The 71,572-nt window shown below is 44.2% G+C and overlaps 1 protein-coding gene across 4 annotated transcripts; it reads left to right on the forward strand.

The window, feature by feature from the left end:
* The first annotated feature begins 5,584 nt into the window (after positions 1–5,584).
* On the forward strand, positions 5,585–30,212 carry SLC5A1 (solute carrier family 5 member 1). Of its 4 annotated transcripts, none has more exons than XM_077834811.1 (11): positions 5,585–5,689; positions 11,119–11,224; positions 11,444–11,524; positions 12,401–12,621; positions 13,786–13,921; positions 16,714–16,821; positions 17,682–17,832; positions 18,714–18,882; positions 26,471–26,686; positions 27,650–27,756; positions 29,990–30,212. In XM_077834811.1, exons 1-11 carry the CDS (start codon positions 5,594–5,596, stop codon positions 30,210–30,212), a joined length of 1,614 nt encoding a protein of 537 aa, XP_077690937.1. In that variant the 5' UTR covers positions 5,585–5,593. The 4 variants fall into 4 exon arrangements, with proteins under 4 accessions (XP_077690937.1, XP_077690938.1, XP_077690941.1 ...); XM_077834812.1 differs by having other exon boundaries at positions 27,650–27,752; positions 29,995–30,212; XM_077834815.1 differs by having other exon boundaries at positions 27,650–27,752; positions 30,001–30,212.
* Positions 30,213–71,572: the final 41,360 nt, after the last annotated feature.

Consider the following 71,572-nt stretch of genomic DNA (forward strand, 5'->3'; position numbering starts at 1 on the left):
TATTTTTTCATGCTTTGTTTGTATAAAAAGATCTTCTACACTTTTCACAGTATGCATCCGATGAAGTGGGGGGGGAGAGAGAACCTGGATTTGTGCTGGAAATGGCCCAACTTGATTATCATACACATTAGATAAGCTATTACCAGCAGGAGAGTGGGGTGGGGGGAGGTATTTTTTCATGCTTTGTGGGTATAAAAAGATCTTCTACACTTTCCACAGTATGCATCCAATGAAGTGAGCTGTAGCTCACGAAAGCTTATGGTCAAATAAATTGGTTAGTCTCTAAGGTGCCACAACTACTCCTTTTCTTATTAGATTTGAGAGGTGATTATAATATTTAATTATCAAATGGCAGTGGCAACTGGTCAGTACTCAGACCCCCTCCCTTATTCTTTCTTTCTTTTTCTTTCTTTCTTTCTTTGTCTCTCCTAGATGTTGAAGAATAAATAGGCATGGGGAAAAACACTTCACTGACTGACTTTTTTCATTTCTAATCACTGCAGCTCATGAGTACCCTCTGCTTGTAATATCCAAGCCAGTCTTTTTTCGCCCCTTATTCAAGTGTCTGACCCCTAATACTTCAGTTCCTGACCTTGTAAATCATCGTTTGCTGTAAAAGCGGCAAAGAGTCCTGTGGCACCTTACTGACTAACAGACATATTGGAGCATAAGCTTTCATGGGTGAGTCTATAAGGTGCCACAGGACTCTTTGCCACTTTTACAGATCCAGACTAACACGGCTACCCCTCTGATGGTTTGCTGTGTTATACTGCCTCCAAAACTCTCAGTACAGGGAAATGATGTTCACAGCTTCTCTCTCCATTTTCTCCTATTGTCTCTTTGAGTTGTTTGATGAAGAATGAGACTTTTTAGGTACGATCTCCCTCCTGTGAATTGCTGTTGTCTATTTTTAATACAGCGCTAATTTCTTTCTCTTTCTTTGGAATCTCTCCAGTCAGCAGTTGCTGCATTCTACCCATTACTCTCTCTGTGGGATCGATACAGAATGTTTACAGGTCTTAGATATCAACATGCCTCATTTGCAAATCCTTGATCAGTACTTTAGATGCCCATGGGTGCAGTGCTGTACCTATGACAGCAGTGTCAGAATCTAATTCAGTTAACCTATTGCCCCCTTGATGAAAGCAAACCAAGTATGAAAAGGGTGTTTCCCACTGGAGATAGAAGCCGGCTTTAATGACTTTTGGATCTTAAGTCCAAAGAGTTATATCTGACTTTCCTGGAGGAATCAGCTACTTGTCCTTGGAGCAGGTTAGACATATCACATCAGCCTTTTTCCCTAGCTGCCAGGGCCTCTGGCCTAGACCATTGGCTGCTCATTCTGGAATACATCACCCATGTGTTAATTGGACAAGTTCTCCAAAGAGTCGTAATTCTGTATGGGTTGAGATCACGTGCGCACCTGCAGCGGAAGAGGGAGTATTACCATTTACCAGTTTCCCCTCTGGCTGAGTTAATATGCAACATCCTGTTATGTCCTCCTTGCTTGTAGGGATGATGGCTGCAATGTTGGGTTTTAAGAGGAGAAAATATTGGGGGACCTTCAAGGTTGCTGGGCACTCAGATCCCTAAGTGATGACACACAGGAAATCTGAAAACACTAAATAAGCATCGGTTTTTAAGAGATTTGTCCTGAGCCCAGGATCTATGATCCACGTCTGTTCTTCTGTTTCCAGATTGGTGCCTCTCTGTTTGCCAGTAACATTGGTAGTGGGCACTTTGTGGGCTTGGCAGGCACAGGAGCAGCTGCAGGAATCGCCACTGGAGGATTCGAATGGAACGTAAGTGGTACACATTTTAAATAAAATTTTAACCCCGGGGTATCCAAAGAGATCAGGTAAGTCCACATTGTCTAAAAATCCAGCTCAGTCTAATGCTGTCAGAACCCTCAGGGCTGGCGACTGGCAGAATCACCCACCACAAGAACACTTTATGTCAATTCCCATTCCCCCAGCCTCTCTCATCACTCCCACCTGCAGTCCAGCCAGTGGGGAAAGAAAATCCCATTGCTATATTAAGAAATCATGATCTCCTCTGCATCATTTTTCTGGGAGCGTGGTGTGTAGGAGTTGGGGGGAGTCGTCATCGTTTTTGCTTTCATCCCAGCAGTGAGGAATTCAATGTTGTCTTCACTCCTTTCCTGATCTGAAGAGCCCTTTTCTCCTTCTGTCTTCTCATTCCCCTCCCGCTAAAATACAGCTGCGAAGGAGTTCAGAGGCTACCTTGTAATCCACCATCAGTGCTGTTCTGTTCTCAGCCTGCTGGGGGCAGAGCCTGTCTATAACTAAACACCTCACTTGATTAAAATGACTACAACTACTGCCTGGAATTGGCAGAAGGGCCGTAAGGGTTTGGAAAAGGGTAAGATAATGTGCCTCCTTTCCTCAGTCAGTCTACCTGTAACCCTCCATGGATTCAATATGTGCACCAGGAGGAGATGCAGGAGTTGCGGAATACCCCCTTTATGCTGTATTTCCCCTCTCAGATCAGCAGGTCATAGCTTGCAGTTTGCGTCACATGTTATTGCTGCCCTGAACAGCACTAGCTTCTCCTCCATCAGTACTCCCTGGAGAGGAACTGGGGGCACAGCTCCTTGCAGAGCATTTTGCTGTTTACCTGGTGCTCTGGATGACCTGTCGTGAGGAGGGAACATGGATGAGCACAGTCCTTGAGATCTAGCCCTGTGTTTTCCCTTGGATCCTTACACTGGAAGAATTATTGGCCATGCCTCCGACTGTTGCACTCCACTGCAAGCCCCTCCTTAGGTTTTCTTAAAAATAGAATTGTGTTAGGTATAAAATAGGGCCCCATATTGTTTTGAACTTCTTTATGCATGGAAGTAGAAGGAAGGAAGTAGAAGTTCACTTGAGAGAGATGCACCCATTGGAATCAGTTTAGCTGTCACCTTTTAATATTTTATGTTGCCACTGCTTTAACAAATCCAGGCTCCATACCAAGGCTACTGGATCTTCATGACATCTGAAGGGATAGAATCCAGATCCTCTTTCATAAGCACAGGACTTGAGCTCAAGGGGAAACTCTCCCCTAACTGATAGTAGCAGGCAGCCTAAGACACATTGTTGAATTGTCTTGATTCTGTCCGGTAGAGGACAGTGATGCATGTGTATACGAGTACATGCATGCACACACAAGCCAACCAGTTAGTTCATTGCAATACTTACAACACAATGGAACTGATAAACATGCTAATATACACAGGAAAAATGCTGCTCTTGGATCCACACTGATTCTCTTACCAAAAGAGATACTAGACTTGATTCTGCTCTCATTTATACTGGCTTTGTGTCAGTGTAATTCCATTGACTGCAGTGCAGTTACTCTTGATTTACACCAGTGTAAAAGAGAGCAGAATCGGGTTCAATATCTCTAGCATATCCTGTGCTTGATATATGAGTAGAACTTCAGAGATGCAATAAAGAACTAGTGTGTGGATGAGAGATCTAGCACGCAGCTCTGAGAGCAGCATTTTGACCTGTATTTATCTGTTTGAATGTGCACAGCTCTGCATAAAACAAGTTGCTAATATTGTCAGAAAAATTATGATGTATGATCGACAACAAAATATCTGATACACAGAATATACAGTATATAGTACAGCCGCGCTACCATACTTGACAGTATATAGTTCCATACAGGAGAATACAGTACATCTTTTATAATGCGCAAGGCCACTTCATAAGCAGGCCTCAGCTAGAGTGCTGTGTCCAGTTCTGGGCTCCACGTTCTAAGAAAGAGGTGGACAAACTGGAGAGTGTCCAGACGAAAGCAACTGATAAGTCTCCAGATATGTTAAGGGCCATAATAAAGAGGACCATGATCAATTTTTCTCCATGTCCGCTGAAGGTAAGACTAGAAGTAATGGGCTTAATTTGCAGCAAGGGAGATTTAGGTTAAATATTAGAAAAATCTTTCTAACTATAAGGATAGGCTTCCAAAGGAGGCTATGGAATCCCGGTCACTTTACGAAAAGGTTTGACAAACACCTGTCAGGGATGGTCTAGGTATATTTAGTCCTGCCTTAGTGGAGGGGGCTGGCTGGGCTGGGCTTGAGGTCCCTTCCATCCCGACATTTCTATGATCCTATAACTGAACCCCACTGTAGAAGGTCGTCAGTTACACCTGCATTTTATCTAAAGAAGTGGGTTAGTCTGGTTGGTGACAAGAATATGGAAATAAGCTCCACTCTCCAACACCTGGGGCTAGCAAAGCTAATCACAGATGAGATGTGATCATAACTTTCTTGGATTTGGGGATGGAATGTTTCCTGTTCTGGTGGTGGCTGCCTGGAGACTGGATCGAGGGACTAAGTAAAGGGGGCCGGGGCAGCGCTAGACTTTCTCAGTTTCCTGGTGGTAGCAATAGTCATCTGTCACCATACAAAGGCTTCTGTGGGCTGCTGCTATTCTAATCACCACATTGTCCAGACCTGCTCGGGGCAAGGCTAGGTGAAGCCCAGCTGCGCAGCCAGGGAGAGGGAACAGGGGGAGCGATCCAAAAAAAAGGCTCCACCCGCTGTGGCGCTTTTACTCAGCCGGCAGCGCCCCGGCGGCCGGGCCTCCCTCGCTCCGGGCATCTCCGGCGGCCCTGCCCCACTCCCCCCACAGCTACGCTACTGGTGAAACTGCGATTCAAATGCCTGCATCTAGCGTACACTCGTGCACTGGCGGCTGCTGCTGCTAGTGGAGCTGCCATGGGATACAGCGACAGGGGGACGTTTTAGGAGCAGCATTAGACACACTACAAATGTAATTCCCCATGGACGGACGTGGGGCCAATGCCAAAGCAATCTGCTTTTTGATATTCCAGTAACTCTGCTGCAGTGGGGGACTCTTCCTCGAGTGCGTCTGTCGGACACCTGGGGTGAAATTCTAGTTCCATTCAACGGAACGGCAAAACGCCCATTGACTTCAATAAGGCCAAGATTTCACCCCTGGAGTTTTAGGGTAAACTGTAAAATGCTAGACAGGTAGAAAGAATGAGGCTGAGGTGCCTTCACTAGCCACCATTTTACTCACTGCAGTGTTTATAGTTGGCATTCAGCCTGATATGTGGCCTTGGAAAGTGCTGGTGACAGGACCAGAGGCTAATTCAGCTGTTCTTTCCTTGGTTACAGGCCCTGATAATTGTGGTGGTTCTTGGCTGGTTGTTTGTTCCCATCTACGTCAAGGCTGGGGTATGTATAGGCACTGGCTTACATCTTTTATGGTTCCCTGTTTTAATCTTTCTGTTTCATTTTGCTGTGTGTGGGTCTAGCACCATCACAAAACCATTCTCAATGGGAAGAAAGAGACCTGGATGTGTCAGGCATTCTACATAAGTTATGTCTGTATATATTTAAACAACAAGGTCTCTTTGTCTTTGAGATCCCAACATGAGCAGCATTTGACTCTGCCTTTCTGTGCTTCCCGGAGGCCCCTGCTCCTTGGCCTTCTTCATTTCTAGTGCACTTATCAGTGTGGTACCTGGGCGGCAGAGCTTGCTGATGAACTATGTTAGTTGTCTGTTGCTCGTAGTATGAATTCTTCTCCCTCTCCTTCTGCAGGTGGTGACGATGCCAGAATATCTCAAGAAGCGGTTTGGTGGCCAACGGATTCAGATATATCTGTCCGTCCTTTCTCTGCTCCTCTATATTTTCACCAAGATCTCGGTGAGTTAAGCTTTTCCATTTCCTCTATTCTTAGTGAAGTTCCTATCTGTATGATTATTTTACACTTGTATGAAAACTCTCTACCTGTCTGGTTCACTTGTCTGTCATTTGGTGCCTGGACTTAATTTAGGTAGATAAAAAACTGTTTCCATGTTGTCACTCTTCCTTCTAGCAGTGCTGTCCATCCAAACCAGCTCTACAGCTCTGTTTGTCTGCGCATGTTGGATTATACCAGGGGACTCTTTCTCTAGATGGTGGTTATGATTTAGCTTTCTTTTTCCAGGATTTTGTTTCCACATGTGATTCCCTCTGGAACAGGTCAGGCTGGCTGGAGCCTTGTACTACATTAAGTATGCTCCACCTCAGGCATCACTGATAGAAATTGAAGAGAAGGTTTCAAGCCATTAGCATTAGTTCCCAGTTCTCTGCCTTTGTCCTCCAATGGTAACTATTGCTGCTTCTTACCCAGGAACATTCACTCACCCATTTAGGCATTTAATTTTAGAGGTTCCTATGTATCATCTGGGCCCAAGGTCTCCTATTCTGACTCCTGAGCTAGATTCTCCTGCCGCAGGGTATGAGTAACTCCGTTTGGCTCCCATAGGAGAAAAGAGGTCTTGGGTTTTTGGCCCCGCTTTCACACTCATCCTTCCATCAGCTGAACATGCAGCTTGTTAGTATTAATGAAGCAAAAGTGAGAAACGAGAGAGGAAGGCAGATGAGGAGAAGAGACAGAGAGATGGGGTTAGAAAATACAAGAGTGAGAAAAGCAAGGGCAGGAAGGGAAGGCAGGGAAGAGTCTTTCTGTGGATCATCTTGAGCTATGAAGTGTGGCTAATGAGGGCACTGCAGTAGTGAAGAGAGCTGTGATTTTCCTCCCCTTTTGAAACCATTAAATCTCCATCCAAGTCCACAGGTCAGGCAGACCTGGCTCTGTTGTTTTCCTGCAGTTGCCATGGAAGTTTACTCTTTGCCCTCTGCATAAGAACTGAGTGATAATAGTATAATTTAACCTAAAAGACCTGGCCTTTTGCTCCCATTCTCATGCTCTTATGATAACTGATTCTTATCAGGGTTACAAATTAAACAGGCTGGGACTATCAAGAACCCGCAAATTGGATTTTGCTTTCCGTTTATTTCAGTGAGGTGCTGTCAGCATAACTGTTTTTATATGCAGCTGTAATTGGAAATGCTGCATTCATTTCACAGGGGATGGTATCACTCCTTCAACTCTAGTGGATGTGGAGTGAATCCATACAGATAAATGGCTCATCATTCTAATCCAAAACCTATATCTATATTTCTGTGTTATGTATGATCACTTGCTACCTATATGCCAGATTCACAAAAATAATTCCCTTTTTATGGGTAAATTTCCTCCCTGTGTCCAACTTACGTATCGGTACTCTGCATTGGGGATTTCCATCAACTCCAGCAGAGGGACCCTCCTCCCAAGCAAATGGAGTGGCTCCACTCACTCGCAGTTATCATTACAGTCCTGAAAATGAAGTAGCCCCTAATGTTCTTGCGCCCTCAGTTTTCAGTGCGGAGCAGGGCAATAGCTGGTGGGTCTGCACAGCAACAGATCAATTAGTCCCAGTCTGGCTCTACCATACAATCATCCCACCTTGCCCACAAACAAAGCTGCACAAGTACTCACAGGGAGCCACTATGGAACTGGTTTCTGGCACTTTGGTGTATTAGCTCCTGCATAAATTCCCCAAATCACGCCCTTCCTCCTGATACAGCAGAAGCACTCTTCCTCTGTCTGTCTGACTCCTGGGAATTGTATGGCCTCTGTTACTGTAGGATCTGAGTGCCTCACAATCTTTCACTGTATTGAATGCACCTAATGCTTCTGCTGCATTGTAGTCCTCTGCAGCTGTAGAAAAGGGGGCAGGATTTGTCTTAAAGAACGAACTGAAGGTTTGATTTACATGTTGTGTTTCATTGAATATATGCACAGTATTGTGTTTATTAGGACTCAGTTCCTATTCTTATTTGTTATGAAGCACTGTTAGTGTACAGTAGTGTGCAAGACACCACCGCCCACTTGCTGATGAACTAAAGATCTGGCAGATACAATAGAGCACAAAAGAAAACAAACAGAAAGCTGTGATGCTTCATGGAATAGGTGGGTCTTTAGCATCTGCTTGGTGGAAGGGGAGGGTGAACGATTCAAATTAATAATGTGTGAAGCATATGGTGTAACATGCAGTCTAGATTGGGTGAAGGAGACAGGTGAGAGAGAGGTAGAATGAAGGAGCTGGAGGAAATGAGAGGAGGAAGAGAGCTTTGAAGGTGCAGGCGAGCATCCTGATCACTAAAGAGCCAAATCCTGTAGTACTGTAAATGGCATCTTATTCAGTTATGCCTACGCCCCTGAGCTGTGTAACTGGGCAAAGCATGAACATTGAGGTGCACCAGTGCAGTCATGTAAAAGTTGAAAGGAAGGTGTAAGTGGGGAGCAGGGGAAAGAAAAGCTTTGTGCCCTTCAGAGAAAAGGGGCATGTCTAGGCCAAAAGGATAAGATCATGTTCAGTGGTGTAAGAGGGGAAAGGCATTAAATTAACTTGCTGTAAGTTAGGGGATTGTTGATGGCTGGTATAGCTCAGGTGGAACAAAGTCATGGACCCAGCTAACCCAGAAGAATGGCCCACATGCCCCAGAATAAGAGGGGCAGCCCAGTCCAAATGCCACTCCAATTATAGCTTGTCCAGTGGTGACCACTGTGGAAATTCAGATGTATTTGGTGCACAGCAAGGGGCCAGAAGGTATGCCTGCTGCCATGGCAAGGAGCTATCTGGCCACTGGCAGCACACCGTGCTGCGTGGTCAAGTGCCCATCAGTCCAGCATGTCACCAGGAAAAGGATAGATACAGAAGGCCAGTGGACACCAGCTCTTGTACATAAGAGATTTTGTTTATGTAGATTCATCTGTTGTGCTATCTAGGCATCATTGCAGGTGGCATATGCGGGATGGGAAGCAAGCTGCACATGGCTCTGTGGGAATCTTTCACTCCAGGTGCCAGAGGCAGACCCAGTGCTGCCCAGCAGCGTGAATCAAAACATTCCAAGAGATTTGAGAGATCTGCACGCTGCTTCCCTGGCTGCTGCCTTAGCAGACACTCCCTGCCTTGCAGTTCCTAGGGCTTTTGTCATCCTGCTTTGAAAGGACAGCTTTTCTTATGCTTGCTAGCAAGTCACACCTAACAATTTGACTCACAGTGTTGATGCAATTTATATTTGCATCTCAGAGGGATCTTGCATTCATGGTGCCTGTCTTACATGCTGCTTCCTCACTTACGCCACGTTGGGCAAAATCTCAAACACCATATGTAACATGCCATATTGTATGTATGTTCCATGGTCGCTCTACTGTGTGAGCTCTTGCCATGGTAGCTTTCAGGGTTAGAGTTGCTAACCACTAGCACTTCTACCATTGCTGTCACCAGTAGTAGAAAAGGTGGGCAATTTTAAGAAGATCATGTAGTGTAGCAAGGCATTGGTGACCAGTAACTGACTAAGTTAAGTCTAAGTATCCGGTGAAACAAGTAACTGGATGCTCCCCCATAGTCTGAAGGAATTAAAAATCTGAGTCTATGAATGCATTGCAAGTGTTCCTTGGAATTCTTTAGCTGTAATGGTAGTTGTAAAAGGACAATCATGTCATATGTTGCTTTGCCTATTGGTTCCTGAATTACGTGTGTGTAGCCCTGGAGTGATTTTTTTGTTTGTTTTTTGCATGGAGAAGATAGGATAAGGTTTTAATGGTATCCATAAAAGAGAGTTAATGGAGTAACAAGAAAATATCAGTCATAAATTAATGTAACTGGGAGGTAGAAGAGGTGAACTCGGAAGGTGATTAAGCAAATCCAAGAAGTTTATGTATTGCTCAGGATGTTATATGATTAACTAGGTTTTCTTGTGGGATCATTTTATGACCATTAATATTTGTAGCCATGCAAACTAAGCTAATGCTAAAAATAAATGAACCTCAAGCTTTGGGCCATAAGCTGATCCTCTGTGAGGGTCAGGAAAGAATCCTCTCCCCTAGAGGGGCATGGTCTCACAGTTAGCCTGTGGAATTATGCTCTACAAAATCCTGCATCTTAACCCCAGCCTCCATGGCAGCAGATGGCAAAGGCAGGGGCAGAATTTGTTGGTGGGACTGTGCATGTGAGCATGCAGTGGCTGGTGGTGGAAGCAGGGCTGGACGATCTGCAGCTGCACAGGTCTCCTCCTTGCCCTGAAGGCAGAAGGGGTGAAGGGGCAGGGTGTTGAGGTGGTGACAGTCTCAAGGTGGAGTTTTCTCAGTGGCCGGGGGAGAGGTTTTCTTCCTCCAGCATCTGCCCAGCTACTCAGGCTGAGTGCTGTGGAATGGATTTGCCTCTTTATATTTTTGCTTTAGTTTTCTTGTCTATAAAATGCGGAGGATGATACTCAGTTTCCTGGCTGACTGGGGAGTCGTGAGGATATGTTACTTACTGATTGTAAAGGGCTTGAAAGGTAAAATGTGCTAAGTAGTGTTATGTACAGCATGGCACAATTAGCCAGATGCATGACTTCTATATTACCTCTCTCCTTGTGGCAGAATACCTGACTAGATGCGCTCCCTATGTTCCTTGAATAAATGTTTGCCCTAAAGCCTAGTAGAGCTGAGGACTAAATATCCCTCTTAAGCCTTGTCTGCCCTGGGATTTTAGGGTGAGGTTTTCAAAAGCACCTAAGTGATTTATTTCAGAGTAACAGCCGTGTTAGTCTGTATTCGCAAAAAGAAAAGGAGTACTTGTGGCACCTTAGAGACTAACCAATTTATTTGAGCATAAGCTTTCGTGAGCTACAGCTCACTTAGGAGCACAAATTCAGTGACATGACTTTTAATGGCATATGCTCCTAAGGCATGTAGGCACTTTGGAAAATCCCCCCTTAGCACTGGTGCAGCATGTTGCACTGTTGCACATGCCAACCCCAAATAGAGAGATGATTTACACCGGTGAGGCATGATTTGGATTGGAATTGGTTACTCTGATTTCAAATTACGTCTACTTTAGGAGTTTGCATTGATGCAGCTGTGTTGGTAACTAAAATTCCAGGACTTACTCATGAACTTTGCTGAACTGTTTCCCCATACATAAGTTCACAGGCCTGGAGAGGTGGGTAGCCAGATTTGGCTAGGAGGGAATCACTGACACATTTCTGGAAACTATTGTAAGAAGTGCAGAGACTAAGAAGTGATCTTCAAAAAGCAGCTGGCAGTTAAAATAAAGCAGGTCTGGGTGACCAAGGAGACAGGATCTCTCTTTATTTTGCATGTGCTTTTATTTTTGTGTGCAGAGCTTTGGGGTGGGGAGGATATCAATAGATACTAATAGAAATGTTATTTTTATCTTAAGCATTCTCTAAACTGTCATCTTTCCTTTTATTAGGCAGATATATTCTCTGGAGCTATATTTATCCAAATAGCCATGGGGTTGAATCTTTATTTGGCCATAATCATACTGCTGGGTATTACTGGTCTTTACACGATCACAGGTGAGTTTGTGGAACAGATTGATAAATTAAAAACAAGTTAAAAGGGGATCCAGAAAGATGAAAATGGAAGTGGGGAGTAAATGGGAAGAAATGAGAGCATGAAAGGGGAGAGGTGTGTGTGTGTGTGAGAGAGAGAGAGAGAGAGAGGGCCAAGAAGAGGCCAATTCCCATGAAGTTATTAGCAGAGAGGCTCATGTAATGGCGTTTCTTTGCCTTTAGGTGGCCTTGCTGCTGTGATTTACACAGACACCTTACAGACCATCATCATGCTGGTGGGATCCTTTATTCTCACAGGATTTGGTATGTAAATCTGATGAACGAGAGCTGGAATGATCAGCTACAGCCCCCAGTGTCCTGTGGAAATGGATCCAGCATTGTGGAGTCCTGACAGGTTAATAGCTAAGGAACTCCCATTGCTTCATGTATTTGCCAGGGAAGGGGAAGAGCCACATTGCTAAGCCCTCCTGTCATCCTGACCAAGTTCTATAGTTGCCATAGGGATGTGATTCCAAGGCAAGAAGGGACCACTGTGATCATCTCTTCTGACCTCCTGTATAACAGCCTATAGAACTCCCCAAAATAGGGGCTGTGTTATTGTGAATGTGAGGCCAGGTGTCCATGAGATCATGTAGGTACTAAAATGCAGTCCATCCTGTGAAATGGAACCCTAGTATTTAGGGTTCAGGCTACATAATTAATCAAGAGGAAGTAGTAAAGCCCTGTGAGGCTGTAATTTCCTCCTCCTTGCCTTGTGGCTTCTCATTGGACTTGCTCTGTGTAAGCTTTTCACTGAAAGAAGCTGACCGCCTGCTTCACAATAAACAATATTTCAGATTGACTTAATCAGGTGGACTCTGCCTCTGGTCCTCACCTGGGTCAGGGAGCCTGGAGATATTATACCTGGCAAAGTGGAAGCTTGGATCTGGGGCATAAAAAGGACAGTGGAGTCTAAAGGAATCTTTTAGAGCTCCATAGCGACCTGAGAAGGAAAGCCAGTGTGGCTTCTTGCTAATGAGTTTTCACAGCACATACTTTGATGTTTCTGACAGTGTTGATCTCTATTGGGGCAGGTTTATCACTGTGATAGCATGGAGTTTTCTCCTTGGATTCTTCAGCTCCGTCGGGAATTTCAAGCGTCCAGTACCATGATCAGTGTCGTTACATTCTGTTTTTCAGCATTTTCCAAAGTAGGAGGATATGAGGCCTTTATGGAGAAATATATGAATGCAATTCCAAACAACATCTCATATGGAAACATTACCATTGACCCAAAATGCTACACCCCTCGGGCAGATTCTTTCCACATCTTCCGAGACCCGATCACTGGAGATCTGCCATGGCCGGGCCTTGTCTTTGGCTTGAGCATCCTCGCTTTGTGGTACTGGTGCACAGATCAGGTAGCGTAAAGGCAACAACTGGGAAATTCAGAGCAGTCTAAAATTTGCAGTGTAGTTGGATTGATCTCTTGCCCCAACCCTGTGCCATAAAAATGGCTATTATCTCCTAAGAGGAAATTGTTTTTTTTTTTTCTCTATTAGCTTTTTGATTCTCAGCCTCTCCTATGTTAAGTGAATAGGATGTGTATGTTCCTTTACTATTTTTTTTTCATGCCATTCTGGACATATGTTGTGTGTGTGATGTTTTTTTTCCCTTTCTTACGACATGCTGGATGAACATTTACGGTCCAATTTTAAAAAAATGGGCATCTTAATAGGACAGCTACATGCATATGTCCTTTTTCAATCTGGGTATAGACTTGGCTTCCCATCCAGCCATATTAGGCATATCTACTCTGTCTATGTGGGCTGCTCGGGGGCAAGTGCAATACTTGAGAAGTGCCAGAAAGGTAGTACTAAAGTGCCTCAAGACACCATTCCAGCTCCCCGCAAAAGTGCCACACCATTCGGGAGTGATCTGGCAGGACTGGGAGCACTGGTGCTGCTTTAATCTCTTGCATAAAGAATGCTGGACAGTTGCTCTGTGTATGTGTCTGTCCCCTCATCAGGTGCTATGGTGCAGGACTGTCCATGTGTTTTCCTTTCCTTTCCTTCTGTCTAGGTCAGTGGTCCATCTAGTCTCCAAAAATGACCAAATTGGATGTTTCAGAGGAAGGAGACTGCACTACTGTAATTGTGCAGTATTATAAACCATGTGTAAGTTGGGGGGAATTCTTTAAGCCCCCAGCTGGTGATCAGCCTATTCTCTGGAGCACAAGGATTGAGAGCCTTTATCATCTGTAACCTAGCTAGTTTAATAGAGTCTGCTGTTCTTATTCATATAAATGTCTAGTCCCTTTTGACTCTTAATAAGCTATTTGGTTCAACAATATCCTGTGACGGAGATTCACAGGTTAAACATACATTAGACAGTAGAGTATTTACTTTTAGACATTTAAATGTGTTCTCAGGCCTTCAAATGCCCTTGTATTTTTCTAATTATGAGCAAGAGCAAAGAGTTCTCACTGGAATACAGCTGAAACAGAGTCATTTTGCCTTTGTATGCCTGGCATCGTGTGTCGGTGACAAAGCTGGAGTCATTCACATCTACTGTCTCATTGACAGGTTATTGTTCAACGATGCCTCTCAGCCAAGAACATGTCCCATGTGAAGGCCGGCTGTGTCATGTGTGGGTACCTGAAGCTGCTGCCCATGTTTTTGATGGTGATGCCTGGGATGATCAGTCGGATTTTGTACACAGGTAGGACCTAGAACTGTAGCCCCCTCATTCTCTTCTCACTCCTCTTCCAGCCCCATTCAGTTTTCTCTTTCCTGTTCCCCCCCACCCCCCAGCTCCTTCAGTCCCTCTCCTGACTCAGACCATGAAAACATACACAGACCAGCATTTCCCACAAAGTAAGAAGACACTACTCTTTCTCCTTCCCATGCTCAGGGCTCCCAGTGATGCTATCACTGTCCCTTGTGGGGACAGGAATCGAGGGGCAGGTCTTCACTACCTGCTGGATGGGTGGGTAGTGATTGATCTATCAGGGATCAATTTATCGTGTCTCGTCTAGACACGATAAATTGATCCCCGAACGCACTCCCCATCGACTCTGGAACTCCAGCTCCCGAGAGGCGGAAGCGGAGTTGACGGGGGAGCAGCAGCGGCCAATTCGCCGCCGTCCTCACGGCCAGGTAAGTCGACCTAAGATACGCCGACTTCAGCTACGCTATTCGCATAGCTGAAGTTGCATATCTTAGGTCAACCCCCGACCCAGTGCAGACCAGGGCCTAGAGCGTGTCCCCTCTTTGTTGGAATTTGTTACTGACTGAGCCGGGGGGAAACACTCCTGTCTGTGACTGACATTTTGTGGGGCAGAGGGAGTTGTGCCTGGATCCCACAGAGGAGTGTTTTCAGCTTATGGAAATGCCTGTGATTTGCAGGCTGCCTAAGCTCAGTGTGACTGCAGTGCCAGTTGTTCTTTCCCTTCACGCTGACCTCTGTGTACAACCAGGGGTGGCAGGTTTGTAGAAATTTTGGTGGTGCCTCGAACCTTCCCCCACCCCCAAACTGCACCCTCCTCCCCCGCCTAAGGCTCTGGGAGAGAGTTTGGGTGCTGGGTGCAGGCTCCGGGTAGGAGCGCAGGAGGGTGTGAGGGGTGCAGGCTCTGGGATGGAGTTTAGGTGCAGGCTCTGGACTGGGACAAGGGGTGGGGGTACAGGAGGGGGTGAGGGGTGCAGACTCTGGGATGGAGTTTGGGTGGGGGTACAGGAGGGGGTGAGGGGTGCAGGCTCTGGGACAGAGTTTGGGTGCAGGCTCTGGGACAGAGTTTGGGTGCAGGCTCTGGGACAGAGTTTGGGTGCAGGCTCTGGGACAGAGTTTGGGTGCAGGCTCTGGGACAGAGTTTGGGTGCAGGCTCTGGGACAGAGTTTGGGTGCAGGCTCTGGGACAGAGTTTGGGTGCAGGCTCTGGGACAGAGTTTGGGTGCAGGCTCTGGGACAGAGTTTGGGTGCAGGCTCTGGGAGGCTGTGCAGAGGGCTGGGGTGCAGGCTCTGGGAGTTTGGGGGCAGGAGAGGGTGTGTGGGAAGGGGGTGGAATGCAGGCTCTGGGCTGGGGGTAAAGGAGGGGGTAATGGGTGCAGGCTCTGGGAGGGAGTTTGGGGGTGGAAAGGGGTGCAGGCTCTGGGAGGGAGTTTGGGGGTGGAAAGGGGTGCAGGCTCTGGGAGGGAGTTTGGGGGTGGAAAGGGGTGCAGGCTCTGGGAGGGAGTTTGGGGGTGGAAAGGGGTGCAGGCTCTGGGAGGGAGTTTGGGGATGAGGGCTGTGGGGTGGGGCTGGGGATGAAGGGTTTGGGAGGATGCTCGGGGTTAGGGCAGAGGGTTGGGGTGTGTGGTGGGGTTGGGGATAAGGAGTTCATGATGCAGGACTCAGGGCTGGGGCAGAGAGTTAGGGTGTGGGAGGATGAGGGCTGAGACTGAGGGGTTTGGGGTGTGGGAGAGGCTCAGAGCTGGGGCAGAGGGTTGGCATGTGTGGGGGTGAGGGCTTTGGCTGAGGGTGCGGGCTCTGGGATGGGGCAGGGCTGGGGATGAGTTTGGGGTGCAGGCAGGCTGCCCCGGGATGGGGCCAGAGAGGAGGACTCCCCCAAGTCCTCTCCCCGCTGGCAGCAGTGAACTCTGCGGGAGGGCCCCCCCCGGCAGCACACTCACCCCGCACCACTGTCACTGCACGTGCTCCTAGGGCCCCTCTCAGGTCCAGGAAGCCCCCTCGCCTCCCCTGCGGTGGGGCCGGGGAGGGGGGACTGCCATCACATGTGCGCCTCCTCCTCTGCTGATGCCCCTCACTGTAGCCTCACTTGGGGGTCAGGGATGGAGCTGCTTCTTGCCCAGCATGGGGCAGGAGCGGTGACTGCAGGCAGGGCGGAGGCCCTGTGCTGGTGGAAGGTCCTGCCAGAAAAGGGAAGAGTCTGAGGAGGAAGGGCAGCCTGCCCTGCCACTAGTGGATGGGGGGAACTAGGACCCTGCGGTGGCAGTTGATGCAGGGAGGCAGCAGGGAGCTGCAGGGGAGAGACAGGGACACTGTGCTCCGGGACTGGGGGAGGTGCGCAGGGACAGCAGAAGGCTGGGGGAGAGACCCGGCCCCAAACATTGGTGGAGCTGGGCCCCCGGGCCCTGAATATTGCTGGAGCCTGGGCACCATGAGCCTATATAACTCGCCACCTATGTGTACAACAGCAGGCAGGAGAGCAGGTGACTCTGAGCAGGAGAGGGCCTTTCAGAGCACACGCTAACTTTGCCCTGGCCTCCTGTGCAGCTCTGTGGATGCAGTTTTAGTGGCTTGACCTCAGCACCATCATCACTGGAAAGAGGTGATGCAGGAATGGAATTCCTTCCCACAGCTGCAGAGTCAAGCGTGAGACAAATAAAATAAATATTTGTTTATTTGGCAGATAAATCCAGTGGTTTAGCATGGAGATGGGTTTGGGAACTTCTCTTGATTTATGGGTAACTTGCTGCTATGACTCCAGCTAACCCTGTCTTGTTATCTTTTTCTCAGATATGGTGGCTTGTGTCGTGCCTTCAATATGTGAGAACTACTGTGGCACCAAAGTTGGCTGTTCAAACATTGCTTATCCAAAAATGGTGGTGGACCTTATGCCAAATGGTAAGATAGTGTTTTTGTGGGAAAGACATGGATGACGGATTAATAGAAGCTGGTTGTTGAGGGGGAGAGATGTCCCAGGGCTGGAATTCGGCTATCAGAACTAGGGACCTGGATTGTCATTTAGTTGATTAGACATAACTCGTTTCTTGAGTTATCAGGGCTCAGCTATCATAGGCTCTAGATCATTCCAATACACAGTTTATTCCTGTACATGCCGTGCGTTATGATCAATGTGACCATAGATCCCAGATGGTTACAAACTAACCATGACAATGTTACTTATTTGCAAACATGAGGCAGTAAGATGCTGCTGGCGTTAGCCTAGTGTGAGAAATAAATCTGGCCTATAGTTGCCAGTTATTAAGAGGCAGCTTCTGCAGGATCTCTGTGTTGAGGGATGTACTTCCAGTTCCTCCGCTAAACTCACTGGTCTGGGAACAGAAAGTGCAGCCCTCCTGAAGTTATTCCTGGGTGGTGTTCTTTCTCTCCCAGTGACCCAGAGTCCAATCAGGCAGTATAAACGACAACAGTGTGTTTTTGTGGGGGGCGTCTCTGACCCCTGACGTTGTACACAAAGGACTCCTATCTGAGTAAATACACACAGGCATTATCTAACTCCTACTAGCCCAGCCTGGGTATTATGTGGTATTGTAAATGTTGTGCTTCCTGACCTAGAAGGCATCATTCTACTTATGTCCCAGTAGGGTACCATGAAGTTGTTATAACCTGGGCATACTTCAGTTATTAACAGATAGCTGGGTTGGGGAGGTCAGACCATGCACTCAAAGAGATGTCACTGATGGAGCTTTCCCAGTGACTGACCCTCCCCAGCTCAGGTCATGTCTCTCTCTGTGTTTTAGGTTTGCGAGGTCTGATGTTGTCAGTCATGCTGGCCTCTCTCATGAGCTCCCTGACTTCCATTTTTAATAGTGCTAGCACTCTGTTCACCATGGACATCTACACCAAAATACGATCCCGGGCATCTGAGAGAGAGCTCATGCTGGCTGGAAGGTAAGTGTTACTGTGCCCTTTCCCAGCATTAGGAACCTAATTAAATATTGGAGCACCACAAACTGCCCTTTAAGTGCCTTGATGAACAACCTTTCACTGAAAGAAAAGGAGTCCTTGTGGCACCTTAGAGACTAACCAATTTATTTGAGCATGAGCTTTCGTGAGCTACAGCTCACTTCATCAGATGCATACCGTGGTGATCCACGGTATGCATCTGATGAAGTGAGCTGTAGCTCACGAAAGCTCATGCTCAAATAAATTGGTTAGTCTCTAAGGTGCCACAAGGACTCCTTTTCTTTTTGCGAATACAGACTAACACGGCTGTTACTCTGAAACCTTTCACTGAATGCATGTGATGCAGCAGTGACCTCTTGTGGCCTGACAGCTTAATCCCATGTGTGTCTTTCTCGATATTCTGTGGGGTAGTTTCCAGCCATGTTTCTTAATTAAAGATTAATCGGAGGTGGCTGTTCCCTACAAATATCCCAGGGAATCTATTTAAATTTCATTCCAAGATGCCAGTTATACAAAGCTACAGCATATTCACTAGCTGTGCTGCAGATTTCTCTTTTATTCATCTCTCTCTGCTGTTTTATTGATTGCTATATTTATAGGTGACTTCTTATTATAGGTGATTTTATTATTTTGATAGCAGAGTTCTCATTTTGGATTGGCTGAGGGATCTGGTGAGATCTCATTGCTGGTTGCTTTCCCCCCCAGTGCTGATGGTTAATTACTGTTATTTTTTGCTCATGTTTTAATGCTGGTTGACTAACGCAATGAATTGTTAAATTGTTGATTGGTTCATTGTGATTTCTGTATTTCTGATTGATGTTTATAAATAAGTGGCTAACAGATTTTTTTATTGATTGTATTTATAGGTTATTTATCTTAGCTTTAATTGGTATCAGCATTGCTTGGGTTCCTGTGGTGCAGTCAGCTCAAAGTGGGCAGCTCTTTGATTATATACAGTCTATCACCAGCTACTTGGGGCCACCCATTGCTGCTGTCTTCCTGCTTGCTATCTTCTGTAAAAGGGTCAATGAGGAGGTGAGTACAGGCTAGGAGAAGAGCTCTGTGTGCAAAAGTTCATAAAATACATTCATCTGTATACTGGGACAAGTGCCCTTCCTTGTTTCTCAATTTCTTTGATTCTCAATTTCTTTGAGGCTATTCCTGCTACAGCCCAGTGCCTGAGGGGAATTGTAAATATTGTGTAATGCTTGAGGGGCTCTTAGCTCAGTTGAGGAATCCTCATACTCCCCTTCCACCACATATATGTAAATGTGCATGGGGTTTGTTGGACTTTATTGGCTCCTAGACAGTTGTGAAGCTGGAACCACCTACCTTTTCACTGTGACTTATGCTGAAGGGATGATTTCTGGGAAACACTGCTTTAATGCAACCTTCTAAGTTTTCCATGGGTTCTGTCGGCTCCAACAAAGAAGGAGAAAGTCCTGTGGTTAAGCTGCTGTCCTGGAACTCATGAGATCTTGGTTCTGTTCCCAGCTGTGCCACAGATTCCCTGTGAGAACACAGGCAGGTCACTGAAGCTTGAATTTCAGGGGTGCTGAGCACTCAGAACAACTCCCTCAGAAGTCAGTGGGAACTGTGTGCTCAGCACCTCTGAAAATCACTCCAATCATAACTCTGTAGCTCCATTTCCCCACATGTAATACTGAGGATAATACTTCCCTATGGTCCCCATGAGGATAAATTCATTAATGTTTGTTAGGCGCACAGATGCGATGGTGAGGAAAGCCAATAGATAAACAAAATAACACTGTTTCCAGGTGAGACTGGAGCTTTCTAGTTACTCTGACTCCTTTCTCTGGAGATTGGTGGATATACTAATAGTAGTAGTGGTGGATATTTCCCAAGCAGGGATGTTCCATTTCCAGTCACTGCTTGGTTGAATCTCATGTAATGGATCAAATCCTGAGGTCGTGAGTAAAAATGGATTAAGAACTAGTAAGATCCTCAGCATTTGGTCCAAAGCACACTCCTAATTAGAATAAATACTGAGATCAAGTAAAAGCAGAAGAAATTTGAAGCACTGCCTGGATCAAAGTCCCATTTTTATTAGTATCTTCCAGATTAGACTTTTCAGAAAGATTCTTATTTCTACTGTAAACTGAGTGTCTCATCTTGTCTTAGTCCAATATATTTCTGTGATTTTCTGACAATTTAACAATAATAGTCACACAATAAAATTTGTTCAAAGTAGAAAATTTCCAGCAGGATTTTTAATTCTGTACCATTACTTGTCTCCTTTTTAGCCTATGGGCCAAATTCTGCTTTAAATGGCTGCAACTTGACTAAAGTCAGAGGGCTACATCTGCTTACTCCAGGAGTGACCTTGGCTCTGTATGTCTGTTGGTTTTGTTGTATTTAGGAGGTGCAGAATTGAGAGTGTCAGATAAGGTAAACACATGGATAGGGAAGGACAAATCTCTGAAGGTGGTTCTTTGAGTAGTGTCCCTGTGGGTGCTCCACTGCAGGTGTGGTAGCATCCCTGCATCTGGGATTGGAGATCTTCCCTAGCAGTGCCCGTTGGGCCATACAGGCGCTCCTCCCAGACTTGCACCATGAGCAGCATCTGTACAGAGCTGTGCGGTCCAACCGCCCTCAGTTCCATCTCAATTGCCTTGGTCTGTGACTGAATCCTTAGCAGAGTCTTGCATATGTCTTTACTGTCCTTCATAATACTAGTGTTTTTGCTACTATTTCTTAGTTATTAGCGGTTTTCTTAAAATTTTTAAAATTTCCTTTACCCTCTCTTACAAAAAATATAATTTTTCCTTTGGCTCTTTCCCTCCCGTTGTTTTTAGATTAGCATAGGTTTCCTTTTCTATGCCCTTCCCTAGCTGTCCCTACTGGAGCTATGCCCAGATCCTCCAGGTTTAATACGTTCTTCTCCTGTCATGAAGCCATCCCAGTGAACGATGGCTACTTATAGCTCACACTGTTTGGGTGAGAGGCACATATCACAGAAGTGCACACAATGTCTCAAATTGAAGGCTCGGTCCAGAAAGGACCGTGAAATTGAGGCAAAAATTTTAATAATGGAGAGCTCACTGCGACTAGCCTCCGACCATGGCCCCGATACCTCTCCTTCGTGGCGGTCACAATCAGCATGGTCATCAGCCGACCCCCACGCACCACAAAAAGAAAATTTTCTCTCTCACATCAAGAGGAGAAGAGACGGGCCCCCAGCTCACTCACCAAGCAGCCACCTTGGAAAAAGGCAACTCCCGCAAGGTCAGTAGCCTCAACATCTTTGGGGGAAACTCCTGGCTCCTGTGACCGTCCAGATACCTCCAGTCCCAGCACTGTTAAGATCCAAGGGTCCTAATAGGGCAGGACCACAAACAGACACACAATCACTTGGCACTGAGACAGACAGACATCAAAATTCTCCCTCAATGACTTTGAGTCCAATCGGTGCCCACTAAGCTCCTGGCACCATCTACTGGTTGTCCAGCAGAAGACACTTAACATCTGCACCATCGCTATCCATTATGTCTGCACAAATACGTATATAGCCATCGGTACCGATGATGCTCCTGCTGGTATCACAAGACTTCCGCTACCTGAGAGACCCAATCATCTCTGACACTCCAGAATCACCGCTCTTCTGTACCAAGCTCCCAACAGTCCATGTCACACACCGGACTCCTTCACCATCGAATACCGCTCCACCCTTCTCCAGCGAGGAAGAAGAAGAGGAGTACTCCATCATGCCTCACACCCCATGATCATCTCAAAGGGCTCCCCACACAGAATCATACTACTGCCCTTGATACACAGAGACCAGAAATGATCCAGGTGCTTGTTATGGACACCCCTGGAGGCAGCCCCAGGTGCCTGTTCCCCTACAGTGGCCTTGGGCTGCATATAGGTCACTCTTTTCCAAACCGCCTGTGGAGCAGAGTCAGACTGTAGGCTTCCTACTCTGAACCAGAGTTGCTAGAGGAGCATGATGAAGAAACAGAGGAAGAGGTTACATCACCAGCCCACATCTCCTCGTCCTCCCACAATGAGGCCATCACCTCCAACATTGGCAGATGATTTTAAACAGTTCCACGAAATGTTCCGCAGGATTCTGGATTCTCTCCAGATCCCCCTGGAGGAAGTTAGAGAGCAACAGCACAAGTTGCTTGACGTCTTGCAGGCCTCCACATTGGCAAAGATCGCACATCCAATCAACAAGGCCTTGTTGGATCCAGACAAGGTGATCTGGCAAACCCCAGCATTAATACCACCTATCTGCAAGTGAGTGGACAAGAAGTACTATATCCCTGCTAAGGGCACGGAATTCCTATTTTCTCATCCTACTTCAAACTCCCTCGTAGTCAATGTGGTGCAGGAGAAAGGATGACAAAACCATTCCAGGACAGCTCCTTACGACAGGAACTGGAAGAGGAAGAGGAAGAGGATTTGCTAATTGAGGCTCTCCTAGCTAAATATAACCATATGAACTATTCCAAGTTTCATGAGGTCAGTCAACATCTCCAGAGGACAAAAAGGAGCAGGTGGCGGAAGGACAACTTCTGGCCTGTTCGGCACTGCAGGCCTCTCCGGATGCTGCGGACACAGTGGCCCGCTCCATTGCAGCATCTGTAGTGATGAGACGAGCCTCATGGCTCCATCTCTCAGGGTTCCCCAGGTAAGTGCAGACCACGATAGAAGATCTACGGTTTGAAGGATCTAAACTCTTTTGCTGAGCGCACTGATGAGTCCCTACATTCTTTAATGAATTCTAGAGTGACACTGAGTTCTCCTGGCATATATACACCAGCGCTGAAGAGAAGACTGGTAGATATCAATCTACTCCAAGATTTCGACCTCCTTCTTCAATGACTTTGAGATACACAATGCAGATGACAGAGACCTCCTCCAAAGCACAGACAGACATTGGCCCAAGCAACTTTACCCCACCCATTCACCTCTACACAACAATTTTGAAAATGTGGTCGAGGTCCTGAGATGCCTCCCCCGGTCCAGTTGCTGAAACCATCTCCAGTAATCCATCAGTCTGGCAACCGCTTGACTCCATTCTAGCCATCATGGTGACAAATCACCTCTGACAAGCGGGTCATGGAAATCATCAGCAAGGGACAGGTTTCAGAGTAGCAGCTGTGTTAGTCTGTATCCGCAAAAAGAAAAGGAGTACTTGTAGCACCTTAGAGACTAACAAATTTATTTGAGCATAAGCTTTCGTGAGCATCCAATGAAGTGAGCTGTAGCTCATGAAAGCTTATGCTCAAATAAATTTGTTAAGTCTCTAAGGTGCCACAAGTACTCTTTTTCTTCTATCAGCAAGGGGTATTCTATTCTGTTCCTCTCTCTCCCCTAACCCCCACCCCTCTTCCCTGTCTCGTATCAGGGACCCTTCTCACAAACATCTTCTACAAGAAGAAATAAACCACCTTCTGTGACTGGGTGCTATAGAACTGGTCCCATTCCAACACAGAGGGAAAGGTTTTTATTCCCACTATCTTCTGATCCAAAAGAAATCCGGCAGGTGAAGACTTATCCTAGACGTGAGGAACCTCAATAAGTTTATCAAATTACAATGCTTCAAGATGGTCACACTATCAACAATAATCCCAGCACTAGAACAGGGGGACTGGGCCCTCAACCTCCAAAACACGTACTTCCACATCACCCTTTCCACAGTGATTCCTCAGATTTCATCTGGGGTCCGACCATTATTAATAAAAGGTACTACCCTTTGACCTCTCTATAGCACCCAGGGTATTTTCCAACGTCCTCGCAGCAGTGGCAGCGCACCTTTCCAAACAAGGGATTGTAATATTCCCATACCTAGATGACTGCCTCCTCAAGGCTCCATCCAGATGAACCTTTTCTCAGACCTCAGCCACCAAATAAACATACAAAAATCGGTACTGATGCCAGTACAGCATCTGGAATTTATTGGGGCCCAACTGGATGCTATAAAGGCCAGAGCCTTTCTCAGAGTGCACAGATTTTCCACAATAATCGGCCCCATCTCCACTGTGAGAACCAGCCCAAGGAACTCCGCCAGGACTTGTCTACTGCTGCTTGGTCATATGGTAGTGGCCAAGTTCATGGTGAAACATGCAAAATTGCACATGCGCTGCCCTCAGGAATGGCTACAAACACAATACATGCTCCACAGACATAGCCTAAACATACTGCTCTCAATACCAATCAAGATCAAGGACTCATTAGACTGGACACAAACCTGAAATGTCTGCATGTGGGTCCCCTTCCTCCAACCAACACTGTCTTTGATATTGACAACCGACGCCTCACTATTTGGATGGGCAGCACATCTACAGACTCACACAGTACAGGGCAAGTGATCCCCGGCAGAATCCATGTTGCACATCAACCTCCTAGAATTATGTGCAGTCTGCAATGCATGCTGACACTTTCTGCCAATAATCAGCAAAGGACCATAAGAGTAATGACGGACAACATTGTGTGCATGTTCTATATCAACAGATGGGGGGAGAGAGAGGTCCCAATCCCTATGTACAGAAGCTCTGAAATTGTGGAACTTGTGTATCCAACATGGCATCGACATCTCTGCCACATACCTACTTGAACATCTAAACACCATGGCAGACTCACTGAGCAGAAGGTTCTCACAGAACACGAGTGGGAGATGGACACAAGAACCCTACAACACACATTCAGTTGCTGGGGATTTCCGAACATAGATCTGTTCGCCACTCCCCAAAACACCAAATGCCCACAATTTTGCTCAAGAGCAGGTCTAGGTCACCAATCTCTCAGGGATGCCTTCCTCTATGGTTTCCCACTCTTTTCCGTACCATTCAAAGTGCTCAACAAGATACAAGTGGAATGAGTGAGGATCATCCTCAGAGCCCCAACATGGCCACGACAGATATGGTATCCTAACCTCTTGTGCATGGCAGTCTGTCCACTGATTATGCCCTGTCGGCATACTCCCCCCACCCACCCACCCCCGTACACAATCTTCTATGAAGATAAGGTCATGTTCTGACCACACCAGTAGTTCTTACTCAAGATACCATCCTCATTCCATCCGAACCAACCTATCCACCTTCCCTTCCTCTTCCCTGAGCCACATGGTAACCAGCCCAAGGTCAGATGGGCACTAGCCTTCTACCTTGACAGAACCAAATTGTTCAGACAATGGCCACATTTATTCCTCTCTATTGCTGAAAGATCAAAAGGTTCAGCTGTATCCAAACATCTTTTTACATGGATCTTGGGGTGCATCCACCTTTGCTACCAACATCACAAACTTCGGCCCCTATCTGGCACTCGATTGCTCTCCATATCAATAGCTTTCCTGAATAATGTGCTGATTACGGACATTTGTAGGGCAGCCACCTGGGTGTCCATAGACACCTTCAGTCATCAGTACGTGATCACCCACAACACGGCATCAGGTGCCCTAGTAGGACACCCAGGCCTGTCCTCCTCAGTAGAGATCATTCCCACCCTTCCAACTAAGGGCACTGCTCTCCAGTCACTTACAGTGGAGCACCCATAGGGACACTATTTGAAGAAGAAGAAGAGAGTTACTCACCTATGCAGCAACTGAGATTATTTGAGATGTGTCTTCCTATGGGTGCTCCACTACTCGCCCTCCTCCCCACTGCTTCAGAGTTCAAACATTGACTCTGCGGCAGAGAAGGAACTGACAGCAGTTGGACCACATAGCGCTATATTGACGCCACTCTCAGCACGAGACTGGGAGGAGGAGCCCATGTGCGGCCTAACAGGTCCTGCTAGTGAAGATCTCCAATCCCAGGTGCAGGGATGCTATTGCATCTACAGGGGAGCACCTGTAGGGAAACAGATCTTGAAAAATCTCAGTTACTGCACAGCATGAGTTCAGATAAGGATCTAAAATGCTAGAAGCTCATCCGACAGTCTGCAAACTTCAAAAACAGCTTGAATGTGAGCTGTGCTGTGGGGGCAGAGGATTGTAATGATTTAATAGATTTTTTAAGGCCAGAAAGGAATTTTGTGATCATCTAGTCTAACCTTCATATCACAGGCCAAAGAATCTAGCAATTTTATTGGGACATGTCGAGGTTGCAGAGCCTTTTCTTCTAATGTCTGAGCGCAAACCTCATGTCATTCTTGAGAGATAATTTCTTTTCAAAATAAACACTGCAGTGCTGCTGTTCTTTTAAAAAAACCCTTGCCAGCAACCCAGCACTCAGGAGCAAACCTTGAATAACATAGTAGTGTGTACAGGCTAATCCTCCCAAGCCACCCTACAGTCACCCTACATTTGTAGGGGAGGGAGGCGGGGTTCTAAGGTGTGGTTATATAAAGAGAAGAATTATTTTTAAAGCCAGGAAAAGCACTTTGACCTTTTCAAAGGCTTTTGGAGATTCTCTTGGATTTCCTAGCCAGTACATGATGTGCATTTACACTAGGAGTTCAATTTAATAACTGGTTTGCGTCTGGTTAATAAGAAGGCTTATGTTCTCTCTGTTCTCAATCCCTTGGTGCTGTAGGTTGTTCACGTGTCCACTGGCAGTAGTGCACATTGCATTGACATTAGTAGGTTAAAGAAGGTAATGTATTTACATATCCACAACAGCTTTCTGATAAATCTGCCTGTTACTTTCTTTCGAAGGGTGCCTTCTGGGGCTTGGTTGTTGGGCTGGTCATTGGGCTGGTTCGAATGATTGCAGAGTTTGCCTATGGAACTGGAAGCTGTGTAAACCCCAGCAACTGTCCAAAGATCATTTGTGGAATTCACTACCTGTACTTCGCTATAATCCTTTTTGGGATCTCCACCATCATCATTCTGGGTATCTCATTGATAACTAAACCCATTCCTGATGTACATGTGAGTATCATTGTCTCTCTTGCTCTTTCACTTGCTCTCCGAGATATGGGAGATCTATGAAACCAGTCACTTTAATTTACACTGAAAGTAGCATTAAGTATATTCTACCCTTGAATTTTACATTATACAAATTACAAATTATATAGGATCCTCCCAGTTAACTGGGTTCAGAGAGAAGTTTTGCATCTTCCTCAGATTATTCCTTGGTCCAGATATCTCTGGAAATGGAGCACACTCTGCTAGGAAAACCAGTGCTCTGGAGAGTACTCTGTAACTAGCAACACCTTGGAGACATTATGTACAGTGGAACCGCAGTTTTACAAACACCAGAGTTATGCATTGACCAGTCAACCACACACTTCATTTGGAACTGGAAGTATGCAATATGGCAGCAACAAAGACACACACACATACAGAGCAAATACAGTACAGTACTGTATTCAGTGTAAACTACTTAAAAAAAAAGTAAAAAAAAAGATTTGACAAAGTAAGGAAACTTTCTTTGCTTGTTTCATTTAAATTAAGATGGTGAAAAGCAGCATTTTTCTACTGTGTAGTAAAGTTTCAAAGCTGTATTAAGTCAATGTTCATTTGTAAACTTTTTAAAGAACAACCCTAATGTTTTGTTCAGAATTACAAACATTTCAGAGGTGTTCATAACGCTGAAGCTCTACTGTAGTGCAAAAATATGCAATAAGAAGGGAATTTGATTTCTGAGACACACACACAATAGATGGTGCATTTTGTGCATTGTAGCAAAGACTTAAGGGATGAAGGTGTTAAGAAAGGGAAAGAGGAATAATCTCCTTCACTATCTGTCCCCGGTCTTACGAGAACCTTGCTAATCCTTGAATATTATTTAGCAAACATTCATGAGACCCCCAAGTCCTAATCTGATCTCAATGTGCTGGTCTCGGCATTCTAAGGCTTGCAGCTTTGTAAACTCATTTTGTTTAATGGCAGCTTTACCGCTTGTGCTGGTCTCTGCGGAACAGCAAGGAGGAACGTATTGACCTGGATGCAAATGAGAAGACTGAGGAACCTGAGAGCAATGATGATGTATCAGGTGATTTCTGAATAGCATTCTCTTTTAAGATCTGTGGAAGCCATCAGTGTATTTGAGGTTCCCAACTTCATTCCTGAAGAAACAGTGAAAGTGCCCTGTACTCTCATGAAAACTCAGATGCTAAAGGGCTAGTAGGCAGAGTTAATGCACAGATTTTTCACCACTGTCCATTAATTGGATCTGGTGTAGATTGTCCGTGAAATTAATTACAAGATGACAATCTAGTTCCAGTTGATTTTTGTGCACAGCACAAAAGCCTTCATGTAATTAGGTGAGAAGCCCAGGGCTAGAACAAAATGGGGTGGTACAGCTCAGGAGTGATGTAGTTGCAAGAGTTGTGTGTGGGCCTTATACTTTAAAGGACAGAATGAAGATGCATTTGGAAGTGGTGTGTAGGGGGGTAGGTTTTGGAACAGCAAAGGTGGTGTGCACAGCAGGGTGAAGGTGTTTTGCCAGAACTGCATTGGGAAATTTACACAAAACTCTGCCTGTCTCCAGGCTCTGACACAAAGCTCACTTCCACAAGGTTGAAAGCATCAGTGAATTCAGCCATTTAATAAAAAAGAGAAATAATACAAAAAACATTTGAATAAGCAGATGTAAACCCTGCACAAATCAGTGACCTACTTCTCAATCTCAGGCTGAAGAGACATGGCTGGTGTCTCTATCCTCTAAGGCCTGTGCACACCATGTAAGCGGGGCAAAGTTGTCTTAAATCAGCCAGAGACAGCTGGTGGAGAATCACCCCAGCAGGAGATCTTTCTGCAAGCAGAAAGTTGGAGCTGCCTCCTACACAGCTGCCCTCCCTAACCTTACCCCATGTAAGGGAGAGAGGGAGCAAGTTGGAGAAAAGGGAAGGAGAGTGGATGCGGTAGAGTGGACCTTTGCTGTGCCAGATTGTTCACTGTTGTAAATTAGGGCTGTCCTTGTGCAGCCTTGACCCAGGGTGCCCCATATGGCTCCCTGTGGCCCCTTCCTCTCTCCCTACTCCATAGCAGCACAAAGAATAAGGAGATGTAGTTAGAGAGGGCCAGGAGGTGAAGATCTGGCCCATTACTCTGTACCCAACACTTTTCAATCCTGTATGTTTAAGTATTTATAATGTGCTTGAATCAACTTAGTGATCTCTAGCATTTGTGAGCTACCATTATTTTCAGCTATGTCACTGCAAACTGAGAACAAACAATTAGTGAACTGGAAAGCACAGGGGTTTGTAGGGTTCAAAATTATTAGCAATAGCTACAGAGCAATTTGGTGATCATAAATCACTCACTTTGCATGTCTGCTGTGGAATCATAGTGTTCATCTGATCCTACAGCCCCCATCTCTCCTTAAGCATTTTTCATCATTAAGACCACAAATTGGAGCTGTTATTTCACTTACGAGAGGCTCTAAAGCAGCGCTTCTCACAACAAATTTTTTGGTGGCCTCAGAGTGCAGCCACCAATTCTTGCTGGTGGCTGTGCTGACAATTTTTCCTAAAATAATTAACTTTTGGAAAAACAAATAAATATGCACGTATACATGTCCAAATCATTGTATTTTATTTATGTAGGGTTTTATTCCAGACTCAGTAATAAAAATAATTTACAGTTGTCTGTATTGTTTACTGGACCTAAACAGAATAGAAACACAAATAAGGCACTTTGCGTGTTCTTGTCTTTCTGTTGTTGTTTGTTGTTTTTTTTTCTTTTTTGGTTGCGCATTTGCCCCCCCTAAGACTTGCTAGCTGGTAAGTCTTCTGCTGTGAAAAGTGGTATTTGTATGTTTGTTAGTATCATTTTCACAGCAGACTTACTCAGTTCCCGCAAGCCCTGGGACAAATTAAGTCTTGGATGGGGAGGTGGGCAGGGAGGCAGCAGGGCCCAGTGATGATGGTGGGGGTGGTGAGCCTGGTTCCGGAGACTGGAACCAGAGCCTGCCATTGTGTGGATGGAGCACGGAGCCTGCCTCCCTTGCCCCCAGGAAAGTGGGGAATTCACCAGTTGCCTGCACCTCCAGCGTTTGTGTCTCTGGGGGTTGTGGGGGCAGCAGCCCTGGGAGAGGGTTACTGCTTTGTGGGACCCCCCCCTCCCAATCACAGCACAGGAGGCTGTGGCCGCAAGAAAAGGCCCTGATGGCCGCATGCGAAAAACAATGCTATAAAGAATACTCTGTATCACTGAGACCTTGTTTTAATGCCAGTCTTATGGAGCCACATACACCACGTTACTTGACCACTGTGCTCTTTTTTCTATCACAGAACAAGGTGATGAAGAGCAAGGATGCTGTAAGAAGGCCTACAACTGGTTCTGTGGCTTAGATCAGAAAAAAGGTCCCAAACTGAGCAAAGAGGAACAGGAAGCAATGGAGAAGAAACTGACTGACACTTCTGAGAGGCCAATCTGGAGAAATGTTGTGAACATCAATGGCATCATTCTTCTGACTGTGGCTGTATTCTGTCATGCCTTCTTTGCATAAATCTCATCTCACAATCCAGAGTTTACATGAAGGTCTAATTCTACTCCCTTTTCCTTTTGAAGTTGCACTGTATTCTTCAAAAGAAATTATGCTTTCTAAATTATACAGTTAGATATACTTATGAGGCTTGTACAATGAGATTGTATGAATAAGCTGATTTATTCATTGGTTATATGGTGGTAAATAAACATCTATTGGCTAAGGAGCAGGAGTACTGAAGTCCCAAAGGGTAGAATTTTAATCCCATACATCAGGGAGAATTTAGTAAATCTCTCTTCTTATGAAATACATTTCACAGCTCAATTTCAGAACATGAGAACCAGGGCTGGATGAGCTGCATGGAGTTCATGATTTTGTAAACTATTTTGGGAGACTGGCGAAAATTTCTGTGCCATTTTCCCAAGGTGATTTTTTTAAAGTTCAGCTATATGAAAGACTGTGCTATGGAATTAGGATAAATTAATCCCCTCAAAATAAAGGCTGCCTTAAGTGAGTTCCCCATAGATGACATTTTATTGATGTATTCCTTTGATACAATAGCTATTTTTAATAGCCCTTTTCTCTCTCCATTCTCTGTTCCATATATTACATTGTTTTTAGTGGATTTTTTTCTTCTCTCCTCTTTTGTCATTCTTTCTCCTGTGTGGAATATGAACCCAGTACCATCTGAATTTAACTTGTGTACTTGTGCTATTTGAGTGGGTTTGAAATTAGGCAAACTAAGTCTGACCAGCTCTAATAAGAGTTGTGGTTATGCCTGACTCTTCAAGATTAGCTTCAAAGGTTCCAACACAATCTGAGCATTTAGTTTAATATGAATCTCTGTTTAAATGTGAAAGCTTTATTTATAAAAATATATTCATGGTAGTTGTGATTCCCTAGCATGATGTGTCAAAATTAGACTCCATTTATATTAACTGCGGACCTCCATTTTATAAGAAAGGCACCAGTGTTCTCTTAGTTAATGGATTTACTACCTGGTAATTCTGGCTTTGTGTCTTGCTTCCAAGTACACTAAGACATTACAGTATTTTTCCTGGCAAATTACGAATCTTCCTTCTCTGATAGTTTCATTAAGTAATTTCATTCATGCTGCGAAGTAAGACTGTTACGCTATAGTTTCGCCAAGGAAAACAGTCACTGCTCTGACATCATCTAAACCATTCCAATTGTCTTCATCTTGTTTGGGAGTATGAAACCAGGCTGAGACCTTGATGAAGCAATGATAGGGTTGCCTACCTTCCAGGTTTGGCCTGGAGTTTTCCAGAATTGGCATCAATCTGCTGGTGACTACTAAAAGCAATCCAGGAGATTTTAATAGGATATTTTACGAAAATGACATTGTCATGTTGGAAAAAAATATCTCCTGGGATAGCTTCAGTCAGAGTTGGCAACTCTAGGCAATGAGCATGGCTTGGGTCTCAGAGACTAGTAAGAAGCTATGGAGAGATGTGTGATACTTCAGTTCCAGGCTGAAAAGTGAAACCAGAACTTTTTATCACCGAATTCATCTTCCCAAGAAGGCACATGGGAAATTCCCAGTTGCTGCAGCTAATCCATATTACAGTCCTTTTTGTCTTGTGTACCACAGCTTCCTGCAATGTCTCAATTCAGTGTAACATGCATCTTCCTGCAGTATTCTACAGCACACTGCACTGTGCTGCAACATGTAACAAGCAAACCAATGCAGTCTTTCTGAAGCATGCTGCACTGTTGCAAATCCCTATTACTTTCATGACACACTGTCTTCTGACAGAATATTGCTACTTCAGATGAGTCCATAGCAAAATGTGCTGTCCTCTTACTGCATCAACTTTGAAGATTGTATGTATGTATGTATGTATTAAAATGTTTCTAATGTGTTTGGGGACCAGAAAGACAAGAGTTCTTTATATAACACAACATAAAATGTAAAATATTAAAGTTTCTTGATCAAATGCTGAAATCAAATGCCTTCAATATGGGTAAAATTCTGGCCTGTCCTACACAAGGGCATTAGGGGGTGAAAGAGTCCAGTTGCATCATCCCAAATAGATGGCAGTTACAAACAGTTATTCACCTAGACTCTCACCCCACAAAATGACACTTATAGAATGCGTAAAAACGCAGCAGCACAGAATCTTCCAGCAATCTCAAGGGACAAAAAGTTTTCAACATGTATTGTGGGTTTAGGGATTTTTTTAATCTGGGCATATACTCTGAATAACATTTTATAACACTGAAATCTACTAACAATAAATGGCTTTTGTGGTTATTAAATGCTGAAATTAATCTGGGGTATTTAATCACCTATAAGAGCAATAAACAGCTTCCTTAAAATTATTGTGGGAGGAGGAGTGCCTATGGTATAATCAATTCAAAAGGGCAATGCCATACTGAAGACTTCCTGTTTGCAGGAGGAGGTGGAGCTGAGGGAAAGATTTGCTTGTGTTCAGCAAAGGGATGCTGAATCCCTTCTTGCCTGTATTAGATGAGTTTGTATGGGAACATTTGTGGAGATATGAATAGTGCCCATAAACTGTTGCATTGTCACAACAAAACTAATATTGTTACCAGAGAGCTGCCACATTTGATTTGCCTCAACTGTTTCACTTCTAATATTCAGTCTCCTACCCTTGGGTCTCTTTCCCTAAAATATTTAAAAGCAAACATTGTGTATAACACAATCTGGAGAAACATTGTGTAGAATACAATCTGGAGAAAATATGTTGAAAGATGATCCTTTAGAACATTGTAGATAATACTATAATTTCTTTGAAAGTTGGTCAGTGTTAAAGATGCTGTTTCCCAAATGTACTATTGTGAAAGTACAGTACCAAGAGAGAAGACAGCTTCTATAGTAACTACAGTATTTGTTCTTTATGGAACAGCAGATTAACCTGCACACTTATGGTTTCTTTATCCATGTACTGTCCTTTCACATATCTGGAAACTGACTTTGACTCTGTTCTGTTGGTTGCATTCCCTTGGCATTGTAGTTGAGATGGCCTCGTGTGCAATGGGAAGTAAAAGGAATATTGAAAACTAAAAGCAAAACATTATTTCTAGAAAGATTTCAAAACCGATCATTGTCTTTTAATACACATGTACCTTGCAAGATTTAAAAGTTCTAGCAATAATCTCCCAGGATTTTTTGTTAGTGATCATAATTTTTATTAAGACTTGGTAGGTCTACACTGAAAACTTTTGCTGGTAAAACAATGTTGGTTGGGATGTGATTATTTTTATGACATTTCCATGCTGATAAGAGCCCTAATGTAAATGCAATGATACAGGCAAAAAGATGTTTTTGGTGGCATAACATATTCTGTTTGGGGAATTGGTATAAACTGTATGGGCAAAAGCATTCTTTTTTTTCCCCAGCAGAAGCTGTGTCTAGGTTAGGAGAGTTTGCCAGTATAGCTGTACTGGCAAACCTTTCTAATGTAAACAATGCTGAAGAAGACAAAGCCTACAGCTTGGGGAAAAATGTCCATTTTACTGAGAGATTCAATGCTTACCTTTTATTTATGTGTTAGGTGTGAGAGCAGGTTTCTATGCCATATCTACATTTGAAAACTCCATCAATGGTGCAGCTCAACTGGTGAGACCAGTAGTGGAAGTGGTAATGTAGACAGGACTCATGTGCTTTTACCACCTTGTAGTGTAGCCGTACTTGCTGGTTAAAAATTCATGTCCTGTCTACACTACAGCTTCCACCATTGCTTCCTCCAGTGGAGATATACCAGTGGTGAAATATGGCTAAGAAAAGGTCTTAGTGATCTGGGCAGGAGGACCACATAGTCTCTGAGGCTACTAATATGCAGTATGCATCTTTATGAAAAGTCTCTGATCAGCTCCAGAAGATTAAAAGAAAAGGTAATCAATAAACAAAGGAAAATAATGAGTAGGATAATGTAGGCATTAACATGGCAATGAAATGCCTTATTTCACAGGTAAATGGAAGATTGTAAGATGTTGATATTGGATAGGGTGACCAGATAGCAACTGTGCAAAAACAGGCTGGGGGTGGGAGGTAATAGGCGTGTATATAAGAAAAAGTCCCAAAAAACAGGACTGTCCCTTTAAAAAATGGGGAATCTGGTCACCTTACTATTGGACAATGACTATTTGTGAAAGAAGTGCAATGGTCTGTCAATTCTATAGATGTAAAAGGGACAAACACTGAGAAAATGTCAAAGGGGAAGGAAAGTCAAAGAAGAAAATATGTGAAGTAGAGAGAGAGAAGGAAAAAATGCAAGCAACAGAAAAATAAATGTATTCTCAAATAAGAACATAAGAACAGCCATACTGGGTCAGATCAAAGGCCCATCTAGCCCAGTAACCTGTCTTCTGACAGTGCCCAATGTCAGGTGCGCCAAGAGAAATAAACAGAACAGGTAATCATCGAGTGATCCATCCCCTGTCGCCAGTGATGAGCTGCCAAAATCTTAACAACCGGTTCCCTATAAAAAGTTCTGGTTTAAGGGATGTGCCACAGTATGTATTTTTTGTACCAGTAGGGTTACCATACGTCCATATTTTCCCGGGAGGAATTTTTAAAATTTAAAAATATAAATTTAAGAACCAAAAAGTATGACATGTCCGGGAAAATACGGACGTATGTTAACCCTACCTAAAATTCTTTTTTAAAAAGATGGGCCTGAACTAGAAATGAGCTCTGTTTCACATGTGTGTGGGTCCCTGTCACTCCCTGGGGGTGTGCTAGGGTGACCAGATGTCCCAATTTTGGGGTCTTTTTCTTCTATAGGGTCCTATTACCCTCCACCCCCTGTCCTGATTTTTCACACTTGCTGTCTGGTCACCCTAGGGTGTGCACATGTGTGGGTCCCAGCTGCTCCCTGCCCCCCTCATTGAAGCAGGTGTGCAGGGGTGGCTGGAGATGGGCTGGCTGCAGGCAGGGGGTGGCTGCGGGCAGGGGTGCGGGGCTGGCTGGAGGCAGGGGCTGGCTGTGGGCAGAGGTGGGGGGTGGCTGGAGGCAGGGGCTGGCTGCGGGCAGGGGGTGCAGGGGGTGGCTGGAGATGGGGGCTGGCTGTGGGCAGGGGTACGGGGCTGGCTGGAGGCAGGGGCTGGTTGTGGGCAGGGGGTGGCTGGAGATGCGGCCTGGCTGCAGGCAGGGGGTGCAGGGGGTGGCTGGAGATGGGGGCTGGCTGCGGGCAGGGTGGTGGGTACTCATAGGGAGGGCGGCTCGGAGCAGCGCAGCAGAGCAGCCGGGGACCCACCAGGCAGCAGCAGCAGCCCCAGGGCCAGGAGTCGGGGGAGCAGGAGCAGCAACAGGGCTCATGCCCAGGGCCAGGCGGCAGCCCACGTGGTCCTGCAGCACAGCACCCCCAGCGGCCGGAGGAGAATTACACCATTTCCCAGCCAGAGCTATCAAAGCCTCAGCGCCCCCTGCAGGGAAGCAGGTTAACAACCAGTTCTAAAACTGCTTCAAAATTTAACAACCTGTTCGTGCGAACCGGCTCCAGCTCACCACTGCCTGTCGCTCATTCCCAGCTTCTGGCAAACAGAGGCTAGGGACACCATTCCTGCCCATCCTGGCTAATAGCCATTGATGGACCTAACCTCCATGAATTTATCTAGTTCTTTTTTGAACTCTGTTATAGTCTTGGCCTGCACAACATCCTCTGGCAAAGAGTTCCACAGATTGACTGTGCGTTGTGGGAAGAAATACTTCCTTTTGTTTGTTTTAAACCTGCTGGCGCCTATTAATTTCATTTGGTGACCCCTAGTTTTTGTGTTATGAGAAGGAGTAAATAACACTTCCTTATTTACTTTCTTCACACCAGTCATTATTTTATAGACCTCTATTATATCCCCCCTTACCTAAACTGAATTTTGTTCTCTCTCAAGGGAACTGTTCTAAAATGTATATTAGTGGAGTCTAGCACTACAGCATCACCACCTTAGAAAGAAATATGGACAGTAAAATTAATAATAAAAATAATCAACACTAATCTAGCCTGGTGCTGATTTCCAATTTGTCCAATTGCAGAAAAAAAATGGAAGAGTAAAATGAATGTGTGTGTGTGTGTGTGTATAGGTAGAGTATGCAGTACAGTGTGTATGTGCATGTGTGTTATATAATGTGTGTGCAATACACCAGCGACATAGCTCCTTATACAAAGAGAGCTGTCTAGCAGACAGAGCAAAGAGGAGAAAGTGAAGTTCTCCAATGAGCATGCTTCCAGCACTGTCTTTCCTCTTCCTAAGCAGCAGCACATTCCCAGCTATTCCCCTAGAGAGCACGTGTGACAATCCAGGCTCTGTCTCCTCAGATGGCCAATCCTGAAGTACAATGCCTCTGCAAGTTAGCAAGCGCCTCAGACCTAGAGAGCTGTGCTCTACAGTGTGGTCCTCCTTTCAGTGTACTCTAGGGCTACCACTTTTGAAATGCAACAAAAAACAGCCCCCTTCACCCACTCTCCTGCACAAGGCAAGCCTGCCCCAACCCCATCTCCCAAACGGAAGGCAACTCCGTGACCCCCACATTCAACAGCCACATATAGTATCTAGAGAGGAAACACGTATAGGTAAGATTGATAACATTGCAGGTCTACTCACTCTGATTTAATCTCTCTCTCACACATGCCCAGTGTGCTTGTGTTTTAGTGGGCAGCCAGCTGCTGTATTTTCAACACTTTCGATCTGTTATTGCTTAAACTGCATAAGTGGGAACACTGCAGCATCTTTAGCTGGGCACACAAACTTTTAACATTAGATAGCCCAGTGTATTGGGATGTTAAAGCAAATCTTTAGACCTATGTAAAAAACCCTGGCAGATTACTTGTTTTTTTTTCTGGCAACTGGCAAATCCATATTAAAAATTCAGCCAGGCTGGTCAAATACCAGCCAGGCGGTAACTCTAGTGTACCCCCACCTTCTGTTGACTTAAAAAAAGGCTCTGTACCTGTGACTCCTCCCACTACAGCTAGCAAAAGACTCCTCCAGTCCTGTCCTTTCTGTGTGATCACTAAACACCTCCCTGTCTCACGCCAGGGGACCACAGGACTCAGACAAGTGCTTCTGTTTTATTTTTTTTTAAAGAAGAAAATGGAAACAAACAAATTTTCTCCATCACATGGGCTTTTGGTTTAATGCCTCTGCAGCTGCTGTCTAGCTTCTCCAGCTAGACACTGATGTGAAAAAGGGCCACTGGAGAGACAGGGAAGCTCTAGTGGATGTGAACATTGACACTGATGAATTGAAGAGGTGGAGGCTCCCTGCTTGCCTGGCCGTGAGGAGGTAAGTGAAATGCTCGGCATTTCTCTCTGGCTCTCTTAAATCAGATTAAGGATTAGCATAACTCTCTCCTCTGTTTTCTGCATAGGAAGGAATTTGAAGAAGGGAGGAGGGAAAGCTGTGATTTTGAAACCATAGAGGAAGGTTTTGCTGTCTGAAGGCACAGCTGAATGTCACTGTGAGCTAGAAATGTTTTACTGTGTGGGGGAGAAAATTAGTAAGGGGTTAGGGTTAGGGAAAGCTGCTGATATAGTGAAAATGACCTGCCCAAGGGATACTGGCCTTGTGTCCACTGCCCTTAATGGAGTTACTCTGGATTTATTTCAGGATATCTGAGAGCAGAATTTGGCCGATATTTTATAGCCCATATTCAAAATTCACCCTCTTAAATAATCTTTCCAGAGTCAAAGAACAGTGGCTATAGTCCAAATTTCAGTTTATCATTAATATAAGACAAGCACAGTTGGGAAACTCTGGACTCAAGAGCAAAGAGACCGAAATTTCTTCTCATCCCATGTGGTCCCTAGGGAAGAAATACCCTGCATATGATAGGAGAGGACCCAATTCCATTCTCATTTACTTTCATGTACATCTGGAATAACCCCAGTTAGTTATTTGAGTTACTCCAAATTTACACAATTGTAACTGAGAGCAGAATTTACTCCCTAAAAAAGTACAGTGAAAGAACTTCACTTTTTCAACTGTCATTTTTAGTTTAGAATGAAGAGCATTGAAAAGTGCTGTCCACTAATTTGGGCCATCATTTTCCACTTTCCTTAGATTTCAGACATATCCTACCATAAAATCTTTTTTTAAATCACAGCCAACAAAACTGATGCCATAATTTCAGAAAGAAACAGCTTTCCATGACATCACCTCCAGAGGTGCAGCTCACTTGATTATTTTTGATGGCTCAGCAGAACCTCAAATCTTGCTAGAGTCCCATATCAGAGTGGACATGTATTTTGAGAGTTTAATCATATGAATAATTTATTTAATAATATACAATCCAGCCCTACAAACACGACTGCCCCAAACCTCCCCTATTTCCACGGCCTCAAACCCATTTCATTGAGGGGGTTATTTCCCCTCTGAGCTCCTACTTCACATGCAGCATAGCAAAGACTGAGAAAGAAGAGAGAAAAGGAGTACTTGTCACACCTTAGAGACTAACCAATTTATTTGAGCATAAACTTTCGTGCGCTACAGCTCACTTCATCGGATGCATACTGTGGAAAGTGTAGAAGATCTTTTTATGTACACTCAAAGCATGAAAAAATACCTCCTCCCACCCCACTCTCCTGCTGGTTATAGCTTATCTAAAGTGATCACTCTCCTTACAATGTGTATGATAATCAAGTTGGGCCATTTCCAGCACAAATCCAGGTTTTCTCAGACACCCCCCCCCCACCACACACACACACAAACCCACTCTCCTGCTGGTAATAGCTTATCTAAAGTGACCACTCTCCTTACAATGTGTATGATAATCAAGGTGGGCCATTTCCAGCACAAAACCAGGGTTTAACAAGAACGTCTGGGGGGAGGGGGGTAGGAAAAAACAAGGGGAAATAGGTTACCTTGCATAATGACTTAGCCACTCCCAGTCTCTATTCAAGCCTAAGTTAATTGTATCCAATTTGCAAATGAATTCCAATTCAACAGTTTCTCGCTGGAGTCTGGATTTGAAGTTTTTTTGTTGTAATATCGCAACTTTCATGTCTGTAATCGCGTGATCAGAGAGATTGAAGTGTTCTCCGACTGGTTTATGAATGTTATAATTCTTGACATCTGATTTGTGTCCATTTATTCTTTTACGTAGAGACTGTCCAGTTTGACCAATGTACATGGCAGAGGGGCATTGCTGGCACATGATGGCAGATATCACATTGGTGGATGTGCAGGTGAACGAGCCTCTGATAGTGTGGCTGATGTTATTAGGCCCTGTGATGGTGTCCCCTGAATAGATATGTGGGCACAGTTGGCAACGGGCTTTGTTGCAAGAATAGGTTCCTGGGTTAGTGGTTCTGTTGTGTGGTATGTGGTTGCTGGTGGGTATTTGCTTCAGGTTGGGGGGCTGTCTGTAGGCAAGGACTGGCCTGTCTCCCAAGATTTGTGAGAGTGTTGGGTCATCCTTCAGGATAGGTTGTAGATCCTTAATAATGCGTTGGAGGGGTTTTAGTTGGGGGCTGAAGGTGACGGCTAGTGGCATTCTGTTATTTTCTTTGTTAGGCCTGTCCTGTAGTAGGTGACTTCTGGGAACTCTTCTGGCTCTATCAATCTGTTTCTTCACTTCCGCAGGTGGGTATTGTAGTTGTAAGAATGCTTGATAGAGATCTTGTAGGTGTTTGTCTCTGTCTGAGGGGTTGGAGCAAATGCGGTTGTATCGTAGAGCTTGGCTGTAGACAATGGATCGTGTGGTGTGGTCTGGATGAAAGCTGGAGGCATGTAGGTAAGTATAGCGGTCAGTAGGTTTCCGGTATAGGGTGGTGGTTATGTGACCATCGCTTATTAGCACCGTAGCGTCCAGGAAGTGGATCTCTTGTGTGGACTGGTCCAAGCTGAGGTTGATGGTGGGATGGAAATTGTTGAAATCATGGTGGAATTCCTCAAGGGCTTCTTTTCCATGGGTCCAGATGATGAAGATGTCATCAATATAGCGCAAGTAGAGTAGGGGCGTTAGGGGACGAGAGCCGAGGAAGCGTTGTTCTAAGTCAGCCATAAAAATGTTGGCATACTGTGGGCCCATGCGGGTACCCATAGTAGTGCCGCTGATCTGAAGGTATACGTTGTCCCCAAATGTAAAATAGTTATGGGTAAGGACAAAGTCACAAAGTTCAGCCACCAGGTTAGCCGTGACATTATCGGGGATAGTGTTCTTGACGGCTTGTAGTCCATCTTTGTGTGGAATGTTGGTGTAGAGGGCTTCTACATCCACAGTGGCCAGGATGGTGTTATCAGGAAGATCACCGATGGATTGTAGTTTCCTCAGGAAGTCAGTGGTGTCTCGAAGGTAGCCGGGAGTGCTGGTAGCGTAGGGCCTGAGGAGGGAGTCTACATAGGCAGACAGTCCTGCTGTCAGGGTGCCAATGCCTGAGATGATGGGGCGGCCAGGATTTCCAGGTTTATGGATCTTGGGTAGTAGCTCACGAAAGCTTATGCTCAAATAAATTGGTTAGTCTCTAAGGTGCCACAAGTATTCCTTTTCTTTTTGCGAATACAGACTAACACGGCTGTTACTCTGAAAGAAGAGAGAGAAACCATTTCTAGAGATGGTCTTGCCATGACTAGAGCCAGCCAAATTGCTACGGATCACATTGTCCAACAGACCCACCAAAAGGCAAATTTTCAGAACTGATCTCATATTCTAAGCATCTATTTTTGCACATGTAAATGTCTGTGCTGACAAAAGTACAGGCGTGTTAGTTCCCCACTGTCTCAATCATGCAGAGAAAACAAACTACCATATTTACATGTTTCAAAAATTGGCATACAACTCTGGAGGCCAGTTGTAGGATTGAAAATTTGCTTCTACATATCAGGGGGACAAACTCAATCTGTCACTGCAGGCATTAACCATGATGGAGGTTGCTGAGAAGCTGAACATGATTAAGTTATGACCGTCAAACAACAATGGTTGTAATCAGAAAAGTAATAACTATTTCTTAAATCATTAAACAGATCTGACTATGTCCACATGACAGGTACCCTGAACTAGGTCATTTGATATTTTTGTGGCAGGTCCAAAAATTAGCAAGCATCTGGCTTGGCACTAGCTGAATTAAATCCCATTTACACTTTAACATTGAATCAACTTTGTGACTTGTTAGTGATATAGATGGTTCTTTGCTACCCATGTCAGCTAATCATGTCCTTGTTAGTGGCCTAGGCTGGCAAATTATTTTCTTCCTGTAACCAAAACAATGTTATTTTATTATGTAGGTGGGACTCCCTTACTAGGTTTGAGTACCCAGGTTAGCCAGTCCTTTTCCCTAGTTCTCTGAGCAACATTCTAGAGTTCACTCCTCCTGTGTTGCTCATCCTGCTCTGTGTGCATGTTCTGTAATATTTCAATTCTCTACTGAGTGTCACAACCTGGTTACAAAAACATAGTAGCATTTATGACAGGTTTGAATGCTGAAAGTGGGTGAAAGTCACTAATGGGATGGGGACTGCTTTGATCTAATGCAATAGTGACAGCTACAACACTAATGAATTACAAGCCTTATTCTTCAGAATAAGGCTGGCTGGCCTTATTCTGAAGAATAAGGCCAGCCAGCCTTATTCTTCAGAATGGGTGTTTATCTGATTGCTCTCTTTTTTTAAAGAAAAAAGAAAAGTGCGTGTGATTCTCAGGAATACTCAAGGTTTAGTTGAAGGAACCTCTAGTTCACAGGATTACAATATGTGTTCTTATGTTGCTTGAAATGAACAAACAAAACCCCCACATTTTCTCCCCCTGGACATTTGGAAGATGAAGGCAGAAAATCAAAATTGTCAGACTATATTAATAAAATAGCAATTTTTTAACACCCACATTATATACATACACACGGAATAAAGTGATATTTTTGTCTTGATGTTTTAAGAGCAAAGAGAATAAAGTAAGTTCAGTGGCCTAACTTTCACTGTGATTGTGCTATGATAGAAAGAGGCTCATGAAACTAAATGTACATATATAAAAAATAAGAACTCCAGTGATGCAGACAACACTAACAGCAGCCCTCATAAACTCAGCTGGGCTTAGAGTGGTTAATAGAGCTGAGCAAATAATTCATTAGTGTTGTAGCTGTCACTATTGCATTAGATCAAAGCAGTACCCATCCCATTAGTGACTTCCTAGTTTTACACTAAATCTCCACTCCTCAGGATTGCTCTCTTACAGGATTTTTTCCCCCAGCATTCCTTTCTGTGGCTGATCTTTTAAATTTGGCAGAGCCAAACAGCTGCAGTACTATTGTAGCCATTTTGCAACTGGTAGCTGTAGCTTTTCTCTTACACCTGGTAAGTGCTACTTATGTTTTTTCCCCCTTTCTTATTGCCCAGGAAATAGAAGGTTCTCACACTGATTAATTTTGGGGTATGTTTCAAATATCCACAAAGAGATCAGTTGTGTTTAAAGCAGTGAATACTCTCTTATGCCCAATTGTCTCTTCCTTTTTTGATCCTGAAGTGAAGTCCTAATGCTGAATTTGTTACATCACAATAACTTTTATGCCAGTAGCCTGTAATGTCTAAACACAGGCTCTTAACTTCACTACAGGATGAAGCAGGAGAAGCTGAGATGAGAAAAAAAAATTCCTCACGAATACAATAGGCCAGATTCTGCGGTTAAACTAATGATGATTTACATTACATATCAGATGTAAGTGGGTTAGAAAACAGGATGTAAGTTGATTAATTTGCTTCAATAGGGGATTCAGTGGATGTGCATGTCATAAATATAAAGGAAAGAGTAAACACCTTTAAAATCCCTCCTGGCCAGAGGAAAAATTCTTTCACCTGTAAAGGGTTAAGAAGCTAGGATAACCTCGCTGGCACCTGACCAAAATGACCAATGAGGAGACAAGATACTTTCAAAAGCTGGGAGGAAGGAGAAAAACAAAGGGTCTGTGTCTGTCTGTGTGATGCTTTTGCTGGGGACAGAACACGAATGGAGTCTTAGAACTTAGTAAGTAATCTAGCTAGAGCTGCGTTAGATTATGGTTTCTTTAAATGGCTGAGAAATTAAGCTGTGCTGAATAGAATGGATATTCCTGTCTGTGTGTCTTTTTGTAACTTAAGGTTTTGCCTAGAGGGATTCTCTATGTTTTGAATTTAATTACCCTGTAAGGTATTTACCATCCTGATTTTACAGAGGTGATTCATTTTTACTTTTTACTTCTATTAAAATCCTTCTTTTCAGAAATGGAATGCTTTCTCATTGTTCTTACGATCCAAGGGTTTGCGTCTGTGGTCACCTATGCAAATTGGTGAGGATTTTTACCAAACCTTCCCCAGGAAGTGGGGTGCAAGGGTTGGGAGGATTTTGGGGGGAAAGACATTTCCAAACAATGCTTTCCTAATAAATAAATCCAGATAAACATTTGGTGGTGGCAGTGGAAGTCCAAGGGCAAAAGGTAAAATAGTTTGTACCTTGGGGAAGTTTTAACCTAAGATGGTAAAAGTAAGCTTAGGAGGTTTTCATGCAGGTCCCCACATATATACCCTAGAGTTCAGAGTGGGGAAGGAACCTTGACAGTGCAAAAGGGGTATAACTTGCACAAGTAATGCAGAAGTTTTGGGACTGGCACCTCAGAAGGGTGCAGTAAGAAAATCAGTAAACTAGATGGTGTGAAATAAAGATGGTCTGCCATTTTATCTTCACCTACTTTTAACCACTAACTTCCATTAAAGTTTTACCATTTACAAACCAAAGGCTGTCTCGGTCAAGGTCCCTGCAATCCTAAACTGGTCGTGTAGTTTTTTTTTTTTTTTTTTACCAAAATTATACAGAAATATTTTTACTACCCAAATTATACAGCTTCTGCCTCTGAGGTACCTCTCCCCATGAAGAGACTCAGGGAACAGGTGCAGACAATATAAAAAACAATTCAAAAAATCCTATCCTCATTTCTTATTTTATAAAACCCCACTGTAAGTTAAAACAAGCAGGAACTCCTGGTCTAGCAACAAGAAGTATTTATGCTTTAGCTAGAAATCTAGAAGTTATTGCTTTAGCTAGACAGCTAAGAGACTAATTTAGTCCTAAACTAGTTTGGGAGCTTTCCCAGTTGAAACCTGTAAACTGAGAGCTCCTTTTAACAAGGACCAGGAATATTGTTGCCAAGTACCCAGAGGCCAGTTTTCAAGGGTGACCTTCCTTGCAGGCATGGGACACCCGAGCTCACCAAAAAGCATATCCTTTCAGTGGCAGGTTCTTCCTCTTTCTTCCCAACACAGCTATTCCCTCCTTAACTGGGGGTGGTGGATAATGGCCTATTCAAGCATCTTCCTCGTTGGTTATGCTAGATCCATTTTTCTGGGCTTAACCAGTTAATCATCCTCAATGTAATCCTTCTCTCTCTCTCTCTCTCTCTCTCTGCTGCCTCCTTTGAGAAGGTGTGCTGGTGGCCATCCAGTCACACGCAGCAATAACTCCCTGAGACGGCAGAGGCCTCTACCTCTCAAACTAGAGGGAGAGAGGGGAGACAAGGCTGAGCCGGGCCTTGGCTGTCAACTTCCTGGGAGCAGCATTTCTCTCCCCGGCACTCCCCACCCGAGCTACTGGCATGGAGACACCACGGATTATAGATTTGCCAACCTTCTATTTCAAATATAAGGGACTGTTTTCTTAGCACCCCCGCTCCACCCCTCCTCCTCTTATCATCATGATTAGTATTCATAATAATACTAAGCATACTTGCCTACATTCGCCAGGGGTATTTCTGGCTGCTTTTTGCAGCACTCAGCAACTTCCAATCTTGTTGTACAGAGATGAAAAACATAAGGGACGTCCCTTGGAATAAGGGAGCGTTGGCAACCCTATCACAGAAGCCAGGGCAAATGCCCTGAGATTACATTAATCTTCGTTTTAATTTTTTTTGAAGGTTGCGATGTCAAGCCCTGGAATTAATGCCAGAATTAAGATTGCCCATGAAAGGCCGCTATAGTTACACCTTCGGTGCTGCAGGAACGTGTGCGTCTCTGCAGCAGCTTTCAACAGATTATCCCCAATGTTGGCAATGCTCATGATTTTATCATGACTCTAGCGATTTTGGGTGTTTTTTTTTTTAAAATCTGTCTGAGGAAAACACGATGACGAAAGGTGCCAACTCATGGATTTTCCCTCATTCAAAATGGCCACCATCTTCTCTTACTGTCAATGGGGCTGAAGCCAGCAAGATGGTGGCCATTTCCCAACTGTCTAGCTGCATATGGAAGAGAGGCTGCCCTCAGTAATGGCTGCCACCTCCCACTGTTTTCAAGGAGGCTGAAGCCATGCCCACAGGAAAAATGGCTGCCACTCCATCATTCGGGGGCTAGACAGGAGAAGGGGGCTGTGAGAAGTAGCTGGGATACTGTGAAAGATAGCTGGGGAGAGTGAGGGGAACAGGAGGCAGATTTAGTTGTTGCAGAGGAATGGGGGGCTGGAAGCACTGGGGGCCGGAGGAAGGATGAGGGGGAAACAGAGGACTGTGATGGGCATGAGAGATATGGAAGGGATGGAATGGTGGCTCCCCCGATCCTGGGAGCAGTGGTGGGTAAATGGCACCCCTTTGAGCAGTCGGGGAAGGCAATGTTGCAGTGAGGCCAACTCTCATAACTGATTACGAGTCACAGGATTTTGGAGCCCGCAGGAGGAGCTGTGGCAATGTTGCCAGAAGCTCCTCTGATTCTGTGATTTTTCAGGGCTGGGCAGAGCTGTGTGCAAGGGACTCGGGACACAGACCGGTCCTGTGTTCTTGTGCAGCCCTATAGCAGAGAGAGGGCCTTGGGGCAGTTGCAGGGGCAGAGTCCAGAAGTGCTGGGACCCTGACTGGGGAGGGGGGAGAATTGGGAAGTGGCACTGTTGGATCCCAAGTACAAAAGTCCTGTGGCAGCAGGAGGCAGAGAAGTGTCGCTGCTCGGTCAAGACAGTAATAGGAAGTGGATGGCAGTTCCCCTGTCTAGGGATGAGGAAAGGGTAAGTGAAATGTCCATCTGGGCAGCCAGGAAGAGGCCTATGTTTTTGTGTGTGTTAAAGGTTGACTTTTCAACCTGAAAATCTGTCTTTCACAGTGGCAGAAGAATAGAGGGGAGGCCAAAAGACAAACTGAAAACATATTTGATTTTTTTTGGCCCAAATAAATTGGTTTATCTTGTGATTTTTGATCTTTTGAGGTTGGCAATACTTTATCCATTTGTTTCTCTATATCTCATAAGAGCATCCCGGATGAATGTCCAGCACCAGTAAAAAGCGACCAGTTGGTTCCCTCAACAAAATTGGCTCAATTTTGGGGAACATTAGGAGTGACAGCACAATCTTATTAGTATTTTAAAACTGCCCATTTTGTAAGTCTGAATGTAATCTCTTTCTCTATGTTCTGATATGGGTAGGTTCAAAAGGCTCATCACTCTAGACCAAAGCCTCTCTTAGCATTGTCTTTTTTTATTTCCCACCATTAAAAATATCCTCCCACATGCAATAATTTGTATCTTTCCAACCTTAATCTCATTTTGTGTGTAGCCCCCTGAACAAGCAGGGATGCCCCAAGAGAAGAGACCCACCTGTTGGTAGTAGGGGGTCCACTCCAGAGTCCTGCACTGCTGTTTTCTCCAGAGCAGCAGGGCAGGTGAGGGGGATATGGCTCCCCTCAGTCACCCTTGTGACCCTCCTCCCTCAACCAATGGGAGGAAGGAAGACACCAGACCCCAGAAGCTTAGAGGGCAGAAGAAAGCCAGAAAGACTTCAAGCAGTGTCTGGCTCCGTGCAGTGCCCCAGATGCCTGGGAAAGCAGGAGGAAGGCTATCAATAGTTATGCTTTTCCTCCACCAGGCAGAGACCAACTGGGGAGCAGACAGGAAAGAAGGTCTCCTACCAGCACAGCACATCCAGGACCAGCAACTGGCCTGTCTGTAACCTCAGCCTACAGAAAAGCCCGAGGAGGGGACAATCCGCTCCTCCTTCCACCAGCCTCTCTCTCCTACCACTGACTGCAGCCTGCTTCCCCTGTAGCAGCCCACCCCAGATCTGGGATTTTAGATCAAGAGACGTGATCTGCTTGCAGCTGAACTTTGTTCCAAATTTTAAAGACTGTCAGCACAGCTCCAGAAGGGACTGGGGGATTAGTCCCTCTCCAACAATCCCCAGGGAGGACCTGCTTGCTTACATCAGTCCTCTGACTGCTCATGCAAAATAAGAGCCTGAGTGAGTACCCTGTATTATAGTGAGGTAGTTAGGGTTTAATCTTGCACCATTAAAGTACATTGCATCTGCAAATTCCCAGTATAATCAAGTATGTTTCTAACAGGATCTCCTTGCAGGCCCGCAGTGTGTCTCCATGTGCACCACCTGGGTATGTGGGGGAAATAGACGGAATTGAGAGGGGATAGGCTTTTGTTTAGGAAAGTTGGGGGGAGTATGTGGTCACATGACCTAGTGTGCTTGCTGGCATAGCCTTTAGTAATTAAAATGCATTAATATATCTAATCATTTTAGTCATTTAATATTTATACTAATCCTGTATTTCTTTTTAATCAATTCCTTCTGTAAAGTTTATAGTTATTGTTTTTAATTTGTTTGCTTGTGTGAGTGTGAGTTCTAGGGTGGTACCACTGCCTTAGTGAGAGTAAACCCCTTGTCTCACTGGAAGCACTGCCAAGTAGCTTTATTCTTTAGCAGACCAGCAGAAGGAGTCTGGCATCTATCAGCAGCCTTGCAAACGAGCCCAGGCGACAAAAATGGTGGAATTGTCCAGAGACTGTGAGGTATCCCTCTCCTGTTTGCACATCATACATGTACTAAGCCAGCACTAAAAGGGCAGTAACATGATACTATGGGCAGTAACTAGGAACAATCTGTAAACACCAGTGAGACCAGAGAAACAATACAAAAGGATAACAATGAATTAAAACTTAATATAGATCAGAGTCTGTGACAGCGTTCCTATCCAACCCGCTACTAAGTAATTTTGAGAGTAGAGTTTCATGAGACACGAGCAATACTTTAGTAAAATTCAAATATGTTGCACTGGCTGTTAGACCCATTTTTTAAACTCAGTTCTCTGACTCCTGTCACTAATTCTAGCACCTGTTTGATATGAATGTTGTCCTGTCCTCCCGGTATTAGTAAAGCTATTGACTGAACCTGGTCATTTAAAATATAGCATCCAGTCACTTGCCATTGTCGGTATGCTTTAACTTCAGCACTTATCAACTGATCAGATATTATTTGATTTTATTCTTACAGGAACTACCCCCAAAGCTTTGATTTTGAGCTTGTTTTTAAATAGTTATCCAATCTGCCTGCAGGTAGTAAAAACAAATTCGGAAGTGGTTAATAGCAATTTGATCCATTTTCTAGAAAAGCAACATGTCATACTCTTCCCTTCTGATCTGTGAACATTTTCCCCTCCCATGTTCTGTAGGTACTCAGGAGAAAGTATGTGATTAGATTGACTTTGTTGTGTGACATGATGATACGTCAATACAGATGGTTTGATACCATCACTGTATTTCAGGGAATCTTGGTCCAGAATATTATGCTAATGCCCCCTTCAGTTTAACAGCTGGGCTTTGTCTTCCTATACTGTTACCATAGCAATATGTCTGGTAATGGGGATAGGGTTGCCACTTGTCCTGGCTTTCTCAGGATTGTCCCTTATTTGAAGTAGCAGTCCTGGGAAATCTGGAAGGGTGCTCAGTCCACTCCTTTTTTGAGGTAACTCTCCCTTGGCACCAAGCAAGATTGGGGACGCACTGTACAAATACAGAGTAGTAGACGTCCATGCCCTGAAGAGTTGACAATCTAACTAGACAGACGCAGGGTGGGAGACGAGGTATAACACATAAGCAGAGTGAACAATAGCATGGCAGCAAATGTCCTGTTAGTTCCACAATTTTTTTGGGGGGGAGGCTACCTAGGAGGGGGATAAGCTAAACGGAAAGAAAAAGGAAGGGGAAGGAGGTGAGAGGGAGTAGAAGGGGCAAGTTCGGGGGAAGAGACTGGGAGGGAAAGTGTTGGAGCAAGCAGCCAATCTGTACAGGGCAGAGAAATTGCAGTCAAACCTGTAGAATGTTTTCTGAATGTCCTGAGGTACCTGCTTTGGCTGCATCTGCCCCTACTAGTTGGAGTCTCTGGCTGGTTGCTCTCAGCCTTTCTCCCCCCACCCCTTCCAAGACCACATCCTGGGGGGAAGGGAGGCATCACTTGGCTTCTAGTGAGTGTGTGTGATACCTGCATAAAGTTCGAGGTCCTGAGGGATGCTGTGGGGAGAGGTGGTTCCAGTTGGGTCCCATTTTACCCCTTTCTTCCATACAGCTGTCCCTGCTTTGGCTGCTTCTGCTGGTATGAATTACAAGGTCTCTGGCTGATTGTCCACTATATAATAATATGTCCAGGATTGAGAAGGAACAGACAGTGAATCCAATAAATTGCTATTAACACTGTTGATAAATAATCCAAGGTAATATTGGGTCAGTAAATCTTTTTTCCTGGTTCTTTAAAATGGTTCTATGCATTTGAGTTCAATGGGAGAGGGGGAGCAACCAAGCTTAATAAAAATCAGCATTACAACAAAAATATCCCCCCAAACTCCTCCTCATTAAGTGAAGTTTAACACCCTCAGGAATGCAATCTCCAGTAGCTCCCTCTGCCCTCCAGAGATTACAGGCTTTCCCAGAGTACTCCTCTTCACAAATCCCAACTCACAGTTCTCTCCTCTGACATCCCTTTTAAAAAGGATTTTGTGTCTGTCGTCTATGCTTTATTTCCATGATCTCTCATTGCTGGCAGAGGCTCCCTCCTTCTCTCTGAGGTTGATTTCCCAAATCCAGCAAAATTAAGTCCCCCCCTCTCTATTATCCTTGTGCTGTAGTTTTCTAATATTCTGGGCTGCTATTAATGTGCAAATCAGATAACTTCGTAATCTCAGAGCTACTTCCTCTCTGCTCCCACCTGGGATATCTCCTATTGATGCTGTAGTCCTGTTCACGATAGGTTCCTCATTTTCCATAAACTGAGTCCCTATTATCCCCAGTTACCACTAACAAATTCCAGCTGGCTGGGGCCCTTCTTTCCTCCCAGCCAATCAAATTATACTCCCAGGGCTTGATTTTCAAGGAGTCCAATATGATAATTAACAGGTTAATCTATTGAAAGATGGTTTAGGTTATTGTCATTGCTTGGTCTGTTCTACTCAGGTGTGCCTTGAGTTCTTACACCAATAAAACAAATAGGTCTGGCTCTCTTACTGTGCACTTTCATAGCACAATAGCAACAAGCAATCTTGATTGCATGCATCAGGCCTCTGTTATGTTTTGATTGAAATAAGCAAGCAGTGAGAAAGATTAAATAGGATTCTTTATTTAAACAAATTCACCAATTGTAACAGCTCTACTTTCTTGCTTTCTTCCCCGTCCTCCTTTTCCTCACCTAAACTCCCACCAGTGTTTCCAGTACACATTACATTTATTCATGCCTATTGTAGTCAATTAACCTTGAATTTGAGAGGTCCCCATGATAATAGGTCTGTTGTATCTATTAATAATTCTGTCCCCTTTCTTCCACCTGTCTTTCAGATCTTGTTTCCATTCCTTTACATTACACTGTGTTTCTCCTGTTCATATGCAACAGTTAAATACCATTTTTTCCATGACTAACGTTTCTGATTGTTTCAGGTAAACAAACTGAGCAGACAAGCTTAGACTACAGAATGACAATGGACAAAGGAGAGCTTCCCTCCCTGGAGAATAAATTAATGAAGAAAGAAAGAGAGTTGAAGAACACAGAGGAGAAGAAAGGATCCACATGGAGCTATTTGAAGAAAAAGAAAGGATATCAGGTAGATGTGTGCAGTATAACATGGACAAGCCCAGTACAATTTTACGGTTCTGTAGCACTAGAAGCAATTCCTGATCCAAGTGAGTTACAGTCCCAAAGTCCAGACCATTTTTTTTAACTTCTTAACTCTTTCAAGTGGCTCTCTCCAGAACTGCCTTCTTGTTTGTTTCATTTCCCTGTTCTTTTGATCTTGGAACTGCTGTCACTTTCCAGTGATGAATATCTAGACTTTTGCTTACAGGGAGGCTCTGAGGAATCATCTGTTGACAGAGTTTGAAACTGAGAGATTAAGGATTGCTGTCAGCAGAATTAAACTAAATAAGGGCAGAAGTCACTTTGAACATGAACTTGATTCTCGTGTACATGTGGTCCTGGACTCTCTAACCAAATGGCATTCCCACAGCAGATGTACTGAAGAGGTGCAGATGCTTGACATCGTTAGTAGGCAATGGTGTCTTTGCTTCCTACTTCATGTGTTTTGGCTGGGGCACTGACAAAATAAATGTTGTTACATTAGCCTAACCTGGGAGGTCAGAAATGGAGTGTCTGGTATTCAGCCTCAGCCCAGTGGCCAACAGGGATGTTAGATTTGAGATCCTATTCCCTGTATTGTCCTCAGTGGGGGTAAGAGTGTCTCTAGAAGACAGTGTAGATCTTAAAGTTTAAAGGTCTTAAAGACAGAGGTCTTTTAAAGGATCTATATTTTGCCAAATGACTACCATGAGAACTGATTATCAAATCTAGCCCAGTTACATCAACTATAACATTGATTATATACAAACATAAGAGTGGCCATATTGGATGGGATCAATGGTCCATCTAGCCAGTGCCAGATGTTTCAGAGTGAGTGAGTAGAAGAGGGCAATTTTGAGTGATCCATCCCATGTCATTCATTCCCAGCATCTAGCAGTCAAAGGTTTAGGGACACCCAGAGCATGGGGTTGCATCCCTGACCATCTTGGCTAATAACCATATATCCTCCATGAATTTATCTAATTCTTGTTTGAACCCAGTTATACTTTGGCCTTCACAGCATCCCCTGGCAATAAATTCCACAGGTTGACTGTGTGTATTGTGTGAAGAAGTACTTCCTTGTGTTTGTTTTAAACCTGCTGCCTGTTAATTTCATTGGGTGACCCCTGGTTCTTGTTATGTGAAGGAGTAAGTAAAACTTCCGTATTCACTTTCTCCACACCATTCATGATTTTATAGACCGCTAACATATCCCTTCCTTAGTCATCTCTTTTCCAGGCTGAACAGTCTAAGTCTTTTTAATCTCGCCTCAGAGGGAAGCTGTTCCATACCCCTAATCATTTTTGTTGCCCTTCTCTGTACTTTTTCCAAATCTAATATATCTTTTTTTGAGATGGGGTTACCAGAACTGCACGCAGTGTTCAAGGTATGGACGTACCCATGCATTTATGTAGTGGCATTATGATATTTATGTAGTGGCATTATGTTCCATTATCTATCCCTTTCCAAATGGTTCCTAGCATTCTGTCAACTTTTATGAGTACTGCTGCGCACCGAGCAGATGATTTCAGAGAATTACCTATGATGACTCCAAGGTCGTTTTCTTGAGTGGTAATGGCTAATGTAGACCCCATCATTTTGTATGTATAGTTGGGACAGTGTTTTCTAGTGTGCATTACTTTGCATTTATCAACACTGAATTTCATCTGCCATTTTGTTGTCCAGTCCCCCAGTTTTGTGAGATCCCTTTATAACCCTTCGCAATCAGCTTTGGACTTAACTACCTTAAGTAATTTTGTATCATCTGCGAACTTTGCCACCTCACTGTTTACCTCCTTTTCCAGTTCATTTATGAATATGTTGAACAGCACTGGTCCTGATACAGATCCTTGGGGCACCCTGCTATTGACCTCTTTCCAATGTGAAAACTTACTGTTTGTTCCTACTCTTTGTTTACTGTATTTTAACCAGTGACTGATGCGTGAGAGGACCGTCCCTCTTATGCCATGACCCCTTGCTTTGCTTAAAAGCCTTTGATAAGGGACCTTGTCAAAGGTTTTCTGATAGTTCAAGTACAATATATCCACTGGATCACCCTTTTCCACATGTTTATTGACCACCCCCACAAAGAATTCTAATAAATTGGTGGGCATGATTTCTCTTTAAAAAAGCCTTATTGACTCTTTCCCAGCATATGTTCATCTATGTGTCTGATAATTCTGGTTTTTATTTTTTTCATTAGTTTCAACCAATTTCTCTGGTATTTAAGTTAGGCTTATCGGTGGGTAATTGCCAGGATCACCTCTGGATCTTTCTGTAAAAATTGGTGTTCCATTAGCTATCCACCAGTCATCTGGTACAGAAGCTGATTTAAGAAATAGGTTGCATACCACAGTTAATAGTTCTGTTATTTCATATTTGAGTTCCTTCAGAACTCTTGGGTGAATACCATCTGGTCCTGGTTGTGACGGGTTGGATCACAGAAACCCCCTTGGGGCTGCCAACTGATGTGCCAAAACTACTTCTGCCCCTGCTTTCTCTGCCAGCTTGGGACTCCAGCACCCTGTCTTGCTGAGCCAGACATGCCAGTCTGCTCCAACACAGACCCAGGATCTGAACCACGTGTCCCAAAGCTGCAGACTTAACTGAAAGCAGCTTAAGAAATGTTCCTGTCTTTAACACTCAGATACCCAACTCCTAATGGGGTCCAAACCCCAAATAAATCCGTTTTACCCTGTATACAGGGTAAACTCATAAATTGTTTCCCCTCTATAACACTGATAGAGAGATATGCACAGCTGTTTGCTCCCCCCCCCAGGTATTAATACATACTCTGGGTTAATTAATAAGTAAAAAGTGATTTTATTAAATACAGAAAGTAGGATTTAAGTGGTCCCAAGTAGTAACAGACAGAACAAAGTCAATTACCAAGCAAAATAAAATAGAACACACAAATCTATGTCTAAGAAAACTGAATACAGATAAAAACCTCACCCTTCGAGGAATTCCAGTAAGCTTCCTTTTACAGACCAGTCTCCTTCTAGTCTGGGTCCAGCAATCACTCATCCCCCCTGTAGTTACTGTCCTTTGTTCCAGTTTCTTTCAGGTAACCTTGGGAGTGGAGAGGCTATCTCTTTAGCCAGCTGAAGACAAAATGGAGGGGGTCTCCCAAGGTTTAAATAGACTTTCTCTTGTGGGTGGATACCCCTTCCTCCCCCTGTGTAGAAGTTCAGCTATAAGATGGAGTTTTGGAGTCACATGGGCAAGTCACATGTCCCTGCATGACTCAGAACTTACAGGTAGTGGCCATGGTTTAGAAACTTCTTTGAACATCCTCAAGTAGACTTATGTGGATTGACGCATTCCAAGATCCATTGTTCGTTAAGTGCTTCTTGATCGGGCACTTAATTTGCACATTCCTTTCTCAAGAAGCTGACCAAATGCTTTATAAAGGTTACTTAAAAATCAAGCTAGTACACAGCCAATATTCATAACTTAGAATACAAAAATGATACATGCATACAAATAGGATTAATAGATTCAGTAGATCATAACCTTTACAGAGATGTGTTACATGGCATATATAGCATAAAACATATTCTAGTTATGTCATATATACATTCATAAGCATATTTCCATAAAGCCTTATGGGGGGCACCATCGCACTGGTGACTTATTACTATTTAATTTATCAATTTGTTCCAAAACCTCTATTGATGCCTCAATCTGAGACTGTTCCTCAGCTCTGTCACCTTAAAAGAATGACTGTTTGGCAGGCTTCCTGCTTCTGATTAACAAAAAATTGCTGTTAGTTTTTATGTCTTTTGCTAGGGTGCTCTTCAAATTCTTTTTTGGCCTGCCTAATTATAGTTTTACATTTGACTTGCCAGAGTTTATACTCCTTTCTATTTTCCTCAGTAGTATTTGACTGTTAGTGTTTAAAGGATGTCTTTTTGTTTCTAACTGCCTTGTCTTACTCTGTTTAGCCATGGTGGCCTTTTTTTGTTCCTCTTAGTTTTTTTTTTTTTAAATTCAGGGTGTATATATAGCGTGAGCCTCTATTATGGTGTTTTTAAAAAATTTCCACGCAGCTTGCAGGAATTTCACTCTTGTGACTGTTCCTTTTCATTTCCATTTAACTAGCCTCCTCATTTTGTGCCGTTCCCCTTTTTGAAGTTCAATGGTACTGTAGTGGATTTCTTCGGTATTTTCCTCCCTACAATAATGTTAAATTTATTACATTATGGTCTCTATTACTGAGCGGTTCAACTATATTCACCTCTTGGACCAGATCCTGTGCTTCACTTAGGACTAAATCAAGAATTGCCTCTCCCCTTATGGGTTCCAGGACTAGCTGCCCCAAAAAGCAGTAATTAATGGTGTCTAGAACTTTTATCTCTGCTTCCTGTCCTGAGGTGACATTTCCCAGTCAATATGGAGATAGTTGAAATCTCTCATCATTATTGGTTGTTTTTTTGTTTTTGTAGTCTCTAATCTCCCTGAGCATTTCACAATCACTGTCACCATCCTGATCACGTGATCAATAGTATATTCCTGCTGCTATGCTCTTATTGTTTAAGCATGGAATTTCTATCAATAAAGATTCTATAGTACTGTTTGATTTATTTAAGATTTTTCCTGTATTTGACTCTATGCTTTCTTTCACATATAGTGCCACTCTCCTATCAGAATGACCTACTTTGTCATTCCGATATATTTTGTACCCTGGAATTACAATGTCCCATTGATTGATTGTCATCATTCCACCAAGTTCCTGCAATGCTTATTATATCAATATCCTTGTTTAATACCAGGCACTCAAGTTCCTCCGAGTATTTAGACTTTTTGCAGTTGTATACAAGCACTTATAAAATTAGTCAATATTTAGTTGTCTGCCTTCATGTGATGTAATTGAATGGGACTCTTTTTCATTTGACTGTCCCTGCATGACTCAGAACTTACAGGTAGCGGCCATGGTTTACATACTTCCTTGAACATCCTCAGGTAGACTTATGTGGATAAAGTACAGGTAAGAACTGAAGAGAAATAGAGTATCCCCTTTAATAAATCCTTTGCTAAGGGACGTGTCTATCTGAATGGTGTGATCCTCTGGACCTGTTGGCTTTCCCTCAGCCCTTAGTTTACAAGCACCTCTACAACCTTTTTAATTTTACATGCCGGCAATCTGGTTCCGTTTTGATATAGGTGGAACCCATCCTTAGGTGGAGCCTATATGTTATACCGCCGTTAAAACTGGAGTGGCTGAAAATAAGTTGTATGGAGTTGTGTAAACAAGATATGGGTAGTATTGTACCCATCTGAGAGAGCCCACATAATGCTTTTGTCATATGAACCATTCACATCTTTGGTTTCCCTCCTCTCAGAAAGACAGGCTGCACACACTATTGTAGCAGGGTGTTTTGCCTCTTAAGGGCTGGAAGGCTTGGGGCTAGTCAAGCCTGATTACTAAAGAGGCACACCTGGGTTGGATTAGCCGCTTCATTGCAGCTTTCTGCTGCTCTGAGAAGGGGGGAAGCTCAAGAAACTACACAGAGGAAGAAAGGCTCATGCGGGAAAGACCCTGACACCATGGAAGGCAGAAGGCTGAGCTGCAGCCAGGTAAAAATGTGGGCTGGGCCCAGTTTAAAACTGGTTTGTGTTGGGCTACCAGGGGAGAGACTCCATTGGGTTCTGTTCATGGCAGACTTGTTGCTAGCCTGAGAGGAGCTGGTGCAGGGTGAATTAAAAGGACCCAGTAGAAGATCAGTCCAAGATCTAGAAGGAGGGCTGTGGGGCTTTCTTAATCAAGAGGCAAGTATTGAAGGCCATACCTTATTTTAGAATTAAGGAGCTTAACAACCTTCCCACTCCCAAATGCAGATGCATCCTCTTTTGGCAGGAGGTATTTTTAAAAGTACTGTTTAGAGCAGTGGTTTTCAACCTGTTGCCCACGGAACCTTGGGGTCCACAGACTATGTCTAAGATTTCCAAAGTGGTCTACACCTCCATTTGAAAATTTTTAGGGGTCCTCAAATGAAAAAAGTCTGAAAACCACTGACGATATATTAGTTCTGAGATATATGCGGGGAGTGAGGTGGGGCTAAAGGGAGAAGATATAACCTGGGTTTGTGTTCAGCATATGTATTTATTTATACAGAAAATGTATTCATTTATACAACATCAGTGGGAGTCAGCAAGAGCCTGCCATCTCCACAAGTCTTGAATAATCAAGCCTAATCAAGAGCCCATAGTGAATTAACTCAGGGGAGCTTGTCTTCACTAGAAAATCAGGTCGTCTTAGAACATGAACTTGAGTAGTTGTTTTAACTGCTGTGATGTAGAACATAACTTTGCAGTCAGTGTAGATGGGGACAAGTCATATGCAGCTTTGTCAGCTGGTCAAAGGTAACTGGTTTCAGTAAGGTTTTACCCACAGCCTGCTGATGTGAACTGAAACCCAACGGCCCTTGTCTACGCTGACTGTTAAATCATATTTAACTTCAGGTATGTTAATAAGTCCTCAAGTGTGACTTAATTTTCTAGTGAAAACCAAGCCCAGAAAGCAGAAACTAAGCTTTATTTCCAATGAGCTCCTGTTCCCTGATTAGAAGTGCTGCAGGTTAGCTCCTCAAAGCTCCCACTGAGCACAGAATTGGGGCACAACTCCCAGCAGCTTCAGTTAACTTTGGGTACTGTGTAAAATACTGCCTGTAATTGCTATTCAGGTTTCTACAGGGCATGTGTCAGCACTCTTACCTTGTTATATCATATGACACCATTTGAACTACAGTATGAGAGTGTAAATGATATAATTATCTGGCACCTTGCATGAAAGACTCTGTGTTCCAACACTTCTTGTCCTTTTTGTATGCTGTGGTATGGAGGTTAGAGTCCACTAAACTATCTCTTCAGCATTTATCTGCCCTTAATTAGATTACTTATTCCCAAGGACATGACAAAACTCCATGGCTTTTTCAGTCTTACCTCCTCACCTCCAGCCCCATTTAGTACAAGCTTATTTGCTGCTTTCTCCATCTTGGTAGGTGTAAGTTTAGTCCTTTTTTGCCGTATTGTCTGGTATATTTCTTTCAAAGTGTCCATATAGTTCCAATATCTTCTGGCCAGAATGCTGAGATGCTGATGGGTTCATGTTGATGGATTAGCCATTTGATTTTTCTTGAAATGAACAAAAAAGTAGGGAGGCTCCCTCTTCCCTATTATTCTATTGAAGTGTTGTAGTGGTCTTATGACAGGGCAGGATGATGCATTGGAATCTACATGAAACAGAAGATTCTCTGGAATATATAACAGAAACAGGGAACTGGGTGACCCAAAAGTACAGGATACAGAATCTTCTTCCTTTTAACTTTATATGGTCAAATCCAGTCTATGTTGGTAGTGACTTGACGTCATTGCCATCTGATGGATGATTAATGGATTATAAACTATAGGTGAGATAATTGGGTAATTTCAGTTCAAAGTTCTGATAGACAGGTGTAGGTGTCTATAGCCCTAAAACAACCACCAGTCTTCATCTATCATTATTAAACCACCATCATGCCAGTTGGTACCCTCATTAACAGTCTCACCAGAGCTGCTATGGAACGTAAGGAGGTGGAAACTAAACTCCCTTCTTGCCATTAAGGTTGGTCCCCTCCAAGGAAGGGTTGAGGCAAATTCATGAAGCAGACTGGGAACAGAGGTCTGTTGGTGCTGCCAATACTTTAGTGGGATAGAGGACTTTACTCTTCAGAATTGTCAATTCAGCTCCTTTCATCAGCATTAATTTCAGAAACATACAAAAAGCAATACTTTTAATAATTTATACAATGTTAATGCTCCACACTGTATATCTATATTTTTAGGAATGTGTACATTAAAAATAAATACAGGTGCAGACTTAAAATAATGTTAAAAGCAAGTTCCAAAGCTTACCAGTGGCTGGAGTTCTCTGAATGTTGCTCTGCAGATTCCTGATCCAGTGTCTCCTGTCTGTTTTCAGAACCTATACCTTTGTTGTTAAACGGAAATATGAGGCACCGAAGACGGGCACTGAGGCACTGCAGGTGATGGTGCCATGGCTTATGATCACTAGCCTGATATGGCACCAGTTACATACATGGAGTTTTGTCTTTGACTTAAATGAAACCAGGCCCTATGACCTCTTCAGAATTTAAAGAAACATCTTCTGGTTCAAGGAAGGCCCCAGCAAGTTCTCTAGCAACAAGGAGTTCTTAGGAGGGAAGTGAAGCAAGGTTATCAGGCTTGATTTTTCTATATAGATCAGGGTCAGCTAAAGTCTGGTCTCTGGGTCAAATATGACTCATGAGATTTTCATTTAGTGTGTTGTGCCCTATGGCAAAACCCCAAAGCCAGATGGCTGCCTGGCACAAGGGCTGAGACCTGGCCTCTCCCTGCCTGTGGTACTGAAGATATAGAAATGGGTATAATTTCTTTTTCTCAGTTAGACTGATACTTTATATATCACCCTATTACATGATAAACAACACTTAGTGTCAGGTTTCAGAGTAACAGCCGTGTTAGTCTGTATTCGCAAAAAGAAAAGGGTACTTGTGGCACCTTAGAGACTAACCAATTTATTTGAGCATAAGCTTTCGTGAGCTACAGCTCACTTCATCGGATGCATATTGTGGAAAATACAGAAGATGTTCTTATACATACAAACCATGAAAAAATGGGTGTTTACCACTACAAAAGGTTTTCTTTCCCCCCACCCCCCTCTCCTGCTGGTAATAGCTTATCTTATTTATAAGCTATTACCAGCAGGAGAGTGGGGTGGGGGGAGAGAAAACCTTTTGTAGTGGTAAACACCCATTTTTTCATGGTTTGTATGTATAAGAACATCTTCTTCTGTATTTTCCACAGTATGCATCCGATGAAGTGAGCTGTAGCTCACGAAAGCTTATGCTCAAATAAATTGGTTAGTCTCTAAGGTGCCACAAGTAACACTTAGTGTGAAACAACATCTGTTTTCTTTTTTCTGTTCTGAATGTGTAAGGAAATTGTGGTGTAGCTGAAAGAAACATTTGGACAGTAGGGTAAGTTTGCTAACATCTATTTCCAGACTCTGCTTATAAGGTTTTCATTCAATATAGCAAAGGTTCCTCCCTATTCATTAATCCCAATTCTCAGTCTCTCAAATGTGATCCTTACTTCTAATCCAAAAGAACGAAAAGAAGATTACTTCCCTTTTATGGAGTTCCTATCTGGGTCTTTCTGTTCCTTCCTTCCTTCCTTCGGTTTTCTGTTCCTTTCTTCCTGTTCTTGTTTTCAGTTTCAATCCATCCATCAGTCTCTTCTAAAAAGTCCTACTGCCAAGCTAATAAAACTTGTGGCTTGATCATTTCATGCATGGTCTATTTGTGGACTCTTCTACCTCTCTAGTGATAAGTGGTTTTGGGCCATTCTGCCGGAGATGTGTCTTGCCCAGGGATCAAGGATCCCTGTGTGTTGAGGATATTCCTTGGGGGCTGTTTCTGGGGCCTTTATGCTGCCGGAGCAACTAAATAATGTGAGTTAAAGGTGACTACTACCTGTGCTAACTCCCACTCATCTAATAATATTTCCTCTGGTTTTCTCCCTCAATGCCCCATGAGGCTTGTTGTAGCTTAAAGCTTTCCCATAGGTTTCAAAACTCTGCACATCGAGGAGATGGCAGTGTTTATTTAGATTTCCATCATTTAATTTTCCAAACGGATGAAGCACAAACAAGTAGCCAACTGAAATGCCTCAGGAATCCCATACAGCAAATAATCAAACCAATGTCAGACTTGTATCTTAGCAAGTTATGTTCTTTTCCCTCTTCCTCTGAAATTTCTTTCATCAAATGAATCTGTCAGTTTAATAAATAATAATGTAGTTGCTATTGCTTATGGCTTCAGAGCATTCAAAGCCTCCACAGTAGCTTAAGCTGTCCATTGGTTAAGAATGATTGTTTATTTCAAACAAAATCCACTCGTAGATGGGGTTTTCATTGTTATAACTTGAACAAGCAGAGAATCATTTGTGTTGAAGGGATTGCCAGAAAGTTATCTGCTGGAGTCTGTCCCCTGCAATGAATCAGTGGAGACTTATTTCAGAGTAACAGCCGTGTTAGTCTGTATTCGCAAAAAGAAAAGGAGTACTTGTGGCACCTTAGAGACTAACCAATTTATTTGAGCAGAAGCTTTCGTGAGCTACAGCTCACTTCATCGGATGCATACTGTGGAAACTGCAGAAGACATTATATACACAGAGACCATGAAACAATACCTCCTCCCACCCCACTCTCCTGCTGGTAATAGCTTATCTAAAGTGATCACTCTCCTTACAATGTGCATGATAATCAAGTTGGGCCATTTCCAGCACAAATCCAGGTTTTCTCACCCTCCGCCACCCCCACACCCCCAAACTCACTCTCCTGCTGGTAATAGCCCATCCAAAGTGACCACTCTCCCTACAATGTGCATGATAATCAAGGTGGGCCATTTCCAGCACAAATCCAGGTTTTCTCACCCCCCCCCCCCAACACACACAAACTCACTCTCCTGCCTCAAATCCCTAATAGACATAGTTGTGAGTGATGTGGTGGTGATTCTGCATCCACTCTTAGTATTTGTTCCATTATTTACTTCTTTTTGTAGCTGTGACAGAAGGGGCAAATTCCCATTTATTGTTATAATACTGCATCAGGAAACATATATCTTAGGTGGGGAAGGGAGCGCATGGAAAGTATTATCAGCCACCGCAGATACACCTAGTTCAGTGTCCCATTGCGTTAATTGTTGCGTGTTCTGAAATGTGACGTACTGGTAACAGTCGACACTCATGCTCTTGTAAGTACAAGAAGGGTGGTCATGTCAGTGCTGTGGACATAACCCTCAGGTTGAGAATCCATGGTCTGGTTCATTTTTAGGCTCTATCAGTGACCTGCTGTGTGACCTTGGGCAAGTCACTTTACTGCTCTGTGCCTGTTTCTTCTCTCACCCCTCATATTTCTTGCCTATTTAGACTGTAAGCTTGTTGGGGCAGGGACTGTCTCATACTGTGTTTGCACAGCACCTAGCACAATGATGCTTCAATCTCAGAAGGGGCTGCTAGGGGCCCTGGACCCATCCTCACCTCTATTTGGGAGGTTTAACACTTCCTGGGGATACCCAGGGTTGTGATGTACCTCACTACCACGTGCCCTTAGCATGAGGAAGCCTTGTCTGTGCTCTCTGTGGGTCAGCTCCCTGACTCCACTGGCTACTGACAACACAAGCACTCCCCTCCAGGCCTCCTCAGGCCCTACTCCCTCTTTACAGGATCATAAGCACAGTCTTACCCCGAGTCCTCTGAGCATCCCTCCACATCTAGCCGTTGATCACTCACAGAATTACCAGACACACTGGGGACAGTACACCACCGCTTACCAGTTAAATGTAGAACACAGCTCGGTTGTAGAACACAGCACTTAGATTTGTTTACAGAGAAAGCCAAGTATAAGTTTATTTAACAAAATAGCCATTCAAACACTAGCAAGCATAAATATTGGAAACAAAGGGTTACATGTAAAATGAAATCATATTACACATATTAGAGTCTAAACTAACAAGACATTCTCGTGTCTCATAAATAAGGCCCTACCAAATTCACGGTCCATTTTGGTCAATTTCATGGTCACAGGATTTTTAAAATAGTAAATTTCATGATTTCAGCTATTTAAATCTGAAATTTCACAGTGTTGTAATTGTAGGGGTCCTGATCCGAAAAGGAGTCATGGGGTCGCAAGTTTATTGTAGTGGGGATTGCGGTACTGCTACTCAGGGCTGGCCCACAACATTTTGGCACCTGAGGCAGGGAGCTCAGATGACACATGAAACGTTCTTCAACTGACTGTATTCCACAATCTAGCACCTGGTTAAAGAATTCAACTTTGAATTGTTGTTTGGGGCCTCTTATGGGATTATCCCGTGCCTTGTAATCAAAATGTCTTCTTCGGTGACTCTTGTATTCTTGAATGGGTGGGAAAATAGCTTCAATGTGAAGTTCCTCTGCCAAGTTCTGTGCGCTCTTCCGAATGTTTTGAAATCCCTCATCTGACCGGTAAGACTGTAGGTATGACTTTGGTTTGTCCAGTTGTTCCATTACTTCAGATATATCAAGGTCAACACCTTGGAGTCTCTTCCTTACAACATTTATTGCAAACAGTATGTCATGCCACAACACTAAGCCACACAGAAATTTGAAGTTATATATGTTTCTGGTGATTCCATTTCCCTCTGCCACTGTTCTCCCACAAACAGTTCCTGTCATAGCATTATCCTCCATAATGGCAACTATGGCATCATCTGTTTTCCCAATTTGGTGTTTGACAGGCTTTATCGCCTCCACTCGACTTTCCCATCGTGAGGCATTTGGTGGTTTCAGTGTCAGAGAGGATGTTCCCAGATGTTGCTTCAAAATTTGCCATCAATGAGTTGATGCAGAGAAAAATACATCGATGCTTTGAATTACATTAAAAAATTCAGCAGCCTCACTAGAAGCTGATGCTGCATCACTGACCACCAAGTTCAATGAATGAGAACTGCATGGGACAAAAAAAACCTCGAGGGTTTAACTCTCGGATCCGTGTCTGCACTCCTCTGTTCTTTCCTCTCATGTTGGCACCATTATCGTAGCCCTGAGCTCTCATGTCAGCTATCGCAATTCCCGTATCTTCCAGCTTTTTAAGAAGCACATTTATCATACCAGTTCCTGTAGTATCATAAATGTCAATAAATTCTAGAAAATGCTCTCTGACAGTCACCACTGCAGGGACATTTTCACTAGGTTCTGTTGTTACAAAACGCACTATTAAAGTAATTTGTTCCATATGGCTGATGTCAGGTGTGCAGTCCAGAAAAACGGAGTAATATCTTGCTGACTTCAGATCTGCCACAATCTTCTCTTTGACTTTTGTTGCCAGTAACTGTATGATCTCATTTTGAATTGTTTTTCCAAGGTAGTGGTGTGTGTACATTTCTTGGTGGTGACCCTTCTTAGATGCTCCTGGAGTACAGCATCAGACTCAGCCATCAGCTCCACAATTTTAAGGAAGTTTCCATTGTTTGGCACCTACAGCTGATCTGAAGTGCCACGCAGTGCTCAGTTTTTGGGTAGCAAGCATTCTCACCATGGCAATGAGCCTTTTCAGAACATTTTGCCAGTAAAGAGACCATGATGCAATCTTCTCTTGATGCTGATAATCTATGGTGGCCTTTAACCTTAGTCTCATCTCAAGCTCCTTTCTACCTATGGCATGCTCTCTAGTGATTTGCTGCCTTCTCATGGCATGCCAGATTTCTAGCCAGATTTTTTCAGTCCTTTGTACCTGTGGAACCCAATGTGGGTGGAACATTAGACTGGAAGAGTTTGCAACAAAAACAGTATGCAGCGTTCTGGGTTTTTGAGTACATAAGCCATGGCCTCTCCACTTTGTCACCATTGGGGATTTCACGCCAGTAATGTGTTGGATGGAAACTTCTATTTTCATTGTCTTTGGGGAACATGAAGTTTTTCACTTGCTGTGGCCCATGCAGTACAAGGAAGTCCCTCAGGCTACTGCTCAAATGAGTCCACAGTCCTGGATCATCTAGACTGAAGGAATTAAACTCAGCAGCAGCTGTTTCGTGCGCCTCTACCACACTCTTCTCTGATCTACACTTTTCTTCAGGAATGTGCTTGGTTACATCCATTTGAGATGGAGATATGGATGCTGCAGTAGCTTCCAGGTCACCTGCACTCTAACTGGAAGATCGGGCATCTCCTCACCACTCACATCCTCACTAGGGCCGGAAGGCTCACCGTGAATGTTTGTGTCTATGTATCTCAGGAGAGCTCCTTCCTGCTTTGATAGAAAAGCTTCCTTTGCTTTTTTTCTTCTTCTGAATGCTGCCCCAGAGGGGCGTTTTCTTCTTTCGCTCACGACTGTTGTTCTGTGCCAGCTATAGTGGCTCTCACCACTCAATTGAAGGGGACAAATAAGCAGGCTGGTAGCAGGGCCTGAGTGAGGGAAGATATCAGCGTCTTAAGGGACTAACTGGCTCCTACTAGTTCAGTTCACTACCTGTTCTCCTCAAGTGGGTTCAGGGAAGCAGCAGGAAACAGGAAGCTCCCTGAGAAGTTGGTTTTAGAGAGGTACATAAGAGGCTCCTCCTCCTCTCTCTCCCTGCAGCTCCTGCTGCTTTCCGTTATTCCCTCTCAACTTTTCTCCTACCTGCCTGTTATGTCTCTTGTGCCCTCCTTCCTCCAGCACAGCAGTCCACCATCTCTGTGCATCTAGAGCAGAGAGAATACAGATGCACCAGCAGCAGACACAATTTTCTACACTCTGGGTCCTAGTGGCCACTCCCCACAATCCGGCACCTGAGGCGGCCACCTCAGTTCGCCTCATGGTAAGGCCAGCCCTGCTGCCCTTACTGCTGCAGATGTTGGCGCTGCCTTCAGAGGTGGGCGGTTGGAGAGCAGCGGCTGCTGGCCAGGATCCCAGCACTTAAGGCAGAGCCGCCGCCAGCAGCAGCGCAGAAATAAGGATGGCCTGGTACTGTATTGCCACACTTCTGTGCTGCTGCTTGCAAAGCTGGGCGCCCAGCCAACAGCCACCACTCTCTGGCTGCCCAGCTCTGAAGACAGCACAGAAGTAAGGATGGCAATACCACAATCCCCCCTAAAATAATCTTGCAACCCCCCTGCAACTCTCTTTTGCATCAGGACCCGCAGTTTGAGAAACTCTGGTCTCCCCTGTGAAATCGGTATAGTAGAGGAGAAAGCGCACAAAAGACCAGATTTCACAGGGAGAATCCAGATTTCACAGTCAATGATGCGTTTTTCATGGCTGTGAATTTGGTAGGGCCCTACTCATAAAGGTTGTCTCACCCAAAAGACTCTCTTTCAGCATTTAACAACCAGGTTGGCTGTGCTCCATCCCTCCCCTTCAGAAGACAAGCATGCTGGCAGCTTGTCTCTGAGATGGAGGATGCAGAATTCTCTGTCTCTACAGTTATAGGTGAAAAATCCATTATCTTTAATTGTAAACAGAGGCAGAGGGTGGCTTTTTGTACCCTCTTCCCTACCTGTGCAAGGCTTGAGTTAATCTAACCCTGAGTGTGTCATCTCCATGATGGATTAGCATCCACCAAACTGAATCCAGAGAGAAGCAGTCAGCATAGGCTGGACTCAGGACTCTCACCCAGTTCTGCGTTATGCTATATACAGTCTATAGCAGGGGTGGGCAAACTTTTTGTCCCGAGGGCCACATCTGGGTATGGAAATTGTATGGCGGGCCATGAAGCTCATGAAATTGGGGGTTGGGGTGCAGGAGGGCATGAGGGTTCTGGCTGGGGGTGCAGGCTCTGGGGTGGGGATGAAAAGTTGGGGGTGCAGGAGGATGCTCCAGGCTGGGACCGAGGGGTTTGGAGGGTGGGATCAAGGCTGGGGCACGGGAGGGGGGCAGGCTCCGGGCGGCGCTTACCTCAAGGAGCTCCCCAAAACAGCGGCATGTCCCTCCTCTGGCTCCTGTGCAGAGACGTGGCCAGGCGGTTCTGCGTGCTGCCCTGTGTGCAGGTGCTGCCCCTGCAGCTCCCATTGGCTGCAGTTCCCAGCCAGTGGGAGCTGCGGGGGCTGTGCTTGGGGTGGGGGCAGCGTGTGGAGCCCCCTGGCTGCCCCTATGTGTAGGAGCTGGATTGGGGACATGCTACTGCTTCCAGGAGCCATGTGAAGCAGGGAAAGCCCCAGACCCTGCTTCCCGGCAGGAGCTTGAGGGCCGGATTAAACATCTGGAGGGCTGAATGTGGGCCCCCGGGCTGTAGTTTGCCCATTTCTGGTCTATAGAGAATGCTCCCACTCCCATTAATATACATGGAAAGTCTCTGACTTAAAGGGAATTGAAATGGACCCATAAGAAGGAATGTAGGATTTTCCATAGTGAATCAGATTACTGGTCACTCAAGTCTGGTGTCCTGCTTCCAGTAGTACCCAGTTTTGGAGCTGGTATTTCAGGAAGATGAAAATGTCCAGTAATGGACCTAGCTAATTGTGAATGTCCTGCCGAGGAATGTGGGGTGGAAGTCTATTTCCTGCCCCCTGCTGAGAAGCTCCCACTTTTGCAGCAGGAACTTTATTTGCTCCTATCTTTGCATGAATAAATACAAATGTTGTTGTTGGCCAGGTTTTTTTTTAAGATCAGCTAGAGTACCTGCGTGTCAGTGAATTCCACAGGCTGACTTTGTGCTGTGTGTGTGAGAGAGGCTGTGTGCAGTGCTGAGTACAACGCCTCTGTGGGATTCCATATGAACTGCAGGCTCTGGAGGATATGGAGGCACAAGCATTGTGATAATCACAGCCAGTCTTTTCCTGACACTGTAATGAGTGTCTCAGTTACATCTGTACCTGACAAGGAGAAAGCAGAACCAAACCAATACAGCCACCACAGGTAAAGATGTGAATTGTGTGATTATTAATTCTTGGGGTCTGAGTCTCTCCTGTGCCGTGGGTGTAAAGCAGAAGTCTACAGTCATTTACACCAATAGCAGCATCTTACAGTCTATTGACGGTTTGCACAGGGGTGGATGACAACTCAGGGCGCCAGGCCGTGGAGAAACAGGCCCAACAACCTACTATTTGCTTTTGGCAGAATTCATAGAATCATAGAATATCAGGGTTGGAAGGGACCTCAGGAGGTCATCTAGTCCAACCCCCTGCTCAAAAGCAGGACCAATCCCCAATTAAATTGGTTGTGGCTACAGGAGCTGAAACGGGAATTCAATTCATGAACTAAGAATGAGTGAAAACGAAACAATTTGTGTTACAAGGACACATGGGAATCTATTTGCATCAGCCTTTGTATGATACTGTCTTAGACAAACCGTTGCCTGGTAAGTAGGGTTGGTAAATAAGACCTTTTTCTCTGGAGCAGACAACAAGAGAGGTTGTGGTTACAAAAGGTTGTAGAATTGTGGGTGCTCACCAGCTTTTAGGATTATTTTTTCCCTATTGGATTTAAAACTAGCATTTTCACAACCTGTTTATAGAACAAACTGAGGTTTCAGATTGCTGAAGAAGAGGTGCCTAAAATATTGGAGGACAGCGTCTTGTAAATGTGTAGGTGCTTAAATTGCATTGCAGTGTATAGATGAGAAAGATGGAATTCTTCTTTTACTCTATGATTTCAGATGAATGGTTCTTTCTGATGATCTTTTAGATATAGACACTCTCTCTCCTGTTTAGCTACTAATTACAGGAAAAAAGACTAGCTGTCATAGAACAATTATAGCTTGGAAAGGATTCCAAGCACTACTGAAAATCTGGAGTAATTCCACTAAAGTCAATGATGTAGAACCTGTATAAGATCACAAGCAAGCCCATTGTGCTTTGTGTGTACTGTTTAGGATAAATGCCATGAGGCAATCAGTTTTTGGCAGGCAGCCTACTGAACTGTAAATGAATTGTGATTGCATGGGGCAAAGTAGAGGTAGAGACAACACTTTTTCAAAATATCCCCAGAGCTCTGAAATTCTTGTACCTGTGCCCATGGGTGGTGTGTGAACTTCCGGCTGGTTGAGGCTAGCCCGCAGCCCCGCCCTTTCTGCCCGAGGCCCTGCCCCTTCTCCCGCTGGAGCTCAGAGTCTCTCCCCCCCTGCCCACCGCAGTCACCGGGCCCCATCCCAGGCTAGCCCTCCTTGTGCCAGGAGGGTGGGTGGCACACGCCCGCAGCCCTCCCCCAGACCGGGAGCGCCAGGATGGCAGGTGGCATAGTCAGAGCCAGCACTGGGGGACTGGAGCTGTACGCAGAGCGTGAAGCAGGAGGAGGGACTGGGAGTGGAGCGTGGGCAGGGCCACGCCTGGCTGTTTGGGGAGACACAGCCTCCGCCAGCCTATGGCACCCGCCACCCATGCCTGGGCCTATTGCCTACATTTCCTGCACTCCTCTGATCATGACTGTGATACCCACCTCCTGCTCAATCAGAGGTGATCACAGGAATCTCCAAAGGAAACTTCCCTTTTCAGGGTCTGTTTCTGACTGACTTAGAAACTCTGCTGAGTCACAACCTGCCCCACATCTGAGTTCTCTTTTGCATCAGGTCATTTTGTTTCATTTAATTTTGAAGCCCAAGAAAGAATAAATAATGGGAGATGGGACCAGACCTAAGCACTGCTGAACTTTGGGGCCATTGGCATCTGGAATTAGAACTATATAATTGGTGACAGTGGGCAGAGGAAAAACCCTGGTTCTGAACAGCTGAACTGTGTTCACTTCCACGATGTTGATATCTGAATCTCAACTTTATTTGTTTGTTATTTGTAGATTCCAAGGCCACAAGGGACCACTGTGATCATGTGGTCTGACCTGGATAACACAGGCCATAGAACTCCCCACCAAACCCCTTTAAGATCTTTAGGAAAAACATCCAATCTTGATTTAAAAATTGCCAGTTGTGGAGAATCCACCATGACCCTTGGTAAATTGTACCAATGGTTACTTTCCCTCACTGTTAAAGTTTTATGCCTTATTTCCCATCTGAATTTGTCTTGTTTCAACTTCTAGCCATTGGATCACATTATATCTTTCTCTGAGAGACGGAAGAGTCTATTATTAAATATTTGTTCTCCATGTAGGTGCTTATAAATGGTTATCAAGTCACCCCTTAATCTGCTCTTTGTTAAGCTAAATAGATTTAATCACCTTGAGTCTACCACTATAAGGTCTGCTTAGTCCTTTAATTGTTGTCATGGCTCTTCTCTGAACCCTCTTCAATTTATCAACATCCTTCTTGAATTGTGAACCCCAGAACTGGATGCAGTATTCCAGGACTGGTCACATCAGTGCCAAATACAGAGGTAAAGTCACTTTTCTACTCCTGCTTGAGGTTTCCTTGTTTATGCTCACAAGGTTTGCATTAGCCCTTTTGGCCACAGTGGCGCACTGGAAGCTCACACTCAGCTCATTATCCACCACTACTCCCAAATCTTTTTCAGAGTGACTGCTTCCCAGGAGAGAGTTGTCCACCCTTTAAGTACCACCTACATTCTTTGTTCCTACAAAGTGTAGATTTACCTGTAGCCATATTTAAATGCATATTGTTTGCTTGTGACCAGCTTACCAAGTGATCCAGATCGCTATCCAGGACCTGTCCTCTTAATTATTTATCATTCCTCCAATTTGAGTCTTTTGCAAACTTTATCAATGATGGTTTTATGTTTCCTTCTAGGTCATTGATTAAAATGTTAAATAGCATAGAGCCAAAAACTGATCCCTGTGGGATCTTGCTGGAAACACAGCTGCTTGATGGTGATTCCTCATTACAGTAACATTTTGTGATCTATCAGTTAGCCAATTTCTAATACATTTAATGTGTGCCATGTTAATTGTATATTGTTCTAGATTTTAATCAAAATGTGGTTGATACCAAATCAAATGCCTACAGAAGTCTAAGTATATTACATCAGTGGTTTTCAGCCAGGGGTACACAGAGGTCTTTCAGGGGGCATATCAACTCACCTAGATATTTGCCTAGTTTTACAACAAGCTACATAAAAAACACTAGCAAAATCAGTACAAACTAAAATTTCATACAATGACTTTTTTTATACTGCTCTATATACTATACACTGAAATATAAGTACATTATTTATATTCCAGTTGATTTATTTTATAATTATATGGTAAAAACGAGAAAGTAAACACTTCTTCAGTATTACTGTGCTGTGATATTTTTGTATTTTTATGTCCGATTTTGTATACAAGTAGATTTTAAGTGAGATGAAACTTGTGGGTATACAAGACAAATCAGACTCCTGAAAGGGGTATAGTAGTCTGGAAAGTTTGAGAGCCATTGTATTACTTTAACACTGTTACCTTTATCAACCAAACTTGTAATTGCATGTAAAAAAATCAAGTTAATGTGATAGGATCTGTTTTCCATAAACCCATATTGATTAGCATTAATTATATTATCCACCTCTAATTCTTTATTAATTGAGTACCATATCAGTCGCTCATTATCTTGCTAAGGATCGATGTCAGACTGACCGACCTACAATTACTTGGGCCATCCAGTTTGCCCCTTTTAAATATTGGCACAGCTTTAGCTTTCTACCGGTCTTCTGGAACTTCCGCAGGGTTCTAAGGCTTTTCAAAATCAACATTAACGGTCCAGCAAGTTCCTTATCCAGTTCTTTATGGCTCAGACACATCTGTAAATATCTAGATGTAAGAGATCAAAGTGACTTCCTATTGTCTTGTTCCCAGAAATCCTGGGCTGTACCTCCATTACGTACTCTTGTTGGAATGAGGGATAGCATAGCAGGAGTGTCAGCTCAGAGAACCGTGGCGTTTCCCTAACTGTCAGGTCACTCTTCCTTTGGTCTTGGTAAGCATCCTGTTCTTAAGGAAACAATTCATTCCATGACCAGATTTACAGGAGTCACCACTGCAGAAAAAGTATCCACAAACAGTGAGGTACGTACACTGAGTATGTTATGTCCACGCCACTCCTTCTACAGCTCACTGCTTCCCAGACACCTGCTCTCGGGCTACAAGTGCACTGAGTACCTTCTGCAGTGGATGTGAACTGGGGACTTCCTTTGCCTATGAAAACTGCAA

Source organism: Eretmochelys imbricata, chromosome 15 (genome assembly GCF_965152235.1).
Source record: "Eretmochelys imbricata isolate rEreImb1 chromosome 15, rEreImb1.hap1, whole genome shotgun sequence".
Classification (NCBI taxonomy): Eukaryota; Metazoa; Chordata; order Testudines; family Cheloniidae; genus Eretmochelys; species Eretmochelys imbricata.

What these genes read in the sequence shown, in the direction of transcription:
- SLC5A1 (XM_077834811.1), top strand. Translation starts at nt 5,594, where the DNA reads ATGCCAGAATATCTCAAGAAGCGGTTTGGTGGCCAACGGATTCAGATA. An exon ending in GGTACTGGTGCACAGATCAG is followed by an intron (nt 12,622 to 13,785) that starts GTAGCGTAAAGG and finishes TCTCATTGACAG; the next exon opens with GTTATTGTTCAACGATGCCT. An exon ending in AACCCATTCCTGATGTACAT is followed by an intron (nt 26,687 to 27,649) that starts GTGAGTATCATT and finishes GTTTAATGGCAG; the next exon opens with CTTTACCGCTTGTGCTGGTC.